The 72,089-nt window shown below is 40.0% G+C and overlaps 1 protein-coding gene and 1 pseudogene across 1 annotated transcript; both read left to right on the top strand.

The window, feature by feature from the left end:
- Positions 1-29,117: 29,117 nt before the first annotated feature.
- On the top strand, positions 29,118-71,438 carry ZNF41 (zinc finger protein 41). The gene is given in 6 exon segments (XM_043896684.1): positions 29,118-29,261; positions 42,761-42,995; positions 55,507-55,627; positions 55,892-55,987; positions 65,984-68,015; positions 68,017-71,438. Coding segments are annotated over 5 exon segments (2,340 nt in total). The 5' UTR covers positions 29,118-29,261; positions 42,761-42,923; the 3' UTR covers positions 68,036-71,438.
- LOC122691037 lies at positions 49,707-49,800 on the top strand (annotated as a pseudogene).
- Positions 71,439-72,089: the final 651 nt, after the last annotated feature.

The following is a 72,089-nucleotide window of genomic DNA, read 5'->3' as shown; positions in this document are numbered from 1 at the left end:
TGCTAAGTCAAAGACATTTTTATACAAAGAGCAGAAAATTTACCATCAGTGTTCTGGGCTTGAGGAAAATATTTAACAAAATCCTCTAACCTTACAACAGAAATCTCAGTATAGGAGGAAAACAATATCAAGCAATGACTCTTGCAACATATGCATAAAATGAAAGATGACTGGGCATTTAGGATAAATATTCTCAATCTCTAAGGGATGTTTTTGAATTTTGGTGCTGGAGAAGACTCTTGAGAGTCCCTTGAAAAAAAAAAAGAGAGAGAGAGTCCCTTGGACTGCTAGGAGATAAAACCAGTCAATCCTAAAGGAAATCAGTCCTGAATATTCCTTGGAAGGACTGATTCTGAAGCTGAAGCTCCAAAACTTTGGCCACCTGATATGGAGTCAACTCATTTGAAAAGACCCTAATGCTGGGAAAGATTGAAAGCAGGAGGAGAAGGGTACGACAGACGATGAGATGGTTGGATGGCATCACTAACTCAATGGACATGAGTTTGAGCAAGTCCAGGAGATAGTGAAGGACAAGGAAGCCTGGTGTGCTGCAGTCTACGGGGTTGCAAAGAGTCAGACAAAACTTCAGTCAGTCAGTTCAGTTGCTCAGTCGTGTCTGACTTTCTGCGACACTATGAACCGCAGCATGCCAGGCCTCCCTGTCCATCACCAACTCCCGGAGTTTACCCAAACTCATGTCTAATTGAGTCGGTGATGCCATCCAACCATCTCATCTTCTGTCGTTCCCTTCTCCCCCTGCCTTCAATCTTTCCCAACATCAGGGTCTTTTCAAATGAGTCAGTTCTTCCCATCAGGTGGCCAAAGTATTGGAGTTTCAGCTTCAGCATCAGTCCTTCCAATGAATATTCAGGACTGATTTCCTTTAGGATGGACTGGTTGGATCTCCTTGCAGTCCAAGGGACTCTCAAGAGTCTTCTCCAACACCACAATTCAAAAGCATCAATTCTTCGGCACTCAGCTTTCTTTATAGTCCAACTCTCACATCCATACATGACTACTGGAAAAACCATAGCTTTGACTAGATGGACCTTTGTTGGCAAAGTAATGTCTCTGCTTTTTAATATGGTATCTAGGTTGGTCATAACTTTCCTTCCAAGGAGTAAGCGTCTTTTAATTTCATGACTGCAATCACCATCAGCAGTGATTTTGGAGCACAAAAAATTAAAGTCTGACACTGTTTCCACTGTCTCCCCATCTCTTTGCCATGAAGTGATGGGACCAGATGCCATGATCTTGGTTTTCTAAATGTTGAGCTTTAAGCCAACTTTTTCACTCTCCTCTTTCACTTTCATCAAGAGGTTCTTTAGTTCTTCTTCACTTTCTGCCTTAAGGGTGGTGTCATCTGCATATCTGAGGTTATTGATATTTCTCCCAGCAATCTTGATTCCAGCTTGTGCTTCATCCAGCCCAACCTAGCGACTGAACAACAACACTATAAGGGAAAACCAGTAATAGCTCTGGACTTGAAGATTTTTATTAAAGTAACATCATATACACACACACACACACACACACACACACACACACATATATATACATACAGAAGGTCATATGACACAAAAGTATAGTTTAATGAGTTATTATGAGGCAAACACCTTTGTAACTGCTGAATTCAAGAACTTTGTCACTCACTCCAGAAGCCCCATCCAATTTCAACCTACCAACCATTACCCTGACTTGATAACAATTACTTTCTGATGTTTCTTTATCATTATATTCCACAAGTACACATCCTAAACATTGTAGTTTAGTCTTGCCCATGAAAAAAAAAATTGTTAGGCTTTTAAAATATTTTGCTGTCAAGTTTCTCACTCAAGTCTAGATTTTCCACAGCCAAGATTTGAGTGATAGCACATATTTCACTTTCACACATGTGGTGCAGTGTGTAGAAAACCTACCGTACTCCTCCCACACATGCCTCCTGTACTGTCACACTACTAGCACACTCACACTTCTGACATCAGATACGTGGGTTTTGTTTTTTTTTTCCTCCCACACCAAGCAACTTTCTGTAACACCAGCCAGATGTCCTACAGTTTAACTCAATTCTGACAGTATCGACCTGGATAGAGTGTCAGATCCCACAGGTTAAGGACTCAGTCCCAGGATTCTTCAGATGCTAGTCACATGTGTAAGTCTCTGTGCTTCCTACCAACCAGCTATAGATCAGAGGTTCCCATGAGCCCTTCTCGGATTTGATTAATTTGCTAGAGCTAACTTGCCAGTTTACTCACTGCATACCAGTTTATTTGAAAAGGACATGATAAAAGAAACAAATGAACAGCCAGATGGAAGAGATGTATAGCGCAAGTTATGTGTGAAGGGAGGGGCACTTCCCTGTCCTCTCTCTGCACCTACATGTGTTCACCAACCTGGAAGCTCTCTAAATCCTGTACTTTGGGGATTTTTTTATGGAGCCTTCATAACATAGGCATGATTAACTCCATTTTCAAGCCCTTTCCCCTATCTAGAGAATGCAGGGTAGAGCTGAAAATTCCAAGCTTCTAATCATGATTTGGTCTTTCTGGTGATCAGCCCCCATCCAGGAGCCTACTTAGAACAAAAGGTACTACTGTCACCAAGAAAATTCTAAAGGATTTAGGATCTGTGTCAGGAACCAGGGTCAAAGACCAAATAGATAGATATATATATATATTTTTTTTTTTTCTGTTATTTCACATGTAGTTCGATAACTACATATTCACTTCTCCATATTCTGTTTCTTGCAAATTGTCAGGTGAATGTGGAGGCCAGATCTAGTTCAGGTTTGATCTCTTTAGCAAGATTTCAGGTAGCTGCATGTACTCTCATCAGGGGCACCTAATGTCCAGTTTTCATTCTTTTTGTGATGTTAGCAATCGAGATGCTGAAAGCCTAGATTCATTCAATAGTGGTTGAAAAATGGTGACATTCAAATTCTTAAGCTTCTTTTTCATTTATTAGTTGCAATACTTTTTATAGAGTTGCTTTTATTCATCTGTCATTTGGTTACCAATGCTACAGTTCATAAAGGAAAGCAGGACAAATGCTTTATTATTTTCCTTTTATTTATCAGTTTTCAAGTGAATGATTTGGCTCCCTATCATCCTTCAAAGGTTACTACTTTATTAAAGATCATTCTGAACTCACTCATTTAAACATATTAGATGGGTTTCAGTCAAATCGCAACTAGTATCTTCTCAGATTGTCTCATCTGAGAACATGACCCTAGTAGACCTTGAACATTTCTTCACCATTGATGACAGTATTCCAGATTTATCTTGTACATTTCCAGTCCCAATCATTTCTCTGAGAAATTCTGGTTTCTTTTCATGGGAAATGGCATTTCAAGGCCACAATCTGGATGCCAGGATTGCTCATTACTACTGAGTTGGTCACTGTTTCTAGGCCTCATCAGCCAACAGATGCTAGAAAGTACACACACACAAACACACAGCATTCTTTTTTAAAAAAAATAAACCATCTTCTGAGGTCATACTGATACTTGTAATTCAAATTCAGGAATATAGGTTGGTTTCTTGGTGGGGTTTTTTTGTTTGTTTGTTTTTACTAAAACTCTTCTATTGTATTTGTCTTTCCTTTCCTCTACACCAAAAATATAGATTCTGAAAGATATAGAGGATGATAGAATTAGAATATCTCATAATTATTCATGCACTCTACCCCACTGTGTTAAGGGTTCCCAGGATCACCTCACATTTGATAACTTGCTAGAAAGACTGACAGGATCGAGCATATAATTGTATTCACAGTTAAGCTTTATTACAGCACAAGGATATGTGAGAGAATGAATGGGCAAGGGGAAAAGATACAGGCAGAGTCTCAAGAATGCCATGGAGCAGGCTTCCTTACGCTGCCTTCCTCCCACAATGGGTCCTGTAGAGCTTGCTGTTCCCTAGCAATGAAAACACAGCAACATGAAGCCATTAGAGACTCAGTGCCCAAGGTTTTTATTGGGGGCTGTCGCTAGGCACTCTCTGCCTAGCATGTACCAAAATGCCAGAATCTTAGCAGGAAAATAGATAATATAAACCATGCTTTTTGTATAACAACCTGGGCAAGTGAGCTATCCTTATCAATTCAGCAATAGTGGAAATGCTCCCCAAATGCAAGTTCCCAGCCAAGGGCTAACCTTACAAGCAGGCCTTTTGAAAGATACCAGTCTCAGGCCTGCTCTGTTAATCCCTTTCTGGCTAGTACACCCCTTGGCCCTTGGCCAAGACAACTTTGCAACAAAATTATCAGTGGGACCCCATGCTGCAGGGTGAGACCAACCTCCAGTATAACCTCACTTATACCTTCTAAAGGCTTTAGATTTCACCAGTTAAAATAAATCCCACTGACCACAAAGCTCTATCTTAGAAAGCCAGGTGGCTCCCTCTTTAAATTTCCATATGAACTCTTTTTTGCCTGACTCATGGCATCCATTCAGGCACACCAAGTGCTCAGTAAGAAGTTGAGCTGAAAGTCTTCCAGGCTGAGGGCAGGGGATATTCAGGGCACATGCACAGGGACTGCAGTCCCAGAGGGTCACATGACACCCTGGAAACAAAGCTCACAATTGTTAGGGCGCATCAAGCAGGACATACATTGGGCAGGCAGGACAGCTCCCCAGGGCTCCCATGTGGCCTCCCACCCAGGGACCTGCCCCTGTAGCACTCCCCGTCCAATTTGAATAATTCATTTGAGTTCTTGGTCTCAGGACAGATATTAGTGAGAATGAGCTAACAGGTTTCCCAGTGCCGCCTCCCACCTTGGAGCCCCCCACCCAGTCCAATCCAAATAATCCAGTCTAGTCCTTGGTTTTGGAGGGACTGCCTGAAGGCAACAAGTTTCCATCATTTGGCTTGTCCTGTTCATTCCTCCTTGGACTACAGCTGAAAGTGCTCAGCAGACAAAGTGCAGGGAGCTGGGGCCACCCCTGTGGTCCTATAGTCTGAGCTCTGCCAGGTGTGACAGGTGCCTCAGCAGACAGTTTGCATTCAAATTGCTCACAGCAGCTTGGAAAGGAAACACCACAGGGCATCTGTGTTCAAGAAGAAGGGAAAGTTTCCAGGAGCAATTCAGAAAAAAGAAGCATATTGAGGCCCTCTCTACTCCCAGGCTTGTTTTTCTCCAGGGTTACAACATCAGAGTGTCTCATTCAGTAATCATAGCCTGACATTTCCCAATCACCCTCCTCCAGACCTTTTGTCTGGAAGGGCTCTATGCAAGAAGGAAACCCATTTTCCCAGGAAAATATTTTTATACAATTTAACCAGAAAGACACATCACGTTCAGGAATTGGTCAGGAAGAATCCTCAACTTTCAATCATTTTTCAAAATGGGGTCACATAACCTCCCACTCCTTTAACCTTGATCATCTCTCCAGTGAGTAACCTAGGAGGGAAAAAAGCAATCCCTTGCTGGGAACAGCTGTATTTAATAATCCAAAGCCTCGTTACAAATGTGTGTAGCAGGAGAGCGATGAGACAAGTAGAGTCAGGCTGTCAATTCACTGGTTAAAACTACAAATATTTTGGAAAGTGGAACACAGCAACTCAACAGCAGTGAGACACCACTGGCGGGGAATCACAAGTCCCATCTGCATGGAGTTGAGGAGGGAGAGGTCACACTCCTTGTGATGTCTTTGTAGCCTTCAACAGTAACCACAAATTAGCCCCATAGTTAGTCTCTGTTGGGCTTCCCTGATAGCTCAGCTGGTAAAGAATCCACCTGCAATGCAGGAGACCTGGGTTCTATCCCTGGGTTGGGAAGATCCCCTGGAGAGGGTTAAGGCTACCCACTCCAGTATTCTGACCTGGAGAATTCCATGGACTACAATCCATGGGGGACACAAAGAGTCAGACACAACTGAGCGACTTTCACTCACTCGCTTAGTCTCTGTACCAGAGATATAGAGCCTATTAGCAGCTCAGTTTCAGAGAACAAGCCCTTTCCGCTCAGCATGTGTATGATGATCAAATATCATATTCAGTCAGCGTCCATATTTTCGTAGTTTATGGCCCCACAGAGGCTGTCTGAAATAAGCAACCGTTTCAGAACCTGAGTTCTGTTCTTTGAGATGCACTTTCAGTTCAGCACAGCTCACAGTGAGGCTGAGACAGCTGCAGAAGACAGTTTCAGGTTTCAGCTTAGTCAGGCCCAGGCCATTAGGATCTGTGAATCCAGGATTTTTTAAAAGCCAGCAGCTTTTCTTCGGTAGCAGCAAAGCCATGAGCAGGAAGGGCCAGACAACTGTGTTCTCAGTCCAAGTGACAAGCAATGGTTTCCCAAAAGTCCTCCTTTTTTATTGAAGTACAGTTGATTTACACTATTGTGTTAGTTTCAGGTTTACAGCAAAGTGATTCAGTTTTGTGTGTGTGTGTGTGTGTGTTAGTTGCTCAGTCGTCTCCCACTCTTTGCGACCCCATTGACTGTAGCCCACCAGTCTCCTCTGTCTATGAAATTCTCCAGGCAAGAATACTGGAGTGGGTTGCCATTCCCTTCTCCAGGGGATCTTCTTGATCCAGGGATCGAATCCAGGTCTCCCGCACTGCAGGCAGATCCTTTACTGTCTGAGCCACCAGGGAAGCCCATATATAAAAACAGATTTTTCAGATTATTTTCCATTTTAGGTTATTTTAAGATATTATAGTTCCTCATGCTGTATAGTACGTCTTTGTTGCGTATCTATCTTACGTATAGTAATTTGTATCTGCTACTCTCATATTCCTAATTTATCCCTCCCACCGTTTGGTAACCATAAGTTGTTTTCTACATCTGTGAGTCTGTACCTGTTTTTTTTTTTTTTTTCCCCCACAAAGCGTAGGACCTTTAATCAATAATGAACAGCGAGTTCCACTTACTTTTCATGACAGGACCATTCATGACCTTGTAACTGCCAAACTCAGTAGATATTTTCTGGATAATTTGATGGTTTTACTTTTTATATAAAATTTCTCATTGTTTTAATTGCTACATGGGCCAAACAAAAGATGTCTGTAGTCTGGGTTCAGGGCACAAACTAATTTTACAATCTGTGATTAATATTTTTAATACATGCTGAATTCTAAGAGGAGCTGACTAATCTGGCTCAGTCGTGTTCGACTCTTTGCGACCCCATGGACTGTAACCTACCAGGCTCCTCCGTCCATGGAATTTTCCAGGCAAGATTATTGGAGTGTGTACCTGTTTTGAATTAGATTCATTTCTATTATTTCTAAAAGCTCTTTTTATCTTGTCAGTTTTAGAGTCCAAACAGACTCACTCAAAAATATGTATATTGGGCTAGAAAACCAGCAGTCTCTGCAGGCCAGGCAGTTCATTTCAACAAGAGTACACTAGCAAACTAAAAGCTGGATTTCAAATCTCCAAAAGTACATTTCCATATGGAGATTGCCTCTATTTTCAAGTTGTCTCTCTTCTTCAAGAGGTTCTAAATGAAAAGCATTCATTATGGGGTCTTGTTCTGTTTACAATATTGATATAGTTTAAATTGTAATCACAAAAAAACAAGGGAACTATGATCCACGAACACTTTTTTTTTTTCCTTTGCAGCTTTCCCTATCAGGATGATCTGTCTAGCACTGATGAATAAGGTGCATATAGCATTTTATATAACCTTTTATCATATGCCTGGATGTTATATACATAAATACAAAGTCTTTAAAAAATTCCTCACTTGGACCTGGAATGTATTATGCTTAATAAAATAAGTCAGACCAAAAAAAGACAAATATTGTATGTTATCACTTATATGTGGAATCTGAAGAATAAAACAAATTAGTAAATATAACAAAAAAGAAAAAGATTCACAGAGAACAAACAACTCGTGGTCACCAGTGGGGAGAAGGAAGGAGGGCAAGATAGGAATAGGGGATTAAGAGGCACAAATTACTGTGTATAAAATAAGCTACAAAGACATATTGTACAGCACAGGAAATACAGCCAATATCTTATAATAACTAAATGAAGTATAATCTACAAATGTTTTGAATCACTTTGTTGTATACCTGAAATAATATAATATTGTAAGTCAACTATACCTCAATATTTTAAAAGGTAGGCAAAGGAAATGATCAGACCATATAAACACACAAATCTCCCTTTTTTTCCTCAAACCCCTAGCTATAAAATCAGCATTTATGGGGTTAACATTACAGCTGCCTAGAGATCCAGGCTGCAACTTAAGGTGGGGCTGCAGTGGAGCTGGGGCAGCTGCTAAACTGAAGAAAACTAGAGTAGCTTTTTGTTGTTTATTTCACTCATTTTTTTCCCTTCTGGCTTATCTAAAGCCTTACTCCAGTCCTGGGACCTGATTTAACTATTTCCCTTCCACTTGGAGGAGAGAGCAACACCATCGTTTAACATTTTTGGTCCACCCAAAGCCTTCAGGAATTTGGGGACCCTCCCCCTCCTACCTGGAGGAGAGAGCAGCTACAAACTCATTTTTATTGTCTTTAGTTCATATGGGGCTCATTTGGGGAGAATATTTGGGTCCATTCTCCTCCCCCTTGGAGGAGAAAACAAAAACCAGAGCCATCACTGAGTTGCTCTTTTTCCTCCTTTCAGCTAGCGCAGCCAAGAAGAGCCACGGGATGGAGCAAGGCAACTCCTATGGTTGGATTTACTATTTTTCAAATTCCAGAGGGAATTTGCCTTTCACAAAATATGGCAACTCAGTTGCTGTAGGTAACCCCATAGCCATCCAGTCAGCAGGGTTTTGTCACCACCCACCACCCACCCCCCTTTTTCTTTCTTCTTCCTCAGTTATGCTGTAGCCATATTTCAGTGAGTCAGTGTCTTTCTATTGAGTCCTTACTGCCAATACTGCCACCACATCCGGTGATTCACTGCAAGGACTCATACCACCAGGGATATAATTGTGTTTGCAGTTAAGGTTTACAACAGCAAATAGATATGTGGTACAATCAGTAAAGGAGAAATACACAGGAGGATGCCCTGCACAGATTTCTTTATGCTGTCTCTCTCCCATAAGGGGTCACACAGAGCTTGCCGTTCCCTCAGCAACAAAAACACAGCAGTATGTGCGTGCGTGATGATTCTGCCCAACGAAGCCAAGTACAGACTCACCACACAAGATCTTTCCAGGGACTTAGTCACCAGGCACCCTCAGCTGAGTATATACAGAAATTCCAGATTCCCAGAAGGAAAGCAGAATTTTGGCATAAACCACACTGTTTGCACGAACAGTATAGGCATAGTGGGCCACACTTTTAAGTTAGGGAATAGTGGGAACTTTCTTGAAATCCAAGTTCCTAGACTCCAGCCAAGGGCAAATATTGTGAACAGGTCTTTCAAGGGAGAGCAGTCTCAGGCTTGCCATGTTAATCCCTCTCTGGGCACACATGTTATTCAGTCTCAGGATAACAATAATACCACCAATAATATCTCCACCACTGATACAATTACCAAGAATAGTTAAAAATTTTAAATATGGTATCCCCATTCTCTCTCATATTTTTCATGAGAAAAATATTGTATTGCCCAAGTCATTACATTCTAAATTCTCTCTTTGAAATGTTATTTAGTCTTAATTCTTAGTTCAGTGCTTACCGCCTGTCTTTGGGTTAAAGACGCTAATCATTTTGGTTCCTTGACATACTCCTTTCCCAGTTTGGAACCAAAGCTTGTTCTTTAATAGATTCCTTACGAAGGACATATAAAGACAATATTCCTTGAGCTCTTGCATGTCAATAACATTTTGTCCATGTCCATTATGGTTGAAAGATAGTTTTTCTTGGTATAAATTCTTGGATCATATTTTCTTTTCTTGTTCTAGCTTAAATGTTACTCCACTTTATTCTGGCATAAAGGGTTGCTAGTAAAGACTGATGACTAATGACTTTTCTTACCCTCATAAGTCACTTGCTATTTTTGTCTAGATGCTACAAATATCTTTATCTTTAAATAATTTATGAGACTATGACTTAGTGGTGGTCATTCTGGGTGGATATTCTCAGGTACATGTTATTGTTTCAAATATTTTTTCTGTAGCTCCCACTTCCCAGAGATACCAACTACATATCTATTCAGTTTGGTTCAGTCACTCAGTTGTGTCCAACTTTTAACAACCCCGTGGACTGCAGCACACCAGGCTTCCCTGTCCATCACCAACTCACGGAGCTTGCTCAAATTCATGTCCATTGAGTCAGTGATGCCATCCAACCATCTCATCCTCTGTCAGTTCCTTTTCCTCCTGCCTTCAGTCTTTCCCAGAATCAGGGTCTTTTCCAATGAGTCAGTTCTTTGAATCAGGTGGCCAAAGTATGAGAGCTTCAGCTTCAGCATCAGTCCTCCAAATGAATATTCAGGACTGATTCCCTTTAGGATGGACTGGCTGGAGCTCCTTGTAGTCCAAGGGACTCTCAAGAGTCTTTTCCAATACCACAGTTCAAAAGTATCAATTCTTCAGCGCTCAGCTTTCTTTATAGTCCAACTCTCACATCCATACTGGAAAAACCATAGCTTTGAATAGACGGAGTTTTGTTGGCAAAATAATGTCTCTGCTTTTTAATATGCTGTCTAGATTAGTAACAGCTTTTCTTCCAAAGAGCAAGCATCTTTTAATTTCATGGCTGCAGTCACCATCTGCAGTGATTTTGGAGCCCAGGAAAATAAAGTCTCTCACTGTTTCCATTGTTCTCCATCTATTTGCCATGAAGTGATGGGATCAGATACCATGATCTTCATTTTTTGAATGTTGAATTTTTTTTCATTTATCTTTATTAGTTGAAGGCTAATTACTTTACAATATTGTAGTGGTTTTTGCCATACATTGACATGAATCAGCCATGGATTTACATGTGTTCCCCATCCCAATCCCCCCTCCCACCTCCCTCTCCATCCCATCCCTCTGGGTCTAAGCCAACTTTCTCACTCTCCTCTTTCACTTTCATCAAGAGGCTCTTTAGTTCTTCTTCGTTTTCTGCCATAAGGATGGTGTCATCTGCATATCTAAGGTTATTGATATTTCTCCCGGAAGTCTTGATTCCAGCTTGTGCTTCATCCAGCCCAGCATTTTGCATGATGTACTCTACATATAAGTTAAATAAGCAGGGTGACAATATACAGCCTTGACATACTCCTTTCCCAGTTTGGAACCAGACCAGTTTTTGTTCCATGTCCAGTTCTAACTGTTGCTTCTTGACCTGCATACAGATTTCTCAGGAGACAGGTAAGGTGGTCTAGTATTCCCATCTTTTTAAGAATTTTCTAGAGTTTGTGGTGATCCACACAGTCAAAGGCTTTGACATAGTCAATATAGCAGAAGAAGATGTTTTTCTGGAACTCTTTTGCTTTTTCTATGAGCCAGTGTATGTTGGCAATTTGATCTCTGGATCCTCTGCCTTTTCTAAATCCAGCTCAAACATCTGGAAGTTCTCGGTTCACATACTGCTGAAGCCTGGCTTGGAGAATTTTGAGCATTACTTTGCTAGCGTGTGAGATGAGTGCAATTATGTGGTAGTTTGAGCATTCTTTGGCATTTCCTTTCTCTGTGGTTGGAATGAAAACTGACCTTTTCCAGTCCTGTGGCCACTGCTGAGTTTTCCAAATTTGCTGGCATGTTGAGTACAGCACTTTCACAGCATCATCTTTTAGGATTTGAAAGAGCTCAACTGGAATTCCACCACCTCCACTAGCTTTGTTTGTAGTGATGCTTCCTAAGGCCCACTTGAGTTTGGGCTCCAAGATGTCTGGCTCTAGGTGAATAATCACACCATCGTGGTTATCCGAGTCGTGAAGATCATTTTTGTATAGTTCTTGCCACCTCTACTTAATATCTTCTGCTTCTGTTAGGTCCATACCATTTCTGTCCTTTATTGTGCCCATCTTTGCATGAAAAGTTCTCTTGGTATCTCTGATTTTCTTGAAGAGATCTCTAGTCTTTCCCATTCTATTGTTTTCCTCTATTTCTTTGCATTGATCACTGAGGAAGGCTTTCTTATCTCTCCTTGCTATTCTTTGGAACTCCGCATTCAGATGAGTATATCTTTTCTTTTCTCCTTTGCCTTTAGCTTCTCTTCTCTTCTTAGCTATTTGTAAGACCTCCTCAGACAACCATTTTGCCTTTTTGCATTTCTTTTTCTTGGGGATGGTCTTGATCACTGCCTCCTTGATCACTGTATAATGTCATGAACCTCTCTCCATAGTTCTTCAGGCACTCTATCAGATCTAATCCCTTGAATTTATTTGTTACTTCCACTATATAATCATAAGGGATTTGATTTTGGTCATACCTGAATGGTCTAGTGGTTTTCCCTACTTTCTTCAATTTAAGTCTGAATTTAGCAATAAGGAATCTGAGCCACAGTCAGCTCCTCGTCTTTTATATTTATTAGGCAGCTTGATTTTGTCTGTTCATTTTTCAGTCTTTTTTCCTCCTACATTTCAGTTTGGATAGTTTCTATCACTATGCCTTCAAATTCACTAATCGTTTTTTCTGCTATATCTAATCTGCTGTTAATTCTATCCATTCATTTTTCATTTCACATATTGTAGTTTTTCATCTCCAGAAGTTTTATTTGGGCCTTTAAAGAAAAGCTTGCATGAAAGCAATGAGAATGGGCATTCCTACACCTTTGCCAACCTTAGGAGGAAAGCATTCACCACTAAGTATCACATTAAGAATAGATTTTTCTGTGGATGCCCATTAGCAAGTTGAGCTAGCTTTCATCATTTTTAGTTCACTGGGTGTTTTTATATCATAAATGTGTGATTTTGTAAAATTGTTTTAAAATATATCTATTGATATGATCTTGGTTTTCATTCATTATCTGTTAATATGGTGAATTATATTCATTGGACTTTGAATATGTAATTGATCTTGCATTGTTAGAATAAATCCCACCAGACAATGATTTTTTTTAAAAATTCCATGTTTCTACTTAATATGCATAATCTAGACTTTTGAACATTTGTAATAGAGTTATAATGACTGAGTGACTTAGCATGCACGCATGCAGGCAGGGCCAGAGCAGCATATCAAGGTCAGGTGTTAGTTGCTCAGTCGTGTCTGACTCTGCGACCCCATGGACTGTAGCCTGCCAGGCTCCTCTGTCCATGGAATTCTCCAGGCAAGAATACTGGAGTGGGTTGCCATTCCCTTCTCCAGGGGATATTCCCAACCCAAAGATCCAAACTGGGCCTCCCACTTAGTAGGCAGATTCTTTACTGTCTGAGCCACCAAGGAAGCCCAGAGTGACATATAGCCTAGGGCATATTTTGCCTCCACTATTGGCCTTCTAAGTACTCTACTTGATTCCCTGTGGATTATGAGGTTTTCTACTCTATCTGATGAGATTAGGAACTATTCACAGTCTTCTTTGAACTCTAAAGATAATTCTCTTTAATTCTTTCTGGTGGTTCTTTACCCAGCTTTGTGTTGTTTTATCACTTGCATGTGCTGAGGAGTGCTCAGCCAAAGACTCAAGCAGGACCCTCTGCAGATCTCTGGAGTTCTTTCCATTTCTATGTATCTCTCTTCTCTTCAGCGCCCTAACCTGTGAACTCTAGCTTCCTTGGTCTCCTTGGACTCCCAAGTCCATCTCCTTAACTCAAGGAGAGCACTGGGCTTCGTCTGAAATTTCCATTGTCAGTGCTATGACGGAAAACTCTATCCAGGCTGAGGCATCTGTAGGACTCATTTCATTTGTTTCCCCTTTCTCAAGGATCACCATTCTTCATTGCCAGATGTCCAACTTGAAGACCATTGTTTCATATTGTTGTTGTTCTGTCACTAAGTTGTATCTGTCTGTTTGCGACCCCATGGACTGCAACATGCTAGGCTTCCCTGTCCTTCACTATCTCCTGGAGTTTGCTCAGATTCATGTCCACTGAGTCAGTGATGCTACCTAACCATCTCATCCTCTGCCACCCGCCTTCTCCTTTTGCCTTCAATCTTTCCCAGCATCAGGGTCTTTTCCAGTGAGTCAGTTTCTCGCATCTGGTGGCCAAAGTATTGGAACTTCAGCTTCAGCATCAGTTCTTCCAATGAATATTCAGGGTTGATTTCCTTTAGGATTGACTGTTTTGATCTACTTACAGTCCAAGGGACTCTCAGGAGTGTTCTCCAACACCACAATTTGAAGCATCAATTATTCAGTCCTCAGCCTTCTTTATGATCCAATTCTCACATCCATACATGACTACTGAAAAAACCGTAACTTTGACTATACAGACCTTTGTTGGCAATGTCTTTGCTTTTTAATATGCAGTCTAGGTTTGTCATGGCTTTCTTTCCAAAGAGCAAGTGTCTTTTAATTTCATGGCTGCAGTCACCGTCCGCAGTGATTTTGGAGCCCAAGAAATAAAATCTGTCACTGCTTCTACTTTCCCATCTATTGTTTCATATACTTTTTATCATTATTTTACTTGTTTCAGATTGGAGGGTAAATCTGGTCCCTGTTACTCCATCTTGGCCGGAAGCAGAAGGAAGTCAGGTGTTCTCTCTTAATATGCTGTTTTGATCTTTTAAAATTATTCTAGGAAGTTTTCTGAAGCTATAATTTTTTAATATTTGTTTTGTTCCCTCCATCTGGTTTTCTTTTTCAGGGACTTCTATGAAGTGTGAATTGGATATTCTTTTTCTGCCTTCAATATTGATCATTTGTCCTCAAATCTTTTTCTTTCTTTCTTTCTTTTTTCTTAAAGAAACATGTTCCAGGGCTTCGCTGGTAGCTCAGTGGTTAAGAATCCACCTTGCAGTGCAGGGGACATAGGTTCAATCTCTGACTGGATCCCACAGGCTGTGGAGCAACTAAGCCCTTGTGCCTCAACTAAGACCCAATGCAGTCAAAGAAATAAATAAAATATTTTTCAAACGTTCCTCCTTTTTGCCTTCTATTTCCCTTAAGCCATCATGTATTGTGTTTATTTGCTTTGTGCTCCTTATAGTTTAATCTTCTATTCTGAAATTAGTTTTTCTTTTTTCCCCGATATTTCCCAACATACAAGTTATTGCTGAATTTTTCTAGTACTTGCTTGTGTTATTCTTTTATTGCCTTGTACCATTTTCTTAATGTCTTTTAGCGTGTTCAAAATAGCTGCTTCAGGAATTTTTTGGTGGTCCAGTGGTTAGGACTCCATGCTCTCACTGCCGAGGGCCTTGGGGTTCAATCCCTGATTGGAGCTCAGAAGTGGTGCGGCAAAAAAAAAAAACACCAAAACAAAACAAAAGCTGGCTATAACTTTGATGTGTTCTATAAGCATGAGTTTCAGTCATGCTTTCATTGTCTCTAAGGTTGATATTCTGCCTTCTTATTCTTTTATTTTACAGCACATTATATGGGACTTGCTTTCTGTACATTTTTTTTGCCTTCTGTACATTTTTTTTCTCTTCTTTGTATGAAATTAGCTTTCCTTAACTTTTGGAAGGAGGCAGAGGTTCAGAGTAGCTTCTCAAATGTCAGAGCTCCCTCTTCTGTTTTTGCATAGTGCTAGATTATAGCAAGTTATTTCTGAGATTTCTTAACTCTATTCCCCTACTTTTACCTGGACATTCTCTTTCCTTACTGATGTAGACCAAATAATGGCTCCCTAAAAAAAAGCCATGTCTGAATCCCTGAAACCTAGGAATGTTACCATATGGCAAAAAAAAAGGACTTTGCAGAGGTGATTAAGGATTTTGAGATGAGATTATCCAGAGTTCTCCAGGTGGGCCCTTTGACAAGTATCTTTATAAGAGAGAGGCAAAGGAAGATCACACAAATTGAAGAGGAAAAGGATATATGACTACAGAGGCAGAGTTTGGAGTGATGCGGCCACAAGCCAAGGATTGCCAGCAGCCACCAGAGCTGGAAAAAGCAAGTAACGAATTCTCCCTTAAAGCTTCCAGGGGGAGCATGACTCTGCCAACACCTTGGTCTTGGCCAAGAGATACTGATTTGGAACTTCTGGCTTCCAAAACTGTGAGAGAATAAATTTATGTTGTTTTAAGCCACTAAGTTTGTGGTGATTTGTTCCAATAGCAATAGGAAACTAATGCAGAGTTTGGTACTTGAAGTGGGGTGTTGCTATAACAAATATCTAAAAAATGTGGAAGTGGCTTAGGAATAGGGTAGTCGGATAATATGCAGAGGCTGGAAGAATCTTAAAGAACATGACAGAAAAAGCCTAGATTGCCTAAAATACACTTCTGATAGAAACAGAGATGCTGAGAGCACTGCTGGTGAGGGCTCAGAAGTGAGGCATGCTGGCAACCTGGATGGAGCTGGACCCTGCTGAGACCTTGTGATTTTGGGCCCAGTGATACTGATTTCAGACTACTTGCCTCTAGAACTGTGAGAGAATAAATTACTGTTGCTTTAAACCACCAAGTTTGAGGTAATTTGCTTCAGCAGCCGTAGGAAATGAATATACCTACTCTCCATTGTCCTAACCTGCTCAATTTTTATTTTCTCCTCAGTGTAAAACCTTGTTCTGGAAGAGAGCCCTAGTGGACCGGTGTACAATGAAGGATTAACTCTGCACATTCCAAAGAAAGATTTGGCCCTTGCCCAGCTCCTGGTAGACAACCTCAAAGCCCTTGGAATAGCCTGTCTATTAAGGGTATTTTTGTTTGCCTGAATCCATGAACCATGCCATATAGTTTATTTTAAAGCTGTAATTTATGGTGGAGGTCTTGGGCCATCCAGAATCAGCTTGAACTTTGGAGGGACTTAGTAACTAAGGTCAGCTCTGCCCCACATAACCAACTCCAAATAAAAATTCTGACCAAAGTTCAAGTGAGCTTTCTTGGTTGGCAATATGAGCTTCTGTGTGTTACCCCATATCTTGTTGGGAGAATTAAGCACTGGGCTAGATGACTCTGCTGGGAGAGGAGAACTAGAAGCTTGCTCTTGGTCTCTCTGCCCCATGTGATCTTTTCCATTGCTGATTTAAATCTCTATCCTTTTGTTGTAATAAACCTTAACAATGAGTATAACTGCTTTGCTAAATTATCTGAGTTCTCCTGGTGAATCATTGAATTGGAGGGTAGTCTTGGGGACTCCCAAGCAGAGTCAGTCTTAAGAGTTCACAGCCCCCCTCAGATCTTAGTGCAGACCTCTTACATTCACTTGTTACTAGATGAAGTAAAACATCTCTCAGTTTCAGCTGCTGAATTCAAGTTGGCATACCAACACTGTTGACTGTTTTGGTATTCTTCTATTCTCAGGTCTGTCAAATGCCCCTATTTCTCCCTGCTTTTTCCTACACGGATAACTATACTATACAATTCTTGTGGCTATTGATGAGCTGTCTTCACCTTCACATATTTTGAGATTCATGGGTATTTTGACTATTTATTGCTATGGAAATAAACTGCACCAAAACTTAGTGGCTTAAAATAATAACCGTTTTATTGTTCACAATTCTGTGGATCAAAAATTTGGGCAGGGCTCAGTGGAGATGGCTCCATATCTTCCACATATGATGTCTGAAGCAACTGGTATGGGGTTGGAGGATTCAAGCTGCTGTCATTACATGATTGGGACCTTGGTGCTAGTTGTCAGTTGGACCTCAGTTGTCATGCACATGGACTCATTTCTAAAATGGTGTCTCAGAGCTTTGGTCTTCAGAAAGATAGAAAGACTTTTTTTTACAGGGTGTCTAGGTTCCCTTCACATTAAAGCAGAAGTTCAAGTCCTCTTAACACCTAGGCTCAGAAGCCCCAGAATGCCACTTCTACTTCATTTTATTAGTGAAAAAGAAAATAAGCCCAGCCCAGACACAGAGTGAAAAAATATGTTCCATATCTGAATGGAAGGAATGGCAAGCCCTAATGGAGATAAAAATATTGTTGGCAGTCATATCTGCAGAAAATCTTCCATGCTGGAGATACTGTGTCCCCTGGTTTCATTGTAAATATTGTCTATGGATTTTGGTGTTGCTACGTGGTTACTCTGTCTGTTTGCATGTTGGCATGAAGAGAGATTTAAAAACTGCTCTGCTGCCACCTTGTTTCCAGCTTTCATTCCCATTTTTAAAAATTATCTCAGAAAAGAACAGAAATTTTGGGTGAGGGTAAAATGAAGAAGTAAAAATTTCTAAATGATAACTGTTTCCTGAGAAACTAGGAATAAATGAAAGTGTGTGTGTGTTTCACGGACCAATAGAGAAAATTTGAATCATGTTTACATGTAATGGAAGGATAATCACCAGCAGAACTGATAAGCAAAATCGAATTTCCAAATTACTAAGAGAGGCAGAAGGAGAATGAATAGGAGCTTGACACAGAGACAGCAAATGAAATTGAAAGAGTGTCAACAAGAAAGTAGAAAAAGGGAAACAGTCTGATGGAAGACAAAATCGGCATATTTTCATATATTCTCCTATACAAAACTGTGAAATGGGTTTAAAAAACAAAAGTTATGCACTGTTTCCTAAAAGAACGTTTCACACAAAGAGGCAAAACTAAACACTAGCAAAGATACATCAGGTAAATGCAAGCAGAATAAAGGAGGCCCGATGATACAATTGTCAGGTTAAACTCAAAAGTCAAAAGCATTCAACAGATTTCTAGAAATTTCTAGACCTTGTGTAATAATAAAGCATACATTAGATGAAGATATATTTAATAATGTATATAAATATTTACACTAACACCAATAACACCAGCAAAAATTCATAGAAAAGGAACAAAATTCTAAATTCATAATTTATAGTGGGAGGTTATACCTCTTTCAGAATATGATATATAAAGCTAACAAAAATAATTAAAAGTAGAAAAGATATGAACATTGTAATCAACAAGCCACATTTAAAAGACATAAAAGAATTTTGAATCTTACAAGCAGACTATATAATCTCTACTCTTATGTCCTTACAACATTAAAAAACATTCACTTGTCTAATTTTGCCTCAGAGAAATGATTGATACATTTTTTTAAAGTGGGACTTTGGCAGATCCCATTCTCTGATAAAAGCCAACAAAAACAGAAATAAATTCAAATGTTACCAAAATATCTTAATCAGTTGGAAATTAAGAAACACTTTCTAAAATAAATCAGGACTAAATGGGTCTATAGAGTCTAGTTCATAGAGAAAGATGGAAGTTTCCTAGTTTATTTTATAAAAGAAGAATAATTTTAATACCAAAGCTAAAATATATTGCTTGAAAAAGAAGATAACTAGAGATAATATTTCATGAATATGGTTAAATTTTCCTAAATAAAATATCAAAATATCAAATAAATCCAGATATGTCTTGAAAAAATTATACACCATAACCATTAAGATGATTCCAGTAAGGCTAGTATGGTTTAATATTTGTAAATCAATTGACATACTTCATTACACCAACACTTTAGAGAAGTCATGTAACACTATTAATATAAAAGGGTATACGAGGCAATTTGTGAGCCATTATATTAAATAGAAGGAAACTACTTAAAATTGACAAATCCAATTTTCCAAAAATTGCCAGAAAACTTTATACTAAATGGTAAAATGGTTAAAATAATTTCCATCAAAAGTGACAACAGGATAAGAATGCTCTCTATCATATCTATTACTCAACATTATTTTGAAGGTTCTATCTCAGCATTGTCTGAAAGAACTTGCCACAATGATGCAGTGTTCTATATAGAGAGCTGCCTAATAGAGTAGCCACAAGCCATGTGCTGCCATTGAGCACTTAAAATGTGGCTAGGTGACTAAGAAACTGAATTTTATTAATAAATTTTATATAGCTTCAATAAATTTAAATAGTCACATAAACTTAGAGGCTACCATATTGGACAGTTAATTCAGTGGAAAAAAATAACTAATCACATCAATTAGCAGATACAAGAGAGACTATTATCTAAATTTGATATGATTATACAATTAGAAAACTTAAAAGACTATACTACCAGAAGCTACCAGAATTGGTAGGGAGTTTTGGTGAGGAGCTGAATATAAGATAAAATCATAAAAATAGATCTTTTCTTACTATACTAGCAGTTAGCAAATAGGATTAGCAAAAATAAGTCTTAACAATGACAATACAAATATTATAAATATCTAAGAATCAATTTGGGCTTCCCAGGTGGCTTGGTGGGTAAAGAATCCACCTGCAATGCAGGAGATTCAGGTTCAATCCCTGGGTTGGGACGATCCACTGGAGGAAGGCATGACAAACCACTCTAGTATTCTTGCCCAGAGAATCCAATGAACAGAGGAGCCAGGCAGGCTAGAGTCGCTGAGGTTGCAAAGAGCTGGACATAACTGAAGTGACTGAGTATGCACACACACACGCACAAGATCAATTTAACCAAAAAGGTGGACTTATAAGAAGAAAACCAGAAAACATCATTGCAGCATGTAACACAAGACATAATCAAATAGTGACACATCAAATCCTTAGATATAAAGGCTTATTATAATCAGTTCAGTTCAGTTCAGTCACTCAGTCGTGTCCGACTCTTTGCGACCCCATGGACTACAGCATGCCAGGCTTCCCTGTCCATCACCAACTCCCGGAGTTGACTCAAACTCATGTCCATTGAGTCGGTGATGCCATCCAACTGTCTCATTCTCTGTTTTCCCCTTCTCCTCCCACCGTCAATCTTTCCCAGCATCAGCATCTTTTCGAATGAGTCAGTTCTTTGCATCAGGTGGCCAAAGTATTGGAGTTTCAGCTTTAGCATCAGCACTTCCAATGAATATTCAAGACTGATTTCCTTTCGGATGGACTGGTTGGATCTCCTTGCAGTCCAAGGGACTCTCAAGAGTCTTCTCCAACACCACTGTTCAAAAGCATCAATTCTTTGGCACTCAGCTATCTTTATAGTCCAACTCTCACATCCATACATGACTACTGGAAAAACCATAGCTTTGACTAGATAGACCTTTGTTAGCAAAGTAATGTCTCTGCTTTTTAATATGCTGCCTAGGTTGGTCATAACTTTTCTTCCAAGGAGTAAGCGTCCTTTAATTTCATGGCTGCAGTCACCATCTGCAGTGATTTTGGATCCCCCAAAAGTAAAGTCTCTCACTGTTTCCATTGTTTCCCCATCTATTTGCCATGAAGTGATGGGACCAGATGCCATGATCTTGGTTTTCTAAATGTTGAGTTTTAAGCCAACTTTTTCACTCTCCTCTTTCACTTTCATCAAGAGGTTCTTTAGTGCTTCTTCACTTTCTGCCTTAAGGGTGGTGTCATCTGCATATCTGAGGTTATTCATATTTCTCCAGGAAGTCTTGATTCCAGCTTGTGCTTTATCCAACCCAGCGTTTCTCATGATGTACTCTACATATAAGTTAAATAAGCAGGGTGACAATATACAGCCTTGACGTACTCCTTTCCCAGTTTGGAACCAGTCTGTTGTTCCATGTCCAGTTCTGACTATTGCTTCCTGACCTGCATACAGATTTCTCAAGAGGTAGGTAAGGTGGTCTGGTTTTCCCATTTCATGAAGAATTTTCCACAGTTTGTGGTGATCCACACAGTCAAAGTCTTTGGCATAGTCAATAAAGCAGAAGTAGATGTTTCTCTGGAACTCTCTTGCTTTTTCGATGATCCAATGGTTGTTGGCAATTTGATCTCTGGTTCCTCTGCCTTTTCTAAATCCAGCTTGAACATCTGGAAGTTCACGGTTCACATACTGTTGAAGCCTGGCTTGGAGAATTTTGAGCATTACTTTACTAGCATGTGAGATGAGTGCAACTGTGCAATAGTTTGAGTATTCTTTGGCATTGCCTCTCTTTGGGATTGGAATGAAAACTGACCTTTTCCAGTCCTGTGGCCACTGCTGTTTTCCAAATTTGCTGGCATATTGAGTGCAGCACTTTCCCAGCATCATCTTTTAGGATTTGAAACATCTCAGCTGGAATTCCATCATCTCCACTAGCTTTGTTCATAGTGATGCTTCCTAAGGCCCACTTGACTTTGCGTTCCAGGATGTCTGGCTCTAGGTGAGTAATCATACTATCATGATTATCTGGGTCATGAAGATATTTTTTCTATAGTTCCTCTGTGTATTCTTGCCTCCTCTTCTTAATATCTTCTACTTCTGTTAGGTCCATACCATTTCTGTCCTTTATTGGGCCCATGTTTGCATAAAGTGTTCCCTTGGTATCTCTGATTTTCTTGAAGAGATCTCTAGTCTTTCCCCTTCTATTGTTTTCCTCTTTCTTTGCACTGATCACTGAGGAAGGCTTTCTTACCTCTTTTTGCTATTCTTTGGAACTCTGCATTCAAATGGGTACATCTTTCCTTTTCTCCTTTATTTTTTGCTTCTCTTCTTTTCACAGCTATTTGTAAGGCCTCCATGGACAGCCTTTTGCTTTTTTGCATTTCTTTTTCTTGAGGATGGTCTTGATCCCTGCCTCCTGTACAATGTCATGAATTTCTGTCCATAGTTCTTCAGGCACTCTATCAGATCTAATCCCTTGAATTTATTTGTCATTTCCACTGTATAATCATAAGGGATTTGATGTAGGTCATACTTGAATGGTCTAGTGGTTTTCCCTACTTTCTTCAATTTAAGTCTGAATTTGGCAATAAGGAGTTCATAATCTGAGCCACAGTCAGCTCCCAGTCTTGTTTTTGCTGACTGTATAGAGTTTCTTCATCTTTGGCTGCAAAGAATATAATCAACCTGATTTTGGTGTTGACCATCTGGTGATGTCCATGTGTATAGTCTTCTCTTGTGTTGTTGGAAGAGGGTGTTTGCTATGAACAGTGCATTCTCTTGGCAAAACTCTGTTAGCCTTTGCCCTGCTTCATTCTGTACTCCAAGGCCAAATTTGTCTGTTACTCCAGGTGTTTCTTGACTTCCTACTTTTGCATTCCAGTCCCTTATAATGAAAGGACATCTTTTTTGGGTGTTAGTTCTAGAAGGTCTTGTAGGTCTTCATAGAACCATTCAACTTCAGCTTCTTCAGCATTACTGGTCGGGGCATACACTTGGATTACTGTGATAGTGAATGGTTTGCCTTCAAGACGAACAGAGACCATTCTGTCGTTTTTGAGAATGCATGCAAGTACTGCATTTCTGACTCTTCTGTTGATTATGATGGCTACTCCATTTCTTCCAAGGGATTCCTGCCCACAGTAGTAGATATAATGGTCATCTGAATTAAATTCACCCATTACCGTCCATTTTACTTCACTGATTCCTAAAATGTCGATGTTCACTCTTGGTATATCATCTGCTGACCACTTCCAATTTGCCTTGATTCATGGACCTAACAGTCCAGGTTCCTATGCTATATTGCTCTTTACAGCGTCGGACTTCGCGTCTATCACCAGTCACATCCACAACTCGGTTTTGTTTTTGCTTTGGCTCCGTCTCTTCATTCTTTCTGGAGTTATTTCTCCACTGATCTCCAGTAGCATATTGGGCACCTACCGACCTGGGGAGTTCATCTTTCAGTGTCCTATCTCCTTGCTTTTTCATACTGTTCATGGGGTTCTCAAGGCAAGAATACTGAAGTGGTTTGCCATTCCCTTCTCCAGTGGACCACATTTTGTCAGAACTCTCCACCATGACCCATCTGTCTTGGGTGGCCCTACACGGCATGGCTCATAGTTTCATTGAGTTAGACAAGGCTGTGGTCTATGTGATCAGATTGGTTAGTTTTCTGTGATTGTAGTTTCGGTCTGTCTGCCCTCTGATGGAGAAGGATGGGAGACTTATGGATGCTTCCTGATGGGAGAGACTGACTGGGGGGGAAACTGGGTCTTGTTCTGATGGGCGGGGCCATGCTCAGTAAATCTTTAATCCAATTTTCTGTTGATGGGTGGAGCTGTGTTCCCTCCCTGCTATTTACCTGGGGCCAAACCTGGTGGCCCCTAAGACTTCCCTGGTGGCTCAGATGGTAAACTGTCTGCCTATAATGTGGGAGACCAGGTTTCATCCCTGGGTTGGGAAGATCCTCTGGAGAAGGAAATGGCAACCCATTCCAGTACTCTTGCCTGGAAAATCCCATGGACAGAGTAGCTTGGTGAGCTACAGTCCATAGGGGTCGCACCCGGCTAAGGGACTTCACTTTCACTTTTTCACTTTCATTTCAAACTGTGGTGGAGGTGATGAAGATAATGGCGACCTCCTTCAAAAGGTCCCATGCATGTACTGCTACACTCAGTGCCCCCAAACTTGCAGCAGGCCACCACAGACCCATGCCTCAGCTGGAGACTCCTGGACACTCCCGGGCACTTCTGGGTCAGTCTCTTGTGGGGTCACTGCTCCTTTCTCCTGGATCCTGGTGCACAAGGTTCTGTTTGGGCCCTCCAAGAGTCTATTTCTCAGTCCTGTGTAAGTTCTGGCAGCTCTATGGTGGGGTTAATGGCGACCTCCTCCAAGAGGATATATGTCCTACTCAAGTCTGCTGCACCCAGAGCCCCTGCCCCTGCAGCAGTCCACTGCTGAGCCATACCTCCACAGGAGATGCTCAAACACAGTTCTGTATCAGTCTCTGTGGGGTCTCTGGGTCCTGGTGCAGACAAGGTTTGTTTGTGCCCTCTGAGCGTCTCTGGCAGGAATGGGGTTTGATTCTAAATGTGAATTCACCCCTCCTACCATCTTCCTGGGGGGGTCTCTTTTGCCCTTGGATGTGAGGTATCTCCTCAAAGTCATAATAAAAAGCATTAACTCTTTCCAAAGTATAATATTGATATAATACAATTCCAATCAGAATTACAATAGTTTTGTTTTGTGGAGGGTTTTTTTTTTATTTGAGAAGGGGTAGTATTCATTTTTAAACTTTATAAAATGATTTTAAACTTCAAAGTTTCTAGAAAAAGTAAATCTGTGAGAAAAAAAATCTTTTGAAATCATATAGATTACAGAGACATGATAGAGTTCAGATTAAGCTAAATATTTGTGACCTTATATGACAGAAATGACATTTAATTCAGGGGCTTTTGGGTAATATGTTCCATAAATGGTGCCAGTTGATAATGTTGAATTTTACCTGAGCCCCGTGATCCTGGTAAATAGTGAAGGTTAAGAAATTCCCTTACTCTTTTGTGCTCTTTTGTGTCACTCTTTGCTTACAGCAAAGATCCCCCCTTCCCTGTGTGACTTTGGACTCACGGACACCACCTGTTTGTTGATAACATGGCCAGACACAGACCCTCCGAATTCTCATTCTTTTCCCCCATAAACATTGATTAACCACAACAAAATGCTTATTAGCCAAACTTTAGCCAAGCTTCTCTCTTTCCTACAGGTTCCTGAACCCTGCTTGCCCTCAAGCCTGAGGAAGCTCAAAAAAATGTGGAACATGCCCTTTCCTCAGCATCTCCTGAGAACTGGCTGACCACAGTGGACACTCTCCTGTCAGATCCCATTGGTCATTTCCCTGATTGTGCAGATTCTCTTCCACAGAGTCTGCTTATCTTGGCTTGCCTCTTCCTTATCCTATCTATAAAAGAAAAGCCTTTTTCTGTTTGGTTTTGAGATGCTTGCAGATTTCTGAGATGGGGATTCTCTCCCTATTTGCAATAGCTTTTCTTTCTAGTCTCTCCCTATCCAAGTCTGGATTTATCTCTATTTGATGCAGCAACAATGAAGCTTGATCTTAATCTCATACCATACATCAGAGTCAATTTCAACTAGATTAAAGGTATAAGTAGAAAATTTTAAAACAAAAATGAAATAAATGTTAAGACTATCTTTTTAGGAGTACTTGGAATGGAGAAGGGGTCCATGCAAGGCAGGAAACACAGAAGCCAGAAAAGAAAGCTTTTTTTAAAAAAATTTTATTTTTGGCTGCACTGGGTCTTTGTTGCTGTAGTTGTGGTGTTGCTTTCTGTAGTTGTGGTGAGTGGGGGCCACTCTTGTTGCAGTATGTGGGCTTCTCATTGCAGTGGCTTCTCTTCTTGTGAGGCATGGGCTCTAGGTGTATGGGCTTAGTAGTTGTGGTGCATGAGCTTAGTTGCTCCACAGCATGTGGAATCTTCCTGAACCAGGGATCAAACCCATGTCCCCTGCAGGCAGATTCTTAACCACTGGACCACCAGGGAAGTCCAAGAAAGCTTATTTTTGATGAAAGAATACATTTTTCTAATTACAGATAAAAGGACACCTACAAAATGCAAAGGACAGAATGAGTTAGGGGTAAATATTGCAATGCAAAAAATATCTCTAGTTTACAAAGAGCTCTTACAAATTGATAAGAAAAAGACAAATCATTGCAAAGAAAACTTAACAAAGGATATGAAGATTTGTCAAAGAGAAAATCTAAATTGTCAACAAACAGAAAAAGAGCCTCAGTTTCACAAGTGGTCAGGGTGTTGTAGCCACGCGTTCCTGGAAACAAACTCACTCCGAAGGACAATGGAGATAGTGGAGTGCAGTTTATTACACAGGCGGGCCCAAGGCAGAGTCTCCTCTTAGCCAAAGACCCCAACCAGTTTTTGTGAAAACCTTATATACCCTAAGTGTACTTGCTCAAACCTACCTCCCCAAATTCCTTGAAACTAGTCTGGACAAGCTAAAAGAGAGATACGATCAAAGTTAACCCATGATTCACATGTCACAAGATTAGATAAACAGTGGATATTTATCAATAGGCCTGTGGTCATATCCCGATAAACATAATGGAATTTGCCACTTTGTTCTGTTACAGAGATAATTAGCATATTCTTTTAGGCAATGGAGAGTCCTTATACAAGTCCTGAGACTCTTTTATCTGGGGGCGTCTGGTTTTCCATTGGAATGTCATTTCTATAGACACCGGGCACAAAGTTCAGAGTCCATTGGGAGGGTGACCATGCATGTAGCCTAATGTTCACAGCCTGGCCTAAGATGGAGTCCAGCTCTGTCTGTTTCCTCCTTCAAGGGTAGTGCAAGTTAAAGCAATTAAATTACCCCTCAGATTGGCATAAATTAGAGCATCAACGTTCAGTGCTAAAGATTTGCCTTGGTGGATTCATACTGTGCTGGTGGGAGTAGGAAATGTTAAAATATTTGGGGGACGTGATTTGGCTGTATCTATTCAACAACACAATACCCTTGGATTTAATAGTAAAATTTCAAAATATAGGAAGCAAAAATTGACTGGTGCAATGAAAATCTGACTTACCAGTACCGTGGGAGATCTCGCTCACTAACTCAGAGAGCAAGCAGAAGAAAATCATCAGGAAGAACATACACATTTTAAATAGCTCAGGGGTTTCCCTAGTGGCCCTAGTGGTAAAGAATCTGCCTGCCAATGCAGGAGATACAGAGATGCCAGTTCGATCCCTGTGTCAAGAAAATCCCCTGGAGAAGGAAATGGCTACCCATTCCAGTATCCTTGCCTGGAGAATTCCATGAACAGAGGAGCCTGGCAGGCCACACAGTCCATGAGGTTGTATAGAGTTGGACACGACTGAGCAACTAACACTATGTCGACTAAAAGAATATAGTCACAACCTGAAAGTAGAGGATTATTTTATTTGGTGGAAATGTTTAGGACTCTGAGCCAGGGAGACTGCATCTCAGTAGCTCTGAGAAAACTGCTCCAAGGAGTCAGGAAGGGAAGTCAGGCTACATGCAAGTTTGCAACAAAGGGAGCAGGTAGTCTGAACACCACATATCAGGTATCAAGTTAAGGAATTTAGCCTTCTATGTGTGGAAAGATGCAAGCCTGTGGGCTCACTGAATTCATTTCTTTCATATGCACCTCAGCTATTTGGGGCCAATCCTGTTTCCTTGTTCACCTTGCTTCTTGTATTCCTCCAGCTCCTCAGCAATCACTATGGGGCGGGGGGTGGCAACGCCTGCTGGATCGCAGTTTTGGGAGCGATCATTCACATTTGGAGGCCAGAAATAACTGATGGCTGTGACATTGTTGTAGCCTCCCGTTCCTGGAAACAAACTCACTCCGAAGGACAATGCAGATAGTGGAGTGCAATTTATTACACCGGCGGGCCCAAGGCAGAGTCTCCTCTTAGCCAAGGACCCTGACCAGTTTTTGTGGAAACCTTATATACCCTAAGTGTACGTGCTCAAACCCACCTCCTCAAATTCTCTGAAACTAGTCTGAACAAATAAAAAGAAAAATACAAAGTTAACCAGTGATTCGTATGCCTTAAGCCTAGGTAGTTAACAGTGGACAATTACCAATAGGCCTGTGGTCATACCCCAGTAAGCTTATGCTTATAGAATTTATGATTCTATTTGGTTACACAAATAATTAGGGTATTCTTTTAGGCGACAGAAAGTCTAGGTACAAGCCCTGGGGCTCTTCCATCCCAAGGGTCTGGTTTTCCAGTTGGTATGTCGTTTCCATCGATACTGGGCATATAGCTCAATGTCCACAGTCTGGCCCAAGATGGAGTCCTGCTTTCAAGATGGAGCCTGTTCTGTCTCTTTCCTCCTTCAACATTTCTTGTTTATTAATATGGCAGGAGATATTTTCATTTCACAACTAACACACACACTAACAAGCTCAAACCAATAAATACATATGCTAAACCCAACAGCTGGAAAATACAGTCTTTTCAATCAAGAAATGAAACATTGTCGAAAACTGGGCCCCATACTTGAGGCTTAAGGCAAGTTTGAGTCTTGGAGAAGTTTTGCAAGTTTGACACTGGATTTCTAAATAATCCTTGGGTCAAAAGGGGGAAACGGTTACAAATTAGCACTTGAAACTGAATACTAATGAAAATGAATCAAATAAAAGCTTGGAACTTGGGGCTTTCCTGGTGGTCTAGTGGTTAATAATCTACCTGCCACTGCAGCGGAAACCTGCTCCAAGATCCTACATGCTGAGGAGCAACTAAGCCCCTGTGCCCCAACTATTGAGCCAAAGCTCCGCGACTATTGAAGCCTGGTGCCTAGAGCCTGGGCTCCCAGAGAAGCCACCGCAATAAGCCCACTCGCCACAACTAGAGAAAACCCGCAGCAGCAAGAAAGAAAACCAGAGCAGTCTAATATTAAATAAATAAATCTTAAAAAACAAACTAAAAACCTTGAAACCTTGGATATTTAGAAGACAGCTGTAGCCTTCATGTTTATATAAGGAAACAGGGAAGCCTGAGTACTCGAGTTTTGTTTTTCTTGTTTTAATGGATGAAATGTCCCATTACTTATGTCACAAGCCCCCCCCTCCCCGCCCCCCCGCATCCCCCACTGCTCCGTGCACAGATACTTGGTTTCTGGCGCTCAACCACCTCAGCTCCCCGCGCCCACAGTGGTTAAACTCTCGCTGCGGGCGACTTCCGCTTCCTGGCCTAAATTTGACACGTACTATTCCCCCCACGTAGCAAATACCCAGGGTCGGTGACAGCCGGAGCCGGGCGTTGCCCCCAGCCGACTGGTGGACAGAGGCGCCGTCAGGTGGGCACGCAGCGGCGCCCGGGGCTCTGCCGCCGCGAGCAGCCTGCACGGATCGGGGCCTTTTCCGCACCTGGAGAAGTGGAGCGGGGGTGGGGGCTGGGGAGGGGGCGCCAGTGTCTGGCCGGTGGCTTGGAGGTGTCTTTCTAGCTAGGACTGGGGAGGGGGCAGGGGGAGTTACTACGTGTGAAAGTGCCTTGGCCCCTTGGGATACGGCCGGAGGGCGGGGGCCCCAGGACGCAGAGATGGGAAGACCCCAGGCCTACGCTTGGGGTAACAGTGGAGGATGCGGCGCGGGAGGGGAGAGTCTGGGAGCCGCAGCCCGACCTGCTGGGCCGGATCGGCTCCCAGGAAACCCCGCCGAGGCAGGTCCGGCGAGGGACCGCTGGTTCCGCAGCTGCAGAGATGCCCACCCTCCCAAGATGGCGACTCCCGGAGAGACACTCCCAAGAGGACAGCCATGTTAGTGGTCTGACAAAGTCACTAAAGAAAATTGGAAAGCCCGCCTCTCCTCCGACACACACAGACACGCGCACGCACTGACACCTCGTGAGTGCACCCGGTGTAATTGGGGTGGACGGCCGCTTCGGCGCCGACACTGAGCATGTGCAGTGTGAAGTCCAGAAACATCAGCGTCCTGCAGAGGCAGTTTCAACACTTTGGGCTCTGGGACTGAGTTTAATTGAGACGTCGATTTAGCACCAGTAAAGCATTGATATAATTATGGGGGCGTTAGGACATGGCTTCTTTGCTCAGTGGTGGTACTCTGTGGGGTGAGTAATGGGGCTTCTCTGGAGTCTGTGAGGTGGTGCATAGAGCGACACAGGGGTTTGTGGGTGAATGATGGGAGGCAGTAGGGAAAGTAATAAGCAGTCTGTGTGCTGAATTTTGGGGAATCTGTGGGGTCAGTGATATAGAATCTATAGGATGAGCAGGGGGCATTGATGAGGTGAGCGATGAGGAGTCTGTAGGGTGAGTGAGGAGCCTCCTTGGAGGCCACTGATGGGGTAAGTGACTGGGTCTGTGGGATAAGCAGTGGGAGTCTGGAGTGAGTTATCAGGGGTAAGTGGAGTGAGGAAAGGGGACTGTGCTGTGAGTGATCTGGTGTCAAGAGATGTGATTTGAGCTCTGTGAGGTTAGTGCTTGGAGGTCCTGTGCAGCGAATCATTGGCGTTCTGTGAGGCGTCATGGGAATTACTGAGGGGTTCAGTGATGTGAGTGATGACGGTCTTTCGAGAGTAATGGGTGGTCTGTAGAGTGAGTGGTGGAGAGCCTGTGAGATGAGGATTGGAGAATGAGTGAGTGATAGAGAGTTTTTGAGGTAAGTGATGAGGGCCGTGGGATGAGTGTTGCAGGGTCTATAAGGTATATGATTGGGTTTATTGGGTGGATGGTCAAGGTTTCTGTGGTGTGAGTGATGGAGCTCTGTGGGATGAATGATACATTTATTTGGGACTGTTGTTAGTGATAGAGGGGCCTATGGACCCCACGCTGCTTCATGGGTTCAGTGATCGGTGGTTTTAGAATTGAGATGTGATTGTCTCAAAAACCTACTTTTGACCTTCTTGGTCCTCCTGTATCTTTGTTTTCTGTGTCATTAGTTTCTGCCCTTGATTTCATTGTTTCTTGATTTTTTCTATTCCTATTTTTTTAATTCCTAAATTGAATGCTTATCTCAATTAATATCCCATAATTTTCTTTTATAGTATAGGCATTAAGTTCATGAATTTTTCTCTAAGAACACTTTCGTTTCATGTCACAAGTTTTTATATGTAACACTTCCACCATAGTTTATTAATAATGTTTTCTAATTTCTGTTGTGGTTTTCTCTCTGATCACTTAGTTATTTAGGTATGAGATTTTGATTTCCCCCAAAGTTGAAATTTTTGTTATTGATTTCTAAATTATAGTCAGACACTGTCATCTGAGTGATCATTAGTTGCAGGAATGGATGTTCCTTAAAGTGGATGGTATGTATTGAAATTTCAGTTAAATTATTTTCCAAAACTTTTGTAAAATTACATCTCCCACTAGCAGCATATAAAAGGGCTCACTCCAAAATCATCTCCCACACTGATTGTTGCTGCTTTTTAAATTTCTGCTCTGAGGGCCAAACAGAACAGTATGTAGCTTACTTTGATGTGCATCTTCCTGACAACTGGTGACTCTCATATTTATTGGCTATTGAAATGTATTTAAAAAATTTTTATATCCTTTGCTCTTTTTATCCTTTATGTAGTTTGTCTTTCTCACTAATTTGTGAATATTAACCTTCTGTCATTTATTGTAATTTTCCCCTTTATCTCTCTTTATATCCTGATTTTTGAAATGTGTCTCCATATATAATTAGAAAAATAGTCATCTGATTAGATAATTTTTCTTTACAAGTTCTAAATATCATGTCTTGCCTAGTGAGTTCTCCCTGATTTGGTGCTTAAGTAAATATATGACTTAAATTTAAATTTCCATTGCTTTAGGGTTAAATTTTAATCCAACTGGAAAATTCTGGTGTGTGGTATGAGATGAGACTAAAGTTTGTATTTTCCACTTGGTTAGAAAATTTGACAGCACCAATCATTAAATGAATACCCTTTTCAAACTCAGTTAAATGCCACTTTTGTCCCATAAATTCCTAGATGTATATTGTTCTATTTCTGAACTCAATTTTTTCTTCTATATATGTGTCTACTCCCTTTCAAAAAAACTGTTGTGACTTTAGGAATACTTTTAATATTTAATAGTGCTAATCCCCTCACTCTTCCTTTCTTTGGTTGTTTTCTTTAATATTTTTTAGCACTTATTCTTTCATATGAATGTTAAAAACCATTTTATTTTGCTTCAAAAGCAACCATTAAAACTATATTTTATAGTTTTCTTCTTATAGATTCAGGATTTTTTTTTAAAGTTCATTCTTAGATATTTTACACTTGATTTCATCATCACAATAAATAGCACATTTCTCTATTTCCATAGGGGGGAAATATTGATTTAATTTTTTTTCTTTTTGTATGTTATTTCTTATCCAATCCAGTTGTCACATTCTCATGTGAATTATAGTTGCCTTTTATGGTCTCTTAGTTTTTCTAGATATAATATCATGTCACATTCAATTAACAATGATACTCTCTCTCTTCCTTTCAAATATTTTTTTCTGATTACTTCATCTTCTATTGCATTAGCTAGAGCTTTCAGAACAATGTTGAATGATAGAGAGAACCTCTATCTTGTTGCTAATTTGGAAGTGAAGGATATTCATTCATTCATTCAACAAATGTTTGTTGAATACCTTCCACTTTCCAGATACTGGATTTGAAATCCTGCATGGCCACTTACTAACTACATGATCTTTTCTTTTTCTAACAGCTTTATTGATATAATTCACCTTCCACAAACTTCAACATTTAAAGCTTACAATTCAATGGTTGTTAGTATGTTCAAGTTGTGCAAATCACCCTCATAATCCAATTTTAGAACATTTCATCACCCCCAGAAGGAAACATTGTACTGGTTCCACATTCCCACCCCATACCTCCAGCTGCAAGCAGCCACTGATTTACTTTCTGTCTCTATAAATTTGCCTATTCTAGAGCTTTCATATATATGGAATCAAAATATATGCTCTTCAGTGACTATCTTTTTTCACTTAGAATGTTTTCAAGATTCATCCATGCTATACCATGTATCAGTATTTCATTCTTTATTACTGAATAATATTTCTTTGTGTGGATATACCTCATTTTGTTTATCCGTTCATCAATTGATAGATATTTGGGTTGTTTTCGCTTTTTGGCTACCTTGAATAATGCTGCCATGAACATTTGTGTACAAGTTTTTGTGTGGATGTATATTTTCATTTCGCTCAGAAGTAGAATTGCTGGGTCATACAGTACCTTTTTTTTTTTTTTTTCATTTTCTTTTATATCTAGGTCTTTAAGAAACAAGGAAGATAGCTTTCAAGTCTAAACACTGGAGCAACCTAAATCACATTAATATAACAATCATCCTCTCCTAAAGGAAACTAAATGAATATATGAATGGAAAATAGTATTTAATATGTAGCTTTCAGAAAATAGAAACACCTCAGAGAAACTGTGACACCAGTGTGTATATATATGAGGTAATATCTGTATAATTAGCAACTCTCACAGCAATGGGAAACACTGCTTTTTGGATACATTATACATAAACTTTCTATCTCAAGAATTCCACATTGTTGTAAAATAATTTCAGTTCAGTGCTATGGCAATTATGCAAATAGATGTAAACTCCAGCTAGAATTGCTGGGTCATACAGTACCTTTAAAGAACTGCCAAACTGTTTTTCAAAATAGTCACACCATTTTACATGCTACCAGCAATATATGAAGGTTCCAATGTGCCATTCTTAACACTTGTTATTGTCTGTGTTTTTTTTTTAATTCTAGCCATCTTAATGATTGTGAAGTGGTGTCTCGTTGTGGTTTTGATTTCTATTTCCCTAATGAATGTTGAGACTCTCTTGATGTGTGCAATGGACTGCATGTTTATGTGCCCCCTCCCACCCAAATTCACACCTTGAAATCCTAAATCCCAGTGTGATGGTATTAAGAGGCAAGGCCTTTGGGAGGTGATTATATCATGAGGGTCAAGCCCTCATGAATGGGATTAGTGTCTTTATAAAAGAAACCTCATAGAGCTCCTTTCCACCTTTTGCCATGTGAGGACACAAGAAGATGGCTGTCTATGAATCAGGAAGCAGGTTCTCACCAGACACCAAATCTGCTAACATTTGAGCTTGGATTTCCCAGCCTCCAGAATTGTAAGAAATAAATATTTGTTGTTTAAGCCAACATTCTCTAAGTAAAGTGATGGGGAGTGGGATTGCTGGATCATATGGTAGTTCTATTAGATAAACACCAATACAGTATACTAATGCATATATATGGAATTTAGAAAGATGGTAACGATAACCCTATATGCAAGACAGAAAAAGAGACACAGATGTATAGAACAGACTTTTGGACTCTATGGGAGAAGGCAAGGGTGGGATGATCTAAGAGAACAGCATCAAAATATGTATATTGTCAAGTGTGAAACAGATCGCCAGTCCAGGTTGGATGCATGAGACAAGTGCTCAGGGCTGGTGCACTGGGATGACCCAGAGGGATGGGATGGGGAGGGAGGTGGGAGGGGGGTTCAGGATGGGGAACACATGTAAATCCATGGCTGATTCATGTCAATGTATGGCAAAAACCACTACAATATTGTAAAGTAATTAGTCTCCAACTAATAAAAATAAATGAAAAAAATAGTCATTCTGACAGGTGTGTGGTGATATCTCATTGTGGTTTTGATTTGAATTTCCCTGATGATTAATGATGTTGAGCATCTTTTCATGTGCCTATTGACTATCTTCATTTCTTCTTTGGAAAAATGTCTATTTAGTTCTTCTGCCCATTTTGTGTGTATGTTTTTAATTGGAAGATAATTGCTTAACAGTGTTGTGTTGGTTTCTGCTCTACAACAATGTGAATTAGCCATAATTATACATATACATTATCCCTTCCCTCTTGCACCTTCCCCACCTGATCCCACCCCTCTAGATCTTCACAGAGCACCAGGCTGGGCTCTTTGTGTTATAAAACAGCTTCTCACTAGCTATCTATTTTACACATGGTAATGTATATATGTCAGTGCTACTTTCTCAATTTGTCCTATCCTCTCCTCCCTGCACTGTGTCCACAAGTCTGTTCTCCATATCTGCGTTTCCATTCAATAAGATATTTTAAGAGAGAGAGAGAGGCCACATTTACCTAACTTTTGTCACAGTATATTGTTATAGTTGTTCTATTTTATTATTAGTTGTTGTTAATCTCTTATTGTACCCAAATCATAAATTAACTTTGTCATAGGTATGCATGTGTATAAGAGACACAGCATATATAGGGTTTGGTACTAAACACAGTATCATTTCTGCCCATTTTTAAATTGGGTTGTTTTTTGATATTGAGTTGTATGAGCTGTTTATATATAATATGTTGGATATTTCTTATCAGTCATATCATTTGCAAATGTGTTCTCCCATTCAGTAGGTTGTCTTTTCATTTTGTCAATGGTTTCCTTTGCTTACAAAAGCTTTGAACAGTTTTTTAAACATTGACATTGAACATCATTTAAAAAATTTTTAATTGAAATATATTTTGAGATAACTGTGGATTCACATGCAGTTGTAAAAAAATAATGCAAAGTGATCCCTTGTGCACTTTGCTCAGTTTCCTCCAGTTATGACATTTTACAAAATTAAAGTATAATATACCAACCAGAATTTTGACCCTGATACAATTCAACCATCTTCGTCAGATTTCCTCAGTCTTACTCATACATGTATGTGTATATGTGTGTACTAAGTTTCATACAATTTTATCACCTGTGAAACTTTGTGTATCCATCACCATAGTCCAATATCACAGTGATCCCTAGCATTGCCCTTTTATAAACACACTGTTCACTTCTTGTCTCTACCAACCATTGGAAACCACTAATCTGTTCTCCTTGTCTAAAATTGTGTCACTTCAAAATTGTTGTATTGATCAAATCATACAGTATATAAACTTTTGACATTTTTTAAGCAGTGTAGGAGAGATCCAGTTATTCTGCATCCTCACCAGCATTTTGCATTGTAAGTATTTATTTTAGCTATTCTGATATATGTGTAGTGATATCTCATTGGAGTTTTCATTTGCATTTCCCTGGTAGATAATATGGGAACTATTTTCATATGCTTATTTGCCACCTATGTATCCTCTTTGGTGAAATGTCTGTTAGTATTTTTTTTGTTGTTGTTATTTTTGTTGTTGTTGTTATTTTTTTTTTTTGTTAGTATTTTCTAATTGAATTGTTTGGATGGTTTTACTGTTGAGTTTTGAGAGTGTTTTATATGTTCTACATACCAGTCTTTTGTCAGATATGTTATCTTCATGTATTGTTCACAGTCAGTAGCTTGTCTTTTCGTTCTCTTCATCTTTTCCATCCTCTGGTCTTTTTCAGAGCAAAGGTTTTTAAATTTTTGACAAGACCCAGTTTATCAGTGTTTCCTTTTATAGATTATGCTTTTGGTGTCCAATCTAAAAACTTTGCCGTTCTCTGATTCTCTGACACCAACTGAATGTCTAACAACTCAATTCAATTGTTTTTAATTTATTTATTTTAATTGGAGGCTAATTGCTTTACAGTATTGTAGTGGTTTTGCCATACATTGACATGAATCCACCATGGGTGTACGTGTGTTCCCCATCCTGAACCCCCGTCCCACCTCCCTCCCCATCCCATTCCTCTGGGTCGTCCCAGTGCACCAGCCCTGAGCACCTGTCTCATGCATCGAATCTGGACTGGTGATCTGTTTCACATATGATAATATACATGTTTCAGTGCTATTCTCTCAAATCATCCCACCCTCGCCTTCTCCCACAGAGTCCAAAAGATTGTTATATACATCTGTGTCTCTTTTGCTATCTCGCATATAGGGTTATCGTTACCATCTTTCTGTTTTGACACTGCCTACCAGTATTCTTGCCGGGGAAATCCCATGGGCAGAGAAGCCTGGTGGGCTACAGTCCATGGGGTCTCAGAGTCAAACATGACTTAGCAACTAAACAACAACCATCTGGAGTTAGCATCAGAGCCCATAAATTAAAGGGCTCAATCCCACTGCCCCCACTTCAGATGCCAGTCACTGCAAGTCCCAGGCCACCCATACTTCTGATTTACTGGCTATAAATTGGGGGTTCCCAGGACCTCTCCCTCAGGTTTAGTAATTGCTAGAATAGCTCAGACATCAAGAAAACACTGTTTACCAGTTTATTATAAAGATACAACTCAAGAACAGCCAGATGGAAGGGATCCACAGGGAAACTTATGGGGGGAGAGGTACAGAGCTTCCATGCCCTCTCTGGACATGCCTTCCTCACAGAACATCTATATTCAACCTGGAAGGTTGCTCTAGATGTACAATTGTTCTAGCACCATTGAGTTGTTTTACATGTTTGTAAAAAAGAAATCAGTTAGTCATACTTAGGTGGGGCTATTTCTGGATCCTCTATTCTGTTCCATTGATATGTGTCTGTCCCTCTGCCCAAATCAGTTTTGATTAATATATCCATGTAGTAAACTTTTAATATTTATTAGGATGATTCTCCCACTTTATTCTTCTTTGTTAAGACTGGTTTAGCTCTGGGTCCACTGGACTCTGAAGTCTATTGCAGAGGGTGTGGGTTGAATTCCTGGTTGGGGAACTAAGATCCTGCTTGCCACATGGCATGGTCAGAAAAAAAAAAAAAAGACTGGTTTAGCTATTCTAGGGGGTCGTGTCTTTCCATATAAATTTTAGAATGTGCTTTTCTGTGGATGTTGAACATATTCTCATGTGCTTATTTGCCCTCCACATATTCTCTTTGGTGAAATGTCTCTTCATGTCTTTTGCCCATTTAGTTCTTTATATGTTATAAATATTAGTCTTTTGTCAAATAAGGGATTTGTAAACATTTTCTGTCAGTGTGCAGCTTGTCACTTCATCCACTTAAGAGTATCTTTTGCAGAGCTACAATTTTTAATTTTGATAAACATCTATTTTTTTCTTTTTAAAAAATCATGTTTTTGGTCTCATACCTAAGAACTCTTCACTAAGCCCTAAGTTCTGACAATTCTCTCTTCTGTTTTCTTCCAATAGTTTTACATTTTACACATAAATCTATGATCCATTTGGGGTTAATTTTTATGCATTCTCATGCTCAATTGCTTCAGTCATATCCGACCAACTCTTTGCAACCCTATGGACTGTAGCCCACCAGGCTCCTCTGTCCATGGGATTCTCCAGGCAAGAATACTGGAGTGGGTTGCCATGCCATCCTTCAAGGGATCTTTCCTGCCCAGGGATCGAACCAGCGTCTCCTGCATTGCAGGCAGATTCTTCACTGCTAAGCCACTATGGAAACCCCAGTGTAACAATTAGAATGAGATTAATTTGGGTTTTTTGTTTGTTTGTTTTATTTTTGTCTTGTTGTTGTTTGGTTTTTTGCTTGAGAATATCCAATTACTCTAGCACCATTTGATGAAAAGATACTGAATTGTTTTTGTACCTTTGTAAAAAAAATTTACATGACTGTATTTGTAGGAGGCAATATCTGTGTCCTCTATTCTGTTCCATGTGCTTCGCTGGAGCGGCTGTGAGGAGATACCCCATGCCCAAGGTCAGAGAAACCTCAGCAAGATGGTAGGCGCTGAAGCAGCGGGAAAATGGCTGTCTGAGAAGGCCTTACAAATAGCTGTGAAAAGAAGAGAAGTGAAAAGCAAAGGAGAAAAGGAAAGATATACCCATTTGAATGCAGAGTTCCAAGAAACAGCAAAGAGAGATAAGAAAGCCTTCCTCAGTGATCAGTGCAAAGAAATAGAGGAAAACAATAGAATGGAAAAGACTAGAGATCTCTTCAAGAAAATTTGAGATACCAAGGGAACATTTCATGCAAAAATGGGCACAATAAAAGACAGAAATGGTATGGACCTAACAGAAGCAGAAGAAATTAAAAAGACGTGGCAAGAATACACAGAACTATACAGAAAAGATCTTCACGACCCAGATGATCACCATGGTGTGATCACTCACCTAGAGCCAGACATCCTGGAATGCAAAGTCAAGTGGGCCTTAGGAAGCATCACTATGAACAAAGCTAGTGGAGGTGATGGAATTCCAGTTGAGCTATTTCAACTCCTAAAAGATGATGCTGTGAAAGTGCTGCACTCAATATGCCAGCAAATCTGGAAAATTCAGCAGTGGCCACAGGACTGGAAAAGGTCAGTTTTCATTCCAATCCCAAAGAGAGGCAATGCCAAAGAATCCTCAAACTACTGCACAATTACATTCATCTCACACGTTAGCAAAGTAATACTCAAAATCCTCCAATTCAGGCTTCAACAGTACGTGAACCGAGAACTTCCAGATGTTTGAGCTGGATTTAGAAAAGGCAGAGAACCAGAGATCAAACTCCCAACATCCATTCGATCATTGAAAAAGCAAGAGAGTTCCAGAAAAACATCTGCTTCTGCTTCATTGACTATGCCAAAGCCTTTGACTGTGTGGATCACCATGAACTGTGGAAAATTCTTAAAGAGATGGGAATACCAGACCACCTGACCTGCCTCCTGAGAAATCTGTATGCAGGTCAGGAAGCAACAGTTATAACTGGACATGGAACAACAGACTGGTTCCAAATAGGGAAAGGAGCACGTCAAGGCTGTATATTGTCACCCTGCTTATTTAACTTAAATGCGGAGTACATCATGCAAAATGCTGGGCTGGATGAAGCCCAAGCTGGAATCAAGATTGCCAGGAGAAATATCAATAACCTCAGATATGCAAATGATACCACCCTTATGGCAGAAAGCGAAGAAGAACTAAAGAGCCTCTTGATGAAAGTGAAAGAGGAGAGTGAAAAAGTTGGCTTAAAACTCAACATTCAGAAAACTAAGATCATGGCATCTGGCCCCATCACTTCATGGCAAATAGATAGGGAAACAGTGGAAACAGTGACAGACTTTATTTTTTTGGGCTCCAAAATCACTGCAGATGGTGACTGCAGCCATGAAATTAAAAGACGCTTGCTTCTTGTGATAGCTTATGGTGAACGATGTCCAATTCATGATCTCCGAAGAAGATTTAGCTTCAGGACCAGGGACCAGGCTTGATCACTTAAGAGCTTTTGTGTATCAGAGTTTTATTAAAATAAGAAAAGGGGCAGAGATAGTTTCTGACATAGACATCAGAAGGGGGACGGAGAATGCCACCCCCTCACAAGTGTTAGCAAGGGAGTTATATACTTTTAAATTAATTATTACAATAAATCAAAAGAATGTCTCAAGTCTGTGAAAATTTTACCAGACCCAGTCCCATAATTTACACTCTTAAGATATCAGGATTAGTCAGAAGGTTTTCAGGAAGGAGAAACTATCCTCAGTCAGGATACACTGCTGTTGTATAATCACTAGTACAGAGTTTAAACTGAGCTGTTTGTGGTGTAATCATCAGTTTCAGACTTAAAGAAAAAATGTTTTATGTGACTAAGACTAAGGAATGTAGAGAAAAAATGATGTTTGTCCTTTCCTCCTCCTTGAGAATTCCAGACCCCTGTCTCTGCTTCGAGAGCCCCAGGCCCCTTTCTCCTCCTTGGGGACCCCGGACTTCTTATCAATCTGTGTAGGAATTGACTCTCTCACTCGAAAGAAAAGTTATGACCAACCTAGACAGCATATTAAAAAGCAGAGACATTACTTTGCCAACAAAGGTCCATCTAGTCAAAGCTATGGTTTTTCCAGTAGTCATGTATGGATGTGAGAGTTTGCCTATAAAGTAAGCTGAGCAATGAAGAATTGATGCTTTTTGAACTGTAGTGTTGGAGAAGACTCTAGAGAGTCCCTTGGACTGCAAGGAGATCCAACCAGTCCATCCTAAAGGAAATCAGTCCTGAATATTCACTGGAAGGTCTGATGCTGAAGCTGAAACTCCAATACTTTGGCCATCTGATGGGAAGAACTGACTCATTGGAAAAGACCCTGATGCTGGAACGTGAGGTAGCTCCTCTTGGCCTCCGCCCCTGACCTTGGACGTGGGGTAGCTCCTCTCGGCTGCCGCCCCTGACCTTGGACATGGGGTAGCTCCTCTCAGCCACGCTTCTGTGCTGTCGCAGCCGCCGTGCTTCTGTGCCCCTTGCACTGCAAGGAGATCCAACCAGTCCATCCTAGAGGAGATAAGTTCTGGGTGTTCATTGGTAGGACTGATGTTGAAGCTGAAACTCCAATATTTTGGCCACCTGATGCAAAGAACTGACTCCTTGGAAAAGACCCTGATGCTGGGAAAGATTGAGGGCAGGAAGAGAAGGGGACGACAGAGGATGAGATGGTTGGATGGCATCACCAACTCAATGGACATGGGTTTGGGTGGACTCCGGGAGTTGGTGATGGACAGGGAGGCCTGGCGTGCTGCAGTCCATGGGGTCACAAAGAGTCAGACACGACTGAGTGACTGAACTGAACTGAACTGAAGATTAGATAATTTGGGGCCTATAGATTGCATTCATGTTGAATCAGTGAGTGATAATCTTGGGAAATCATTGAAGAAACATAATTAGATATATGTGGTAAGTAATTGGAACCTCTGTAGAAATTCTTGAGGTTTTATAAGAGTTGGAGATCTGAAGTCATTGATCAGTCCATGAGAGTTATTGATTGGGACACTGAGGTAGTAAAAGATTCATTTCAAGCCTGGGATTTCAGGTCTTTGGGTGTCAGTTTTAGGAGCCCTATAGGAGTGATTGATTGGGACCTGTGAACATTGGTAATTGCAGGACCTTTGATTTAGTATGTGATGGTCTATTTTTGAGGGGTTTATGGGCATCACTGACTCTATATATGGGCTGTAAGTTATGGAGTCCTACAGGAAGTCAGGTTGGACCCATTGAACAGATTAATAGTTGATTTTCTATTGAGGTTGTGTTGCCTGTGTTGGTGATTATTTGAAGAGCCTAAGGAAACCAGTTGATAGCACCATTTGGGACATAGTTTTTGTCAAGCAGTGTAGGTTACCAATTTAGGAGCCTGTGCAGACATGTTGACTTTCAGGGCCAGATGGGAATTGGGCGAGAGGGTACAAAGAGTTTATGTTTCCATCTTTGGCAAAAGAGAGTGCGCTCTATAAATTTCCCAGAATGTATACTGAATTATACAGAATATTGGTTTATGCATATGTGATATGGTCACCCTTCAGCCAGAGCACTTTAAAGGCAGCAAGAAACAGAAGTAATGTTTATTGTGATTCTTCCGCATATAGAATACCATATGGTCCAGTAGTTAAAGAAAATGTACTTTGGAGTTAGGCAGACCTGGGTTTGAATCCCTGTCCTTCCCCTAGTCCAAGTAATCTTGGGGTAACTTTTTTTTTTAATATAGCTGCACCACGTGGCTTGTGGGATCTTAGTTCCCTGATCAGGGGCAAATTTCTTAATAGTTACAAACAGCTCTATCTGATGGTAAAGAGAATAATAGGAAAAGTAATACCTAGTTCATATGATGAGTTTGAAAATTAAATGAAGCACTAACAAAACATTCCTTGCACCTTATAATAATAGCAATATTTAATATCAATGGGATGTTTTCCCAGTGCCAAATAAAAGCAAGTGCTTTTGAAATATCATGTCGTTTAACTCTAATAGCCCTGTGAGATGGGTGTTTTCATCCTCAGTTTTAAAGTGAAAAAACTCAGACTAAAGTGACTTCCCTAGATTCTAGCTAGAATGCAGAAGAGCTGGAATTAAAACTCTCATTCATTTTGCATGAGTTTTGTCCGCATTCTACATAGGTGTTGGTTACTGAACTTTTCCACACTATCCAGTGTTAACTATTCTTTGGTGCCCCCAGGAAATGCTTGTGGGTTGAATGCTGAATGCTGAATGATTGACCACATGGACACTGCCTTTCCAGGTTTTTTGGAATCTCTGCGGAGCCCTTGGACCAGACCCCATAGTGAAGGCTGCCGGATCTTCCTTCCAGCCTCAGAAGCTCACATTGAGTCCACGGATCAGCCTGGCCTCAGGGTCCCAGGAAGAGCAGCATTGTGAGCAAGAGAGCCCAAGGGTTGAGGAAGATGCCAGCCAACCAGAGCTATCCCCAGTGGTCCCCAGACCTGGCTGCAGAGGGACAAGGCAGCATGTGTGAGGTGAGGAGGGAGAGGGCTTCAGGGGCAGGAGTTCATTCAGTGAGGAGATGGCTCTGACCTGTTGCTAGGGACTTAGGGCGGGGACAGGAGGGGCAAATTCCAGACTTGCTGCCCCTGAAATGAATCACCACCCCCCTGCTGAGGGTGAGCACCGTGTGGCTGGTGTCCTGCATCCAGATCCCTTCCTGTTTCAGTGGAAAATATGATGCAGCCAATGGAGGAAAGGTGGGATGGAAGGTCAGCTGCACAGCCTGGGGGAAGGGGAAGCAGCTCCCTGCAGAGTTGGGTAAGATCCAGCTAGAGGTGACCACCAGCCCCAGCCATGGAGACACTATCCCTGATGCCCAGCATAGACCCTCCACTACCGACTGGCTCTGTGCACACACTCAGCTGATCCTTGGGGATTTGCTGACTCCCCCTCTATCCTGATCTTGGGAGAAAAGTCCCTTTTTTTGGAGCTTAGAGGATGGCAGGGTAGTAGGGTGAGCACAGTCTCTAGGGCCCTTTTAGTTCTTCCTCCTCCTCTCAAAGATGAATAAAGTGGCCTGAGAAGGTACATGACTTGCCCAGGCCCCTGGGATTTTGTGTGACAGCAGTGGACTGGTACCAGTTCTCCTGACTGTGTCTTCTACCCTCACCACACTCCAGCCAAGACCAGCTTTCCCACTAAAAGTTCCCTGGAAATTGTGTAAACAAGGGAGCCAGACCCTGCCCCACAGCTCCCTCCTTCCAACTGTCCTGAGTCTACTGTCAACTCTGGGGACAGGCTGGTTATCACAGGGACTCAGGATCATGTGGTCATTAGAATAACATTAAGCTTTTAAAACTTATTTTAATATTTATTATTTAATAATTTCATTATTTAGAATATGCAGGTAAGCAAATAGAAGAAAATAAAACATTACTTGTAATTTCAGCATTAGTCAAAGTTAACCATTGTTAACATTTAGCTATATTTCCTTACAGTTTTTTCCCTTTGTATGTGCATGTATGTGGGTATGTGGATATACACATGTGGGGCTGAGAGTGTACATACATACCACACACATATACATGATATAGCTCATGTTTAAAAATGAAATTGTAGTATTTTGTTGTTTCCTTTTTAACTTAGCACTTCAGTATAATTTTCTAGACAGTAAATATTTTTCTTCACATGATACATAACATAGTAGCTTTTTATCCTTTAGATAAACTATTATTTAACCAGTCCACTGTGTGTGAACTTAGGGCATTCAAGGTTTTCTATTGTGATGAAAACTGCTATGGTGAAATTCTTACATTTAAATCTTTTTGCCCAAGTCACTGAAGTTATATTTTGAGCAAAAGGTATAGGGACATTGAATGATAAACAAACCGCTGTCTAACAGTAGGGCACTTCCACTCTGGAAAATTGTTCTTGTCTGGTTTCTGCTCCATCAGATCAGTCACAGACCCACAAGCTAGGGTCACAGCAATGTGGTCCTCCCCAGTCCTTCTGCACATGACCCCTTGCCCAGCCAGTGTGTGAGAATTTCTGGATGAATGATTCTGGTCTCTGCAAGGCACAAGACTCATGTCTTCCTTCCCAACCAAAGACTTATTTTTTAATTTAATTTATATTTTTAACACCAAAAACATTTTTGCATTGGGCTATAGCCAATTAACAATGTTGTGATAGTTTCAGGTGAGCAGTGAAGGGACTCAGCCATACATATACATGTATCCATTCTCTCCCAAACCACCCTCCCATCCAGGCTCCCACAAAACACTGAGCAGAGTTCCCTGTGCTATGTAGTAGGTTTTTGTTGCCAACCATAGACTTATGCCCCCTTTTCAAGAAGAGATGGAAATAACAAAGACCCTGGTGAATGTTATTTATTCACGTATTTATTTGTTAAGTTCTTAGTTTTTTCATTAGATGTCAAGAAGCAGGAAATGGGCAGAGATACCACAGAACCAATAAAAATGTCCCCAGGGGTAAGGAACAGCCAGTTGGGCTAAGAAATAGTGACTGAAGCTGAAAAACAGGAAGAGGGGTCAGTAAAAGAAAGAGAGATAGGGAATAGCCACAGGGAACATCCAGAGGGACCATGGTGCACATACTCCAGACACAAGATAGCCAAGGGGCACAGGAGACAGGTGGGAGTGCAGTGGAACAAACAGAGGCAATGGAAAAACAAGAGCCAGAGGCCAGAGAGCAGCAAAGAGACCAAGAAACAGTAGTCTAAGCTGGAGAAGTGGTAATAGTGGGGAGCACGCAAGAGCCAGAAGGTATGAGAACAATCAGGAAGATTTCAAAATAGGAGGAGAGACCAGGAGATAGAGGAATCAGATAGCAAGCAGCCAGAGGGAACAGAGACCAGCCAGAGGGATGAGGAAACTGACTCAGCTAGATGGAAAAAACAAAAAGGTTTGATGTGTTGGGTAAGAGCCTGCCAGATAAGCCACTTCAAGAGATACCAGGGGTCAGACGGAAAATCTGAGGGGGTGGGGAAAGGCACAGGTACTGGGGGACAGGAAATGGGGAGAAATGGGAAAGACAAGCCTGGGAGTAGGCAGCAGCCAGAGGAAGCTGGTACCAGCTGCTGAAGCTGTAGAACAGGTTGGAGGAGCAGGAAAGTGACAGACCCATGGGACAGTTGGAGAGACAGAAAGGGGCCTCCAAAACTGAGGAGTAGCCAAGGGCACCAGGGGCAACAAGGAACAGTCCTGGAGGCTGGGGAACAGCAAAGTTGTGCTGGGTGTCCTCTAGAAGTTCTGGGGCCTAACCAGAGGACTAGGGAACAGCACAGTGGGCATCAAAAGTGTATCTGGTATTGGACAGTAGCCCGACTTACTAGTGAACAACTAGAGGGACTAGAGAAGAGCTGGAAGGCCTAGTATCCATTCCCAAAGCCAGAGGCCCCATTTAGTGGGCACTGGGGTTAACAGAGAGTTGCAGAAGCCAGGGAACATCCAGAGTTCTAGAGGGATAGGGCAACAGGGGCTTCCTGGGATGTGGGGCTTCAGTGCTAAAACAGGGAAAGTCCTGGGCATACTGGGGCAGTTGTTCACCTTGCCCAAGAAACAGTCAAAGGAACCGAAGGTCAGACATAATGCAAGTGATGGAGAAGATGAAAGTACAGTGGCACGGAGCACACAGAAGTAGTCTACAGTGAGGATCAAGAGCCTAGACTAGGAGCCGAGTAGACCAGTGCTCCACAGAGTGTGGTCCGTGGACTAGACACAGGAGCATCAGATGACAGCATATTAGAAATGCATTCCAGGAAAGCCCAAGGGACAGGAAAGAATTGAATCTAGAGAGAAGTCAGAAGACTCAAAGGGCAGTCAGTCTGTGTCAACTAGAAGGAATGAGAAAGCCTCATCAGGACCAGGGAGCAGCCAGGTGGACTGGGCACAACCAGAATGGTGCCACAGACTAAGGATCAGCTAGAGGGACAGCTGCCAAAGGGAACACAGGACAGTCAGGGGCACCAGGGATCAGTCAGAGGGAAGAAGAAGCAGGAGGCATGGAACAATGAAACAAGGGACCATCAGAGGAAACAATAAACAGAGGCATCAGGAAAGAGACCAGAGGACACTCAGAAATAACAAACATTTAGAGGGAACAGTAAACAGAGGGACCAAGGAAGAGTCAGAATGGGGACCATGCAGAGGAAACAAGAACCAGTAGAAGGAACAGGAGAAGTCAGGACAGGAATGGGCAGGGTAAGCAGGGAAAGACAGAGGGAGGAGTACACAGAGAACAATCTGATGAAAAAGGAAACAGCCAGAGGGAAAGACCAGAGCACCCCCAGCGAAATAGGAACATGCAGAGAAGTTGGGTATCTAGCCCTCAGTAAGGGCCGAGTGAACTACATTGCACACTTTTTCAGGCAGCCTAGTAAGTGCCCTGAGAACCCATCTGGTAGGCTGGGATAGGGTTTAGAAGGGCAGGATCATCTCACAGGAGGTGATGGAGAAGTGTGCTGGGGCAGGAGTGAGAGCAGCCCTGAAGCTGGAGGACTGAGCCCCAGCAGGCTGACTGCGGGGTGGGACAAAGCAGATGGCCAGGGACAAAATGGGCAGTGAGTGATGGATCCTGGCAGCATAGCGTGCCCCAGAGCTGAGAGTGCAGAGAGTTCTGGGACAGAGATGACCCTGAAGGGAGACATTGCTGTGTGGTTCACTGGCGAGCCATCAGGGGCTTAGCAGGGATCCTCACATAGGATGAGGAAGTCCTTATAGGGGTTCTGGTGGTGGCAGAGACACAGGCCATCCTCCATGGTGGAAATGGGCCAAAAAACCATACCTTTTCATATGTGGCTGGTGAGGCTAGAATCTGGATGGGTCTGTATTAGCAAGTTTGTATCTTAATTGCTAGCTCCAAAATCCCCTGTCCATCACCTCACATAACCATCCCCCCAGCCAGGGTAGAGTCCAGAGTGTCTTATTTTGGTGGGGAAAGGGATGGAAGTGGGGCATCTGTGCCTGGAAAGATCTTTGTACACTTTCCCTGTGTGAATCCAAGGGAGGGAGAGACAGGTGAAGATGGGCTTTTTGTCTGCCAGCTTGGGCTCAGAGTTGTTAAAATGTTTCACAATGTTTGAAAAAGAATACATATATGTATATATGATACACACATATATATGAATATACAAGTATATATATATATATTGTGAATATATATATATATGTTTGCTGTATACCTGAAACTAACACAATATTGTAAATTAACTATCATTCAATAAAAAAGTTTTTTAAAAAATGTTTAACAATGCCAAATGGTAGAATATTTTAATTTTTCCACACTAGTTGGCAAGTAGCCACTCCTCCCCCACATCTGAGGCTCCTCCCCTGTGTCACCTACACACCTCCCAGTCTGTCCTGGCTCAGGTCACAGGCAAGAGAACAAGGATCAGGAGGGTGGGCGGGCAGAATGAGAGCTTCCCTCCAGCCTGACCCTGGGACTTCCCCTGGGTAAGTGCCCTTGGGCAGTGAGGGACAGCAGGTCAGGTGTGTTGCTAGAGGCTCAGGTGGAGGTCCTTCTCTTGGCAACCTTCGAGGCTGTGCTCAGGAGAACTGGTGGGTGGAGAAGTGCTGGGCATGGCCCAGTGCTTATGGATCTGCCTCTGGAGCTGCTGGTGGTGGAGCAGGTACAGTGTGTTCTGTGCCTGCTCTGTGTCCCTGTGCGCTTACTAATAAGGGCCCCCAAAGAACAAAGGGTCCTTCAATGAATAAAGGCTCCTCATTTCCTCATAGCTGAATCACTGGATCTTGTCCTGATATTTAGTGCATTTTCTGTCTTGTTTAGGAAATCCTTGCCTACTCCAAGGCCTAAACAAATGTTCCCCTATGTTTTCTCCTGAGGTTTAAAGCACTGATCATTTTGAAACTCTTGAATTATTTTGCCTTTCACCCCAAATCACTAAGTGTTAACATTTTGCCACATTTGCTTTCTCTTCTCAATTTATGTATTTATGTGTATGTTGTTATTGTTCAATCACTACATTGTGTCTGACTCTGCGACCCCATGAATGCAAAGGCTCCTCTGTCCACTATCTCCTGTAGTTTGCTCAGATTCATGTCCATTGAGTCAGTGATGCTATCTAACCATCTCATCCTCTGTAACCCCCTTCTACTTTTGCCTTCAATCTTGCCTAGCATCAGAGTCTTTTCCAATGAGTTGGTTCTTCACATCAGGTGTCCAAAATATTGGAGCTTCAGCTTCGGCATCAGTCCTTCCAATGAATATTCAGGGTTGATTTCCTTTAGGATTGATTTGATCTCCTTGCAATCCAAGGGACTCTCAAGAATCTTCTCCAGCATCACAGTTTGAAAGCATCAATTCTCTACTAACATACCATTTGTAAATAGTTTCCCCAATTGTCACAGTATGTCCTTTTTGGCATTTCTGCCCGATTTAGGATCCAATCCAGGCACATGCATTGTGTTTAGTTCTCATGTCCCTTTAGCCTTTTACCTGAAAGAGTTCTAGCCCTTCCTTGACTTTCACGACTGATCATATGGAAGAATGTCCCTCAGTTTGGGTTTGTTTCTTGCTTCCTCATAATTAGATTCAGGTTATTCATTTTTGTCAGGAATATCACAGAAATGATGCTGTGTTCTCAGTGTGTCATATCAGCAAGCATTCAATAATAATTTGTCCTTTATTGATAATGTTAACTTTGATCACCTGGCTAAGATGCTGCCTGTCAAGTACTATATAAAGTTACTATCTTTCTTTTTGTAATTAATAACTATTGGAAAAAAAAATAACTATTGGGTTGGCCAAAAAGTTCATTCAAGTTTTTCTGTAACATTTTGTGGAAAACCCTGAATGAACTTTTTGGCCAACCCAATATTTCGTGGGAAAATACTTCAGGACTATGTGAATATCCTATTTCTCATGCTTTTGTCCATTGATTATAGCATCAAGCAATGATTCTTGCCTGTAGCAATTAATAACTGTGCTATTTTTCTAATGGCGTTTTTCTAACTCCATCATTTCTTCTATATTGATTAGTTGGCAGTCTCACATAAGGAAAAACATTCCTTGCTCTGAGTGCTGAAAGGACGATTATATGCCAGGCACAATGAGCGCACCTTGATTTACCATTTGTCACTAATTGGAACTAGAACTTCTTGGAGAAATGACTTACTCCTGGGTTAGAACAGAGAAAAGTACAAAATGATTATAGAATAACTCATTACGCTGGGAAGTAATGAAGCACTCAAAAGATGGGAACAGTGCTCACTTCGGCAGCACATATACTAAAATTGGAACGATACAGAGAAGATTAGCATGGCCCCTGCGCAAATTCATGAAGCGTTCCATATTTAAAAAAAAAAAAAGATGGGAACATGTCAGAATGACACAGGAGCCACTTTTAAGGAGCTCCCTCTGGTCAAATCTGGGACAATTTGAGTAGCAAAAGAAATCATAATAGTGATAGATTATTATCTACTGAATAAAGTAGAAAGTGACGAGTCCCTATAATAGGTAGGTAGGTAGGTACACAGGTAGGCAGATAAACAGGAAAGAAGTGAATGCTCCTTTTGTTTTTTTGTTTGTTTGTTTTTGTTTTTGGCTGTGCTGCGCAACTTGCAGGATCTCAGTTGTCTGACCAGGGATTGAACCCCGACCACAGCAGTGAAAGCCTGGAATCCTAACCATTAGACCACCAGGGAACCCCTGTGAAGTCTCCTTTTTAATAACATCTTGATCTTTTTTGCTGTGCCCCTACTCCAGTCTTTCTGAGGATAATTTATTAGTTTGTTAAAACTTTCTATTTGGAAATAATTATAAATTTACAGGAAGTTGTGAAGATGGTACAGAGAGGTCTCATGTAACCCTTTACCCAGTTCCCCCCAATGGTTACATCCTGTGTCTGAGTACAATCCTGTGTACAATTATCATAAGCAAGAAATTGACATTTCTGCAGTGTGCTTGTCATTCTCTGCCATTTTACACATGTGTAGATTCCTGTACAATAATCTGGATACAGAATTATTCCATCACTGTATAGGTCTCTACTGGTGTTGACATTTTATCAGTTAGAGTGAAGTGTAGAAAACTTAGTTCCCGTTTAAGTCCCTTTACCCTCACCTGTTACTAATGTCTTAAATATTTCCTCTATGTACATGGAGATCCACATCATAAAAATGTTATACTTTTTGCTTTGACCTTCAAATGTAATTTAGAAAACCCAGCAGGAAAAGGAAAGTCTATTGTATTTATTCATATTTTTTCTTTTTCCATTTTTCTTCTTTCCTGATGTTGCAGGACTTCTTTTATCATCTCCTTCCTGTTTAAAAAGCTTCCTTTAAGGGTACATCTGCTGCCAACAGATTTTCTTAGTTCTCCTTCATCTGAGAATATCTTGATTTCTCCCTTCTTTCTTAGTAACAGCTTTATTCAGATATAATTCACCTACCATATAATTTACTCATTTAAAGTGTCCAATTCAGTGTTTTTTGTATGTTTATGGATATGTGCAACCATCACTGAAATCAATTTTAGAACATTTTCATCACCTCAGATAGAAACCTCATACCCTTTAGCCATCACTCTCCTCCACCTCACCTCCCTGCCTCCTCCAACAGTAAGCAATCACTAATATGCTTTCTGTCTCTATAGACTTCACTGTTCTGGACATTTCACATTAACTGAATCATACAACATGTGATCTTTGTGTCTGACATCTTTCACTCAGCATAATGTTTTCAAGGAACTCCCTCTGGCCAAGTCTGGGACAATTTGAATAGCAAAATAAATCATGATAATAATAGGTTATAACCCACTGAATAAACTAGAAAGTCACCAGTCCATATGATAGCTCAGTAGGTATATATGTAAGTAGGCAAAGAGGGAAGAAGTGTAGCATGGACATGTTGTAAGATGTATCAGTATTTCATTCCTTTTCATGGCTGAATAGTATTCCATTGTTCAAGTGTACCACATTTTGTTTATTCATTTATCAGCCAATGTACATTTGGATTGTCTCCACCCTTTGGCAGTTATAAGTAATACTGCCTGTAAACATTTGTGTACATGTTTCTTTTTCTCTTTTATTTTTATTAGTTGGAGGCTAATTACAATATTGTAGTGGTTTTTGCCATGTACATGTTTTTATGTGGACATATATTTTCATTTATCTCAAGTATACATACACCTAGGAGTAGAATTTCTGTTTAATCATTTGAGGAACTGCCAGACTGTTTTCTAAAGCAGCCACACTAGTTTACATTCCCACCAGCAGTGTGTGAAGTTTTCAATTTCTCCACATCCTCACCAGCACTTGTTATTATCTGAGTTTTTGGATCTAGCCATCCTAATGAATATGAGGTAGTATCTCATTGTAGTTTTGATTTGCATTTCCTTGATAATTAATGATGCTAAGCATCTTTTCATATATTTATTTGCCATGATATTTCATTTCTTAGGGATAATTTTGCCAGGTATGAAACTCAGAGTGGACAGTTCTTTTCTTTCAGCACTTGAAAAATGTTGTGCCGCTTCTCTCTACCAAGGTTTCAGATGCTGTCAATGTATTTTTCCCCTATAGGTAAGGTATCATTTCTCTCTTGCTGACTTCAAGATTTTTTCTTTGTCTTTAGTTTTCTGAAGTTTGACTATAATGTGTCTTGGTATAATTTCTTTGGCTTATCCTTTTGGGGTTTGCTCAGCATCCTGAAACCTTGTTTATATCTTTTACAAAATTTGAGTAATTTTCAGCTATAATTTTTTCAAATACTTTTCAGCCCCATACTTTCTCCTCTCCCCTGGGACTCTGATGACATGAATGCCAGATCTTTTATTATAGTCTCAGATTTCCCTGAGGCTCTGCTCATTTTTTCCCATCAATTTTCTTTCTGTTCTTCAGATTGGATCATTTCTATTGTTTTATCAAGTTCTCTAATTCTTTCCTCTGTCCTCTCTATTCTGCTGTTGAGCTCATCCTTTGAGTATTAAAATTTTAGTTATATTTTTCAGTTCTGAAATTTTCATTCTGTTCTTCTTTATATCCTTTTTTATTATGAGACTATTTTTGCATTTAAATACATTGAAGCATTTTTATGGTGGCTACTTTACAATTGTTGATAATTCTAACATCTGTGTTATCTCAGTCTTTTCTCATTCCAGTTGAGATTTTCTTGCTTCTTCACATGATGCCTGATTTTCAGTTATGTCCTGGATATTTTGGGAACTCTGAGATTCTGGATACTATTTAAATCCTGTTTTTTAGCAAGCTCCCTCCAATACTGTTCTACAAAAAAAAGGAGAATCTCCTTTTTACTGCCAGGTGGAGGTGGAAGTTCAGGTCCCTACTTGGCTTCCTTTGACACCCCAGAGGGGACAAGCATCTTGCTGCTGCTGGGTGGATGTGGAATTTCATGCTCCGCACCAGACTATCTCTGACACCACCCTGTTGAGGAGACAAAAAAGGCACCTCATTACTGGGTTGGGGATAGAAGTTCAGGACCCCCCCCAAATTTACAGTGGCCTAAATTTTCAGGGAGGGGCCTCATTATTCCCAGGCAGGGATGAAAACCAGGACTCCCTGTTCAGCCTTTACTGATGGGAATGGGGATGGGGCAGTAATTATCTAAATTTTTCTCCCTTATTACATTGCCCCTTTCCTGGTACTTTAGCTAGAGAGAGCAGACTTTCTTGGTGCTGTTTTTTATCTGCGCCATTTGGCATTCTGGATTGCCAAATTCTCCATCACCGAGTCCAAGATACATGGAACAAAAAGAAAACTCAGAGAAATCACCACTGCATCACTCCTCAGGTTCCAAGGTCCCTAACCAGGTAACATCCTTCTTTCCAAGTGACAGTCTTCCTTGTTTAATATGTAATGTCCAGAGATCATAGCTGTACTTAGTACCAGAAATCGGGAGAATTCTGTCTATTCCATTTTGGACCCATTGGTAAATTTTAACTTAATTTTTAAATAAGTAATACATTCATATGGTTCTCTCCCCCAATCCTACAGATCTCCCTATCCAAAAAACCAGTCTTGATTGGTTGGTGGGTGTGTGGTATATGCTTAGAGATTACACAGATAAAAGCAACTAAGAAAATATCCTTGATATTTTCCCACAAAGTAGGTACTGTTATGTTACTGTTAACTTAAAACTTTTTATCATGAAATAGTACATACATTTTGAATAATGCTGCTGTAAATACCCTTGGACATGCCTCTTGTTGCACATGAGCACATATTCCAGTTGGGCATATTTCCATGGATGGAATCACTGTGTCCTTGGGTATGCATGCTGCAACATTACCAGGTGAAGCCAAAATGCTTTCCAATGTGGTCGTACCAATTTACGCCTCAATAAGACATATGAGAGTTCTCATTGCACAGTGTTTTCTTCAACACTTCATATTTCCAGTCTTTAAAAAATTTTTATTGAGGTGTAGTTGATTTGTAATAAATGTTTCAGGCGTACAACATAATGATTCACAGTTTCTAAAGATTATACTCCATTTATAGTTATTATAAAATATTGACTGTATTCTCTGTGCTGTGCAATATATCCTTGTTGCTTATTTATTTTATACATAGTAGTTTGTACCTCTTAATCCCTGCCCGTTACTTTGCCCCTCCTCACTTCCCTCTCCCCACCAGTAAACACTAGTTTATTCTCTATGTTTGTGAGTCTGTTGCTGTTTTGTTATATTCACTAGTTTGTTTTATTTTTTAGATTCCACATATAAGTGATATCATACAGTATTTGGCTTTCTCTGTCTGACTTACTTCACTTATCCTAATACCCTCCAAGTCCATCCATGTTGTTGCAAATGGCAGAATTCCATTCTTTTTTATGGCTGAGTAGTATTCCACTGTGTGTGTGTGTGTGTGTGTGTGTGTATTACTACATCTTCTTTATCCATTCCTCTGCAGATGGACACTTGGGTTTCCTCTATGCCTTGGATATTCTAAATAGTGCTGCTATGAACATTGGAGCACACATATTTTTTCAAATTAGTGTTTTCATTTTCTTTGGATATATACCCAGGAGTGGAACTGCTGAATCATTTGGTAGTTCTGTTTTTAGTTTTTTCAGGAATTCTTTTCCACAGTGGCTGTACCAATTAACCTTGATCTCAACAGCTGTATATAAGGGTACCTTTTCTCCACATCCTCGATATTGCCAGTCTTCTTCATTGAAGACATTGTAGAAGTTGTGTAATGGTAACTCATTACTTGAATGTACATTCTCTGGTTACTAAGGAGGTTGAACTCTTTTTGTGTTTATTAATGCCTTACATTTCCTCTTTCATAAAATGCTTGTTCAAATCTTTTGCCCACTTTTCTACTAGGTGGCCTTGGTTTCTAAGAGTTCTTTACATTTCTTCAGATAGGAGCCCTTTGCCAGTAATATTTATTGGAGATATCTTCTATTTGGTGAATTTTCTTTTTTTCTCTTATAATATGGTCTTTTAAAAATAGAAATTTTAAACTTTATTGTAGACAGATATCAATCTTTTCTTTATGGTTAGTGTTTTTTGCATCCTGTTTGAGAATTATTTTCACAATCCAAGATCATGAAGATATTCATCTATACTGTTTTCTTCCTGTTACCTATTAAAGGTTTTACTGTTTTGCTTTTCCTCTCAATACATTTCTTTGAAATGCCTTTTAGACCCCTTTGTATCTTCTTATATTGGTTGTCCAAGTTTTTTTTTTTCAAGTTATTTTTTATTTTAGTCAATTCTATATTGCCATTGGCTGGCACATAATCAACCAATAAATGTATTACATATATAGTTTCTACATTAACTTGAGGACTTAAAGGGAGCTTATTTTTTAAAAAACAGGGACTGAATGAATAAGTGAATGAATGTAATACATAGTGAATGTCAAGATACTTTAATGTGTTTTTCTCTCACAAAATAAAATGCAAAACTGGGTGCTGAGTGAAAACCCTACATGATACATTATGGTAAAAATCATTAGAAACAACTAACTTCCTAGTCCTCTTTCCTCCATTGCCCAGTGCTCACCATGTCATCTTGAATGGGACTGTATTTTTACAGGTGTCATTCGAGGATGTCACTGTGGACTTCAGCCAGGAGGAGTGGCAGCACTTGGACCCTGTTCAGCGGTGCCTGTACCGGGATGTGACACTGGAGACCTACAGCCACCTGTGCGCAGTGGGTAAGCACAGCCGCCCTCTGCACTTTCCGGGGGCCTCAGAGAGGCTGCCTCCATTCTCTGCTGCTGAAAGCTCTGGGGCATCTAAAGTGTGTAACAGTGTCATCTTTTATTTGCCTGAGATTCTTCAGTCCTTTTACACTTCTGTGATTATTACTGTATTCTCAGGGAATGGGATTACTTTCCTGAAGAACAAATAGAAGCATGGCTGAACGGCCTAGAAACCCAATTTACTGGACCCAATCCTGTATCGTGTCCTGTTCACAGGTTACCAAGTTCCCAAACCAGAAGTCATCTTCAGACTGGAGCAAGGAGAGGAGTCATGGACATTGGGGAAAGAAACTCCACATCACAGCTGCTCAGGTGAGTAAGTGTGACCTGAGAAAATGGGGGATGTAGAGTAGATCTGTTTTTCTAGGAGAGGCTGATGCCTTTGAAAGGCTCTGAAGATAACCTGTCTTGAAGGCTCTAAACTTTTTTAGTCACTTGGAGAGAGTTGACAGAAGCCCCTTTAATGCCCGAGGGCCAACTCCCAAGTATGACCCTCGCCAATATCCACTGTCTTCTTTGCTTTTTGATAAAAGAGCTGTCTCTAACCTCTGTACCCTCTGTACTAGCACATATATAGCACCCTATCTTACTGGAGTGGGTTGCCATTTCCTTCTCTGGGGGATCTTCTCAACCCAGGGATTGAACCCACGTCTCTTATGTCTCCTGCATTGCAGGTGGATTCTTTATCACTAGTGCTACCTGGGAAACTATCTTACCTGGGAACTTTTATTCTTCCTACTCCACTCCCACCCTCTTATCTTAGGTTCTTTCCGTGTACATTCAGGTATTTTGATTTTTCTTCCCTTTTATTCTAATTCCTCATATCCATCCCTTATGCCTCCTCCCACTGGTAACAGATCTAATGTATTTGATCTTTGAATTTGTGTGGTATTCTCTTAAAGCCTAAAGTATGAGGTTACTTGTGGTTGTTGCTCAGCTGCTAAGTCGTGTCTAACTTTTTGTGACCCCATAGACTGCAGCATGCCAGGCTCTCCTGTCCTTTACTATCTCTGGAGTTTGCTCAGATTCATGTCCATTGAGTTGGTGATGCTATCTAACCATCTCATCCTCTGCCACCCCTTTTTCCTTTTGCCTTCAATCTTTTCCAACATCTGGGTCTTTTACAGTATGCTGTAAAATTATACACTATGTATATGTATATGTATATATGTATAAATATATGTATATATGTGTATATATGTACATATATATGTATACACTATGCTGCATAGTATCCCACAGTGTGCCAAGACCACATCTTATTGAACCATTCATCCAATGGTGGAACCTAAGTTTTCATTAATGCCCATCTAAGAGAAACAATTCTACAATAAATTTCTACACAAATGTTCCTTTATAGAGTGTGAGATTTTCTCAGGGATGTATATAGAAAAGAGGGTTTGCCTGATCATTGTATATTCTCATCCTGAATTTGACCAAGCACCACTGTATTCTTCTTGAATTGGCTACACTAATCTATACTCCCAGAGTAGGGCACAGGATTCTTGCTTTCCTCGAGTTTCTGCCAACAATTAATAGCACCAAAGTTTCTCATTTTTTGGCCAACAATGGGTATAAAGTGGAATCTCATTTTTTATTTCTCATTTCTCCAGTACTTAGTTTGAGCATTTCGTCAGTGACCTGTTGTGTTCTCTTGAGTTTCACTCCTTTGAGTGACCTTGCTAATCTTCCCCTTGTTTTGATTAAATTTACTCGGGTTCATACTGATTTGCACCCAGTTTTTTTATTTTCCCGCTTTTCCAGGCATCTCCTCATTATCCTTATAAATGAGATTGCCCTATGGAGACTGTCTACTGTTCACCAGTCTTATATATATGCAGGGATTCATCCATCCTGAAATTCTGATGACTCTGCTTTTGACATCTCAAGTCTGTTTTTCCCTAGTACTTTTTAGTACTATATTCAGCTACTCAGAAAGTTCCCTTGAGATGTTTCTCTTACTACTCAATATATCAGAAATTGAAATCATTACCTCATATATCAAAAGCCATTCTCACCTTCCAACTTTTGTCATATTCTGTCAGTGTTTCTTAAATCTTTCAGTCATTTTTAATTAATCACTCTACAGTTCCTACTGCTTTTTCATTTTTGCAAATATCATTTTTAGTTCTCAATTCATCTTCTTAGTCCCCATCTTCTTAGTTCTAAAAGGTTGTTGCTGAGCCGTTAAAGATGCCAGGATTCTTGACCTCCGGAGGAGAGGAATTCAATCCAGGGCCAGTGTGATCACTCAGAGCTTTTGTGTGATCAAGTTTTATTAAAGTATAAAAGAGAGAAAGCTTCTAGTCTTTAGCCGGAAGTTATATAGCTACTAGCAAAGAGTCGGACACGACTGAGAGACTGAACTGAACTAAGCAAGCTGCTAATTAGAGAAAGGAAATGTCTCAAAACTCAGAGACTGGCACCCGGCCCCTCACCCACAACATGCATTTTGAAATAATATTGGCACAAGGTGAGTTGTCCCGGGCCATAAAACAATTGACATGAATCTTGAAGAAAGGCAGGTTTCCAAGCAAAGACATAGTCTCATTAACATAGCTTAAGAGAACATTTGCATGAGTAAAACATACTGGTTTGTCAAGTCGGTTCTGAGGCTTAGGCAGAACTGACTTGAAGACAGACAGAGTCTAGGGTAAATACATTCATTAACATAGCTTAAGAAAAACATTTCCATAAGCTCAACATTTGAGAAAAGTTAAATTCACGTGGAACTAGGTGTTGTCATGGCAGCACAGAATTTTAAAAGAAACCCCCTTTCAAATTTGTATAGAAAAGGGAAAAAACCTGACACTTGTAGTTTGTTTCCTCCTGCAGCTTAAGACAGAGATAAAAAATGTCTGACACTTGCAGCCTATTTCCTCCGTTTGGAGACCCCTAACCCTCTCAGTTCCATCCAAAACCAGCTCCATATTTTCTTATGCCTGGATTATAATTTTTCTATTACTGATTATAGTTGCTGATTCCATTCTTTTTATTAGTTCACTTCAAATGCTAATGACAGATTTCATTGCCTAAAATCTTTTTATTTATTTTGACGTTAGCTTTATGAAAAAAATCCTAATATTATTCACATATAACTGTTCATTCAAAAAGACAAACAACATGGCCATGTATTTCCAATTCAAATGTGTGTCTGTATGTTTTGTATAACCTTTGCGCAATTCCACTTTTAACATATCTTATGATTATATGAGGCTTATTTTTATTAATAATTCTATGAGTTTTGGGGAATTCCCTGACAGTTCAGTGGCTAGGACCCAGTGCTTTCACTGCTGAAGGCCTGAGTTCAATTCCTGGTCGGGGAATAAAAATCCCACAAGCCTCAGAGTGTGGACAAAATAAAATAATAATTCTATGAATTTTGACAAATGCATACAGTCATGTAACCACCACGATAATCAAGATATAGAACAAAAATTACCTCAGATCCTTTATTGTGTCACTCCTTCCCACTGCTTACAGACCTGGAAAATACTGATCTCTTTTCTGTCTCTCTAGTTTTGTCTTTTTCAGAATGTCATATAAATGGAATCATACAGTATGAAGCCTTTTGAGTCTGGCTTCTTTTACTTAGCATAATGCATTCAAACTTACTTCTACTGTTGTGTTTTCCATAGCTTGATTCCTTTTTATTGCTGAATAGTATTCCATGGCATGGATGTACCACAGTTCATCCATTCACCAACTGAAGGATATTTGTCAGTTTGATTAGTATATGTCTTGGTGTGTTCCTCCTTGGGTTTATCCTGCTTGGGATTCTCTGTGCTTCCTGGACTTGGTTGACTATTTCCTTTCCCAAGTTAGGGAAGTTTTTGGTTATTATCCCTTCAAATATTTTCATGGGTTCTTTCTCTCTCTCCTCTTTCTGGGACTCTGTATTGTGAGTGTTGGTGTGTTTAATGTTGTCCCAGAGGTCTCTTAGGCTGTCTTCATTTCTTTTCATTCTTTTTCTGTATTCTTTTTCTATATTTCTATATTTGTGGCTGTGATTTCCACCATTCTGTCTTCCAGGTCACTTATCCATTCTTCTGTCTCTGTTATTCTATATTGATTCCTTCTAGTGTATTGTTCATCTCTGTTTGTTCTTTAGTTCTTCTAGGTCTTTGGTAAACATTTCTTACATCTTCTCCATTCTTTTTCCAAAATCCTGGATGATCCTGGGTCATCTTTACTATCATTATTCTGAGTTCATTTTCTGGAAGGTTGCCTATCTCCACTTTGTTCAGTTGTTTTTCTGGGGTTTTATCTTATTCCTTCATCTGGGAGATAATCCTCTGCCTTTTCATTTTTTGATTAACTTTCTGTGATTGTGGTTTTCATTCTGGAGGCTTCAGTACTGTAGTTCTGTTTCTTCTGTCTGCCTTCCAGTGGATGAGGCTAAGAAGCTTGTGCAAGCTTCCTGATAGGAAGGACTGGTGGTGGGAAAAACTGGGTCTTGCTCTGGTGGGCAGGCTGTGCTCAGTAAAACTTTAATCTGATTGCCTGCTGATGGGTAAGGGCTGTGCTCCCCTCCTGGTAGTTGTTTAGGCTGTGGCGACCCAGCCCTAGAGTCTACAGGCTCTATGGTAGGGTGAATGCCAAACTCCCAAGAGGGTTCACACCAAGGGGCAACTCCCAGGACTGCTACTTCCAGTGCCCCCATTCCCATAGAAAGCCACTGCCGACCCACACCTGCAGAGGAGATCCCACAACACTAGCAGGTATGTCTGGTTCAGTCTCCTGTGGGGTCACTGCTCCTTTCCCCTGAGTCCTGCTGTGTACAGGATTTTGTGTGTGCCTTCTAAGAATGGAGTATGTTTCCCCCAGTCCTGTGGAAGTCCTGCAGTCAAATCCCACTGCCCTTCAATGTGAGATTCCCTGGGGATTCCTAGTCCCTTTGCCAGATCCCCAGGCTGGAAAGCCTGACATGGGGCTCAGAACCTTCACAACAGTGGGAAAACTTCTTTGGTATTATTGTTCTCCAGTTTGTGGGTTGCCCACCTGGTGGGCATAAGATTTGATTTTTATCATGATTGCAATCCCTCTACTATCTTGTTGTGGCTTCTTTGTTTTTGGACATGGAGTATCTTTTTTGGTGGGTTGCAGTGTCCTCCTGTCAATGATGGTTTAACATCTAGTTGTGATTTCAGTGCTCTCACAGAGCATACACCCTTCTACTCTGCCATCTTCAATAATCTGAAGGATATTTGGATAGTTTCCAGTTTGGGTGATAATGAATAAAGATGCTATAAATATGTTTACATATTTTATGTGATGATGTGATTTCATTCACATGGGTAAATATCTATGAGTCAGACTGCTGGGTTGTATAATAAGGATATGTTAACTTTATTAAAAACTGCCAAATTGTTTTCCAAAGTGACTATAAGATTTTAAATTCTAGCCAGCTATGTATGAGAGTTCCAGTTGATCTACATTCTCACCAGCACTTGGAATTGTCCATTTAAAAAATTTTAGCCATTCTAACAGTAAGATAGTTGTATCTTACTGAGGTTTTAATTAGTATTTCCATAATATCTAATATTTGACATCTATATATCTTCTTTGGTGAAGTGTTTTTATAAATCTTTTGCCTAGTTTCTATAGGAAATATTGTTTTCTTATTGTTGAGTTTTAAAGTTCATTGTATATTCAGGACACAAGTTATTTATCAGATATGTGTCTTGCAAATTTTTTCTTTTTATTTTCTTATCAATATCTTTCATGGGGCATTTAAAATTTTAACAAAGTCTAATTTATCTTTTTTCTTGTTTTATGGATTGTGCTTTTGGTATTGCATCTAAGAAATCTTCACCTAATCCAAGGTCACAGAAAAATTAGGTTTTACATTTAGTTCTTTGATGCATTTTGCATTAATTTTTGTATGTGATTTAAAGTATGGATCAAAGTTTTGTGTTTGTTTTCTGTTTTTGCACATAGCTATTCAATCATTTCAGCATCATTTATTTAAAAACCATCCTTTCAACTGAAATGCCTTTGCACTTTTATTGATAATAAGTTGTCATATGTGTGTGGGTCTCTTACTAGACTCTTCATTCTGTTCCACTGAAGTATTCATCTGTCTTTACAGCATTCCCACACAGTCTTGATTACTGTAGCTAAGTAATAAATTTTAAATCATGTAGTATTAGTCCTCCAAGTTTGTTCTTTTTCAAATTCTTTTGGCTACTGTAAGTACTTTGTGTATCCATTTGAATTTTATAGTCATTTTTTTGTTGCTATGAAAGTGAGTTTTGATTGTGATTAAATTTAATCAGTTTGGAGGGAATTAACATCTTAATATTATCAACTCTTTCAGTTCAGATATATAAATGATTTGATACATTTATATATTGCAAACTGATTACCACCATAAGGTTAGCTACCACTTCCATCTTATCACAGTTACTATTTCTTTTTTGTGGTAAAAACATTTACGATCTACTCTCTAGGCAACATTCAAGTATATGATACAATATCATTATCTATAGTCCCCGTGCTGCATAATAGGTTCCCAGAACTTGTTCATCTCTTAATTGGAAGTTGGTGCTCTTTGACCAATATCTCCCCGTTCTCTCCACCCTCCAGTCCTCAGGAACCGCTACTCTACTCTGTTTCTCTGAGTCTGGCTTTTATAGATTCCATATACAAGTGATAATACCATGCAATATTTGTCTTTCTCTGACTTATTTCAGTTAGCATGATGCCCTCAATGTTCAGCCAAGTTGTAGCAAATGGTACAATGTCCTTCTTTTTCATGTATGATATTAGTAATATTCCATTTTATATGTACACCACATCTTTATCCATTCAGTGTTGACAGACACTTGGGTTGTTTTCATATCTTGCTGTTGTGAATAATGCTCTGGTGAACGTGGGAGAGCAGATATCTCTAAGAGATCCTGATTTCAATTCCTTTGAATATATGCCCAGAAGTGGAATCGTGGGTCTACTTTGAATTTTTTGAGGAACCTCCATACTGTTTTTCACAGTGGCTGCACCAATTTACACTCCCACCAGCAGTGCACAAGGGTCCCCTTTTCTCCACCTCTTTGCCAACACTTGCTATTGCTTGTCTTTTTGATAATGACCATTCTAATAGATGTGAAGTGATATCCATTGCGGTTTTGACTTTCATTTCCCTGAGGATTACTGATATTGAGCACCTTTTCATGTAGCTATTGGTCATTTGCACAGATTCTTTGGAAAAATGTCTATTCAGTTTCTCTGCCCATTTTAATTGGTTTGTTTGTTTTTTTTTGTTTTTGCTTTTTTGCTATTGAGCTGTGTGTGTTCGTTATATATTTTGCTTATTAACTCCTTATCAGATATATGATTTGTAAATATCTTCTGCCATTCCAGAGGTTGCCTGTTCATTTTGTTAATTGTTTCTTTTGCTGTACATTTTTAATGTCTTCTTGATGTCTGCCATATTTGATAGTGTTTCCCTGATCTGATCCTACTCTGTGCTCTCTCTATCCAGATGATACATTTTCACCTTGTGATCAGATTTCACTATTTCATGAAATTGCTCTTAAGTACTCCAGAATGTATGGCTTTTTCTTTTTTCTCATCCTCCATCCCACAGGAACTCAGGGAAAACATAGGATTTTAGGCTGTGTGGTAACTGTGGCTTTTGTGTGAAGTGTTAGTTGCTCAATCATGTCTGACTCTTTGCAGACCCATGAACTATAGCCTGCCAATCTCCTCTGTCTATGGAGTTCTCTAGGTAAGAATACTGGAGTGGGTAGCCATTCCCTTCTCCAGGGGATCTTCCCAACTCAAGGATCAAACCTGGGTCTCCTGCATTACAGGTGGATTCTTTACATCTGAGCCACCAGGTAGGCCCCCAACTAAGGCTTTTACTTGTATGTTTTTAGAAAGCTCCCAGAATTAAGAGCCTACTTCTCAGATTCACAGACATAGAGAACATATTTGTGGTTGCCAGGTGGAGGAGGGGTGGACTAGGAATTTGGGATTAGCAGATCAAACTATTATATATAGGATGGAAAAATAGCAAGGTCCTACTGTATAGCACTTGGAACTATATTCAATAGCCTATGATAAACCATAATGAAAAAAGAATTTTTTAAAAAATCCATTCTTACACTGAAGAAAGAAAGCCAGTTTCTTATTGCATAACTTAGGGCCTAATCAGGGCAAGAAACCAGATACTAACTTGAACAGGAAAAGTTTAGCATTAATTATTGGCTGTTGTGGGACTGAAGTAATAAGGGATTAGCCAGTAAGAGTAAAGAGAACTCTAATGAATAAAGAAATAGCAGATGAGTGTGTGAGAGTACCTCAAGGGCTATGAAGGAACACCCAAAGAAGAGCCTCCTCTGCTTCCCACAGATGAATACAGACCTTATAGGGAGGGCATATCCATGGCTCATGGCATGGCAGAAGAGTTGCTATTGTGCTGCACTGGTGGAACTTGCTGGAAATCTGTCCTCTTTGGTTCCAGAAAAAGCTGATCATGGGGCAGTGTCTCATTGGAAATATTCCACTGCAAATCATCTGAGAGGAGTGCCAGAAGTGCTGGGTGCTTCTGGCTGCAAAGAATTGCAGAAGCTGGGTTCTTGGGAAGCCATAGGAGCAGCAGGAGTTGGGTGCTAAAGAAATCACCTGCACTTCAAGATCTAGGTGCCTGGGAAACTGCATGTGCATCAGGAGCCAGATGCTGCTGAAGCCACCACACTTCTGGAGCCTGGTGCTAAACAAGCTGCCCTTGCTGGAGGAGCCTACTGAGTGAGCTCACTAGAACCAGGAAGCAAAACCCCTTCTTCCAGTGCTTCTCCATCACCCTGTATTGACAAGGTTCAACATCATGCCAGCTACCAAAGGAAAAGAGACTCAGATCCATTTTTGTAGAGTGGGCAAGGAGGTGTGATTCGGGGTTAAAAGGCAATAAATTGATAGCTGGAGCACTTATTCTTCAATTTTTCTGAAGCAAAGCATGGAGAATATTTATTAAACTTAAATTTATTGAATTTGGAGAGATAGTCAGAGGAAGGTACTTTGTTCTCTTTCAGAAGGATTCTCCAAGTGTATGCTCAGAGGAATTCAAAAGACCATAGATTTTATTTAGAAAGGGAAGATAACTGCATGAAATGTTCATAATTTCAGCCTTTGTGTGTTAATTCTTTATATTATAACAGAATTGTGCCAAATTGAGTATCAGTATGAGTGGTACCATATCTAGCTTTATACATTCATAACAGACATTCTTTTATACACCTCCCTAGAGGTGTACTGAAATTAGAGCTGATATCAAGGACAATACATTTTGAATATGCACAGAGGAGCAAAGCAACAAGCTTAATATAGCTATATCCTCTCTTACATAAGCAATCTCAGGTGAATGGGTCCATTCAACAAATCAACTCTGATCCTGTTGGGTTATTCGGGAACCATGTTCCAAGTTATTGCTCTGCCATCTCCTAGGCCATTGTTGTCAGCTGGGTGTTGATATTGGGTCATTGTTGAGTCCTCTGGGCTGGGGAAGGGAGAAATGGAGGTTTGCCCACTGTCTTAAGGCCTGGTCGAGGTGCAGCAAATTTCACTTCTGCTCACACTCTGCTGGTAAGAACAAAGTGAGATTGGTAAAGGCAGTGCCCAGCTATGTTCTATTTCTGTAAAAGAAGAAGTGAATAGATAACTGGTGGATGGCTTGCAGTCTGTACCATAGATGGATGGCTTGCCTTATTTGACAGTTGTTGAAAGCATATGTTTTTCCTATAGATATAGAGGAATTGGTATTTGAGGACTATAAATTTAATGGAGATGCTCATAATAATTCAGAGGGAAAAACAAAAGGAAGCAGAGAGATTATGAAGTTTTTAGAGCTAATGTATAATAAGGACATGCATTCTGGAATATTTCTTCCTTTCATCCTTCACCCATAACAGACTTCAGTTTCTTCTTCTGATTACCCTACTCACTCTCCTGACTTCCTACATAGTGGATATGGATTCCCAAGGTTCAAACCCCATCTCTTACTTATTTAGCTGTTTGATCTTCAGCAATTTACATAACTTCTCTGTGCTTCTGTTCTCTCATCTGTGAAACATGATTGATAATGATAGCTACCCATTAGGGTTTAGTGAAGATTAAATGAGCTATTTTGTGTAAAACACTTGGAAATAATACCTGGTACATAATAAATGGTATATAATTGTTTTGCATATATTAAGTGTTCTAGAAGAATTTTCATTGTCATATGGACTCTTCCATTTCTTTGTTCATCCTGTCCAAACTTCATGATAACTGTTCTGGAGTCATTTTCATTTTTTTCTTTCTTTTTAGATGAGGATATTGGGCAAACTCAACAACAGATAATTTCTGGAGAAGTTTCATTCCACTGTGAGAAAATTGGTCAATCCATAGGAAAAGATTCATTGTGTTCCATTTTAGAAGAACTATGGCAAGGTAATGACCAGCTAGAAAGAAATCAAGAAAACCAAAATAACCCTTTAAGTCATGTGAAAGTATTGACTAAGGAGAGGGACTATGAATTTAAAAACATTGAAAAAATAATTCATGTGAGTACCAGGCTTGTTCCTTCAATTAAAAGACTCCATAACTTTGATACATTTGGAAAAAGTTTGAAGCATACTTTAAATTTATATAATCACAATAAAAGCAATGCAACAAAGAACTTTGATAAGATTTTTGGAAATGGTAACAATTTTGCACATAGCTCTTCCTTTACTAAGAATGAGAATGCTAATACAGGAGCAAACTCCTATGAACTTAATCAATGTGAAAAACATCTTGACCACAAACAAGTTCTTGCCCACCATCAGAAAATTCATACTGGAGAGAAACTTTATGTATGTACTGAATATGTGAAGACCTTTACCCAGGAGTCACATCTTTTTGAGCATCAGAGTATTCATGCTGGAGAAAAATCCCATGAATGCAATAAGGATGAGAATATCTTCACTCAGAAGCCACAAATTGAGGTACCTCAAAGTGTTTACACAAGAGAGAAACCTTTTATATGTATTCAATGTGGGAAGGCTTTTACCCTTAGGTCAAACCTCATTACACATCAGAAAATTCATACTGGACAGAAACCCTATAAATGCAGTGAATGTGGAAAAGCCTTTTTCCACAGATCATATCTCTTTAGACACATGAGAATTCATACAGGAGAAAAACCTTATGAATGCAATGAATGTGGAAGAGGATTTTCTCAGAATTCCGACCTCAGTATACATCAGAAAACTCATACTGGAGAGAAGCACTATGCATGCAGTGAATGCGGGAAAGCCTTCACAAGAAAATCAGCACTCAGGATGCATCAGAGAATTCACACAGGAGAAAAACCCTATATATGCACTGAATGTGGAAAGGCCTTCATCCAGAAATCCCATTTCAATACACATCAGAGAATTCATACTGGAGAAAAGCCTTATGAATGCAGTGACTGTGGAAAATCATTCATTAAGAAATCACAGCTCCATGTGCATCAAAGAATTCATACAGGAGAAAAACCCTATATATGCACAGAATGTGGAAAGGTCTTTACTCATAGGACAAATCTCACCACACATCAGAAAACTCATACTGGAGAAAAGCCATATATGTGTGCCGAATGTGGGAAGGCTTTCAGCGATCAGTCAAATCTCATTAAACACCAGAAAACTCATACTGGAGAGAAACCCTATAAATGCAATGGCTGCGGAAAGGCCTTCATATGGAAGTCACGCCTCAAAATACATCAGAAATCTCATATTGGAGAGAGACACTATGAATGCAATGAATGTGGAAAAGCCTTTATCCAGAAATCAACACTCAATGTGCATCAGAGAATCCATACAGGAGAAAAACCCTATGCTTGTCCTGAATGTGGGAAGGCCTTCATCCAAAAATCACACTTCATTGCACACCATAGAATTCATACTGGAGAGAAGCCTTATGAATGCAGTGACTGTGGGAAATGCTTCACAAAGAAGTCACAACTCCGAGTGCATCAAAAAATTCACACAGGAGAGAAACCCAACATATGTGCTGAATGTGGAAAGGCTTTCACTGACAGGTCGAATCTCATAACACACCAGAAAATCCATACTAGAGAGAAACCCTATAAATGTAGTGATTGTGGAAAAACCTTCACCTGGAAATCACGCCTCTCTATCCATCAGAAATCTCATACTGGAGAGAGACGCTTTGAATGCAGTAAATGTGGGAAAGCTTTCATCCAGAAAGCAACACTAAGTATGCATCAGATAATTCACACAAGAAAGAAAGCTTATGCTTGCACACAATGTCAGAAGGCCTTCACAGACAGATCAAATCTTATTACACATCAGAAAGCTCATAGTGAAGAAAAACTATAAATCCAGTGACTGAAAATACCTTCAGCTGGAAATCATAATGGAATGTGCATCAGCTGTCTCACAGTGGCGACAAGGAGTGCCTGATGCTGCAATCATTGCACAGGGGGAGTAGATATGACAGACTACAAATGGCTTAAGTGAACAGAAGGTCAACAAAGCCAAGTATTCTTTAGTCAGGTGAAATACAAGTTGATATGCAATTATATGTGTAGGGAGCCACTTTGGTAAAGCATTTGAGCAATAGCCCTGGTTGGTTTCATGATTCACACAGACACTCTCATTCTCCTGCAAATGGTAGAGACCCCAGGAGATGACTTGTAATCTCTTATGCTTCACTTTTTGGATAAAGGGCTTTATAAATTCAGCACTGATTTGTTCTTCACACCCTAAAATGTAAAACTACTCAATACTGACCAATTTTTTTTCCAAATTTCTAGTGTGGGGAGAAGAGCATTCATTGTCCAAACACTTCTAAGGCATTGAAGTCAAGGCAAAAACCAATTTGGGGATGTATTAATAGATCTATGAGTAGAAGCTGGAAGTTTTTTGATAATTGACATTTAAGACATGGAAAAGATTGCCCTGAGGAAGCACTCTTTTTCTTCCCTTTGAAACATCACCATATTTTTAAAATATGAAATAAAATTTTTAAATTTAATCTCTGACTTTATGCATTGGCAAATTAAGCATAGCTCTAGCCTGTGTTACAGGAATGTAGTTATTAAATGTTACATATGCCTAAAGGTGGCAGTTGTTCCCTTATCAATTCCATGCCGTGGCAGCAGGTGATTCACACTTGAAAGTAGTGAGCATACCTTCTAATCTGTACTCCCAAAGCTATCATTTAGGTAAGCTGCAGACCATAAACTTCTAATTCCCTTAGTAACTGAACCTAAGACAATGAAACTGAGCCACAGCACTCTGGACTTCCACTGAAGCTTCTGCTTTCTTTGGGATTCCTGTTTGAAAAACAACAGTTAAGAAATTGGGTTTCAATACATAAAATGGTGGGTTTTCTTCCAAGTTAGTTAATTTGATATATTCATTTTATGTGCACATTGAGAGTAATTTTATGTGGATTGCTATGTGATAAAGTCATGTTGCATTAGTTATTTAGCCTAAGATATGATTATAATTATAGTTGAATAACTGGAAGACTTCTCTAAAAAGAGCACTGCTTTTTTTAAGCACTGATATGTAAACACTTTCTTGTTTTTAATTAAAAAAATTTTACAATACTCAAAAGGGGCTTTCTTTCTAGCATGTAGTTTTATTTTGTTTTTAAACTTTTTAATTAAAGTATAATACATACTGAAAATGCATATATCATAAGCATACAGTTCAATGAATTCTAACAAACTGAACACACTCAGATCAAGAAACAGAACATGACTAGCACCCCAGAAAAACTCCCTGTCCTCCCTTCCAGGTCTTATTGTCCACCTCCCCCACTAGGTAAGCACTATCTTGACTTAAATAGTTTAGTCTGCTTGGTATTTTGTATAAATTCATTCGATAGTTATATTTCATATATTGGTAATGTACTCTTAAGTATCTGTCTTCTTTCATTCACATTATAAATGTGAGATTTGTCCATATTGTTAAATGTAGTTGTAGATAATTCATTCTTATTGTCATGTTAAATTACACTCTGTGAATATTCAACGATATATTTATCCATTCTATTGTTAATGGACATTTGTGTTGTTTGCAGCTTAGAGCTATTGGAAATAGTGCTCGTATAAATATTTTAGTACCTATCTATTGGTGAACATATTTATGAACTCTGTTAGGCATATATCTAGGAGTTGAACTGCCAGATTATATTGTATCCATATGCTCAGCTAGTTTATGAAACTGGTTTTCCAAAGTGACTGCACCAATGTACACTCCCACCAGCATAGTATATGAGTTCTAGTTGCTCCTTGGCAATACTTGGTATTTTCCATCTTTTTTTTTTAAACTATAGCCATTATGCTGGATGTATAGTGATATCTCAGTGTGATTTAATTTTTATTTTCTTATCCTTCAACCCCACCACAGTATCTTGCCAAGACAGTTGCCTGATATCTCGGATCTGAAACTTATGCATGGTTCTCATGTGACTGTACCATTTTACATCTCACCAACAATAGTAAGCAATTAGGAACTTTAAATATTCCCACACAAAAATGCCCAAAGCTTGATGGTTTGACTGGTTGAGTGCATTAAACATTTGAGTAGAAATCTTTCAGAAAATAGAGGAGGAAGGAATACTCCCCAGTTCTACGAGGCCAGGATTACCCTGATACTTAAGCCATACAAATGTATCACAAGAAAACTACAAGCAACATTTCTCGTGAATATAGATGTAAAAATCTGCAACAAAATATTAGCAAATTGAGTCCAGCAACATATAAAAGGATTATACATCATGACCAAATGGGATTTATTTCAGTGATGCAAGACTGCTTGCTTCAACATTCAAAAATCCATCGATGCAATCTACCGTATTATATATACAGGGTAAAAAAAAAAAAAAGAAAAATCATATAAAGCACATAATCTACATATTGAATACAACTTTATCAAATTTCCAGCAGGCTTTCTTCCCAAGAAATTGATTAGCCAATCCTAAAATTTATATAGAAATAGAAAAGACCAAAAATAGCAAATAAGAATTTGCCAAAAAGCAAAATAGAAGAACAGTAACTTCCCAATTTCTTGATTACAGTAATCAAGACAGTATAGTACTAGTGTAGGGAGAGAGAGAGAGATCAATGGAATAGAAAAGAATCCAGGAATAAACTCTGATACTTACGGTAAACATAGTTTTTTACAAAAATGTGAGGGCAATTCATTGGGAAAAGAAAAGTCTTTTCAACATTTGGTGCAGGAATGATTACATATCCATATGCAAAAAGATGAATCTAAATCTTAATTCACATCATACTAAAAATTAACTAAAAGTGTATCAGAGATGGAAATAAAAAAGCTAAAACTACAAAAGGTTTAGCAGAAAACAGCAGAAAAATCTCTGTGATCTTGTATTAGGCAAGGAATTCTTAAATACAACACCAAGAGCATGATCCATAAAGAAAAAATGATAAATTAGACTTCATCAAAACTAAAAAGGTTCAAACTTCAAAAGATACCATTAAGAAAATGAAAAGACAAAGCACAGACTGGGAGCAAACATTTATCTGATAAAGAACTTGTATCTGGAATATATAAAGAACTCTTACAACTCAATAAAAAGAAGACACACAACCCAGTTTACAATCAGGCAGAAGATTTGAAGAGATAAGTTTACCAAATACATATTTGAGCTTCCCTGGTAGCTCATCTGATAAAGAATCTGTCTGCAATGCCGGAGACCCTGGTTCAATTCTTGGGTCAGGAAGATCCCCTGGAGAAGGGATAGGCTAGCCACTCCAGTATTCTTGGGCTTTCCTGGTGATTCAGATGGTAAAGAATCCGCCTGCAATGCAGGAGACCTGGGTTCAGTTCCTGGGTTGGGAAGATCCCCTGGAGGAGGGCATAGCAACCCACTCCAGTATTCTTGCCTGGAGAATCCCCATGGACAGAGGAGCCTGTCAGGTTATAGTCCATAGGGTCACAAAGAGTCAGACAAGACTGAGCAACTAAGCACAGCACAGCATATATATTTGTGTGTACACACACACATGAATAAACATGTGAAGAGATGCCCAACATCATTAGGCATTAGAGAAATTCTAACTAAAACCACAAGCTTCCCTAGTGGCTTCAGTGGTAAAGAATCTGCCTGCCAATGTAAGAGATGTGAATTCAATCCCTAGGTCAGGAAGATCCCCTGAAGAAACAAATGGCAACCCATTCCAATATTCTTGCCTGGAAAATTCCATGGACAGAGGAGCCTGGTGGGCTAGTCCATGGGGTCACAAGAGAGTCAGACATGACTTAGTGACTAAACAACAGCAACTAAAACCACAATGAAATACCACTTTATATGTACTAAAATGGCTATAAAGAAAAGACAGTTATAATAAATGTTGGCACAGATAGGGAAAATCAGGAACTTTCCTACATTTCTGGTGTGACTGTAT

This window comes from Cervus elaphus, chromosome X (assembly GCF_910594005.1).
Source record: "Cervus elaphus chromosome X, mCerEla1.1, whole genome shotgun sequence".
In the NCBI taxonomy this organism is placed as follows: domain Eukaryota; kingdom Metazoa; phylum Chordata; class Mammalia; order Artiodactyla; family Cervidae; genus Cervus; species Cervus elaphus.
This window is presented reverse-complemented; position numbering and strand designations above follow the sequence as displayed.